Source organism: Lethenteron reissneri, chromosome 31 (genome assembly GCF_015708825.2).
Source record: "Lethenteron reissneri isolate LAM-NWPU_2019-01 chromosome 31, ASM1570882v1, whole genome shotgun sequence".
Classification (NCBI taxonomy): Eukaryota; Metazoa; Chordata; class Hyperoartia; order Petromyzontiformes; family Petromyzontidae; genus Lethenteron; species Lethenteron reissneri.
Genome location: NC_083809.1, coordinates 5333200 through 5405288, shown reverse-complemented (window position 1 = coordinate 5405288; position 72089 = coordinate 5333200). Strand labels below are relative to the sequence as shown.

The window sequence follows — 72089 nt, the reverse complement described above, 5'->3', positions numbered from 1 at the left end:
TCAATAGTACGAAAGAATGATAAGAATGGGTTCGACCCTTTCTGCCAACGAAAACGGGGGGGGGGGGGGGGTTGTTAAGGTGTCCAAACGCCGAATAAGATGCGGCTTTCGTTGCATGCACGCAACGCATCACGTTCGCATTAACCCGACGCGCTCGTGGCAGGAACGCGCAGACAAACGTGGCTCTGATATAATAATTATAATAATAATTAATAATAATTTATCGATGCATTGCCTCTGACACTGATCGGTGGCCGACGCCAGAGACGGCCCTCTTCGTGATCGTGTCTCACCACCAGCGTTAGGCCGGAGCACAACGCCGAATATTACACTGGTCAACACAAAGCGTTTGTGTACGGTGCTTTTTCTGCAATATTTTGCTGTCTTTTCTTGGATTTTCTGTTTGCACATAGTCACTTGAAGATGTTTTCTTGTTCATGTTTTTTTTGTTTGTTGCGGTTGCACCCGATTCAAGAGCCGAATGGCTCACAGGGCTATACCTAATACATGAACTTGAAAAACTTGAAACACACTTTTTCTGGCACAAGGTATTCCAACGGTTTTAAGGTAATTTTGGGGTGCTGATTCCAAATCTGGCATCTATCACATCAGGTTTTTGAGATATCAAATATTTCATTTTAAATAAAAACTGCAGAAGAAAAGTATTAAATAAATGTGGATATCTACATAAAATGATATTATAAACACACTATCCTAAAAATACAGCACCACATTTTAACACTAAAGCAGTCACTGACTCGCAACAACTTGCAATCATAAGTGACAGAGTTAATTTAGGGTAAAATCAATGAAAATGGGGTATGCCGATAGCATAAAAACGAGATGTGATAGAGCAAATCTGAGATCAGATTTGAAATCAGCACCCTGAAATTAGTCTAAAACAGCTGCAAAAGTCCAGGCCAGAAAAAAAAAGTTTTTTTTTGTTGACCAGTGTTATAGGCCGAGGACGCAAAGGCAATGCAAGTTGAATGACAGTAGCGTCAGTTTCCGTTTTCATCAACTTGCGGAGCGAGTGGTCTAGGGCCAAGTGAGAAGATTCGGGGACACGGCCCTGACTACGCACCGCGGGAGACTCGTAGCTGTTGCAGTGGCCCAGCCTGAGCACGTGGATCCTCAATAAAGAAATCCAGTCTAGATTTGAAGTTTTCGTGACTGCAAGGATTCATACTCAGTGCTTCTTAACTTTTACAGCAGCCTTGCACCCCTTTGGTTCTTAATCGTTTAAAAAGAATGTACAATCTTCATGGTTCTTTCGGTAAAGTCACGTAGAATGGAAATAATAAAATAATAAAATAAAACATAATAAAATAATTCTCACGATGTTTCGGCCACAACGCAAGCAGCCGTCCTCAGGTGAAGACCAGGTCTGTGGGGGAGACAGCGTCAGACGCTGTCTCCCCGACAGACCTGGTCTTCACCTGACTTTACCGAAAGAACCAAGAAGATGAATTCCTGCAGTCACGAAAGCTTTAAATCGAAAAGAATATACAATGTTAATCAACACATCGACGGAGACTTGTGTTGCCTCCGAAACGTCGTGATTTTTATTATTTTATTTTTTATTAATTTAAATTTCATTTTTTTACCTACGTGACTTTACCGAAAAAACTAAGAGTATGAATCCTTGCAGTCACGAAAGCTTCAAATCTAGAATAAACACATCGGGTTTGATGAAACAAAGTAGTTGTACTTACGTGCCCCTGCTTTCGGTAAAGTCACGTATGTGAGAAACAAAATAATACAAATTAAAATGAAAACAACTCAATTAAACAAATCTCTCCCTCCTCGGCCACTTGGCTCCTACCCTCCTCTAGTATCCCATATAAACATGCGTCTCAGAAATAGCTTTCTTCAGACGCTACAGTCATTTTGCTGGAGCAGCCACCTGATGACGGAGGCTTGTGTTGCCTTCGAAACGTCGTGATTTGTTTTCATTGAGTTGTTTTCATTTTAATTTATTTCATTTAGTTTATTTTTACCTACGTGACTTTTACGACAAAAAAACAAAGAGATCCATCTCAAGACAAGCGCAGTCCAAGCGCGTCACTACACAAGTGTCAAGAGCGTTCAGCTGCCTCTAGTTCGGCTCCTTGCACACTCCTCCAGAGCTGCCGACTCTTGGTTGAATTCTTTCGGGGAGGAGGGAGGGTGAACGGGCGTTTGCTGTGCCCCCCCCCTTACCTCAACATCCCAGTTGCGAACCCCCCATTGGCGGGGGTGGAGGAGGGGGGGGGGTCTCGGTCAGTGTTGCTGTCTTTAACAAACAACAACAACAACAAACAAGTAATCTTCTCGTCGCCTTTGTTCTTCTCCGGCTCTTGTTTTGCCCTCCGATTCCGTGAATTATGCAGCGGGGATTTACATGCGAAAGGCTCCTTGTGAATGGGTCATAAGAAATGCAAATTCTTACTCTAATTAATATTATCATTATAATTAGCATCGTTATCGTCGTTTACTTGTCATTAAGCACCCTTCTGATGACTTTATATTTTCTTCTTCATGAACATCATCGTTTCCGATCCACACACACGTCACAGACGGTCATCCACACGTCACAGATGGTCATTTTTGCACGTCATAGATGGTAGCTCCCACGTCACAGACGGTGATTCGCACGTCACGGATGGTAATTGACGTCACAGGTGGTAATCCACACGTCAGGAATTGTAATCCACACGTGACGGATCATAATCCACACAGCACGAATGGTAATCCATAGGTCAAACATGACAATCTACATTTCATAGAAAATAAGTTACACGTCACAAATGGTAATTCGCGTGTCACAGATGGTAATCCACACTTCATGGATGGAAATCCATATGGCACAGAAGGTAATTCAAAGCTCACCGATGGTAATTAATGGGTGAAAGATGGTTTATTCACATATCACAAATCAACAAGGCATTTACTGGTAATCTATACCTTTTGGATGGTAATCACGTCACATATGGTAATCCACACGTTACATATTGTAATCCACACGACACAGATGTTAATTCATGTCACAGATGGTACTCCTCACGTCACAAATGGTAATCCACACGTCACAGATGGTAATCAACATGTCACATATGGTAATCAACATGTCGCATATGCAATTTATTTACGTCACAGGGGGCAATCTCACGTCACAGACGGCAATCAACACGTCACGGATGGGAATTCGTTTAGGCCAAAGTTGCCACGTGGCTTTTCCTTTTCGTCCTCAACACAGGATAAACACACACACACACGTGCCACACATACACACATACACACATACAAGCACACACGACTCAACACAGGATACACACACACACATACACACATACAAGCACACACGACTCAACACAGGATACACACACACACATACACACATACAAGCACACACGACTCAACACAGGATACACACACACATACACACACGTGCCACACATACACACCTACAAGCACACACGAATCAACACAGATACACACACACACGTCCCACACATACACACCTACAAGCACACACGACTCAACACAGGATACACACGCACACACACGTGCCACACATACACACCTACAAGCACACACGAATCAACACAGGATACACACGCACACACACGTGCCACACATACACACACGACTCAACACAGGATACACACACGTGCCACACATACACACCTACAAGCACACACGAATCAACACAGGATACACACATACACGTGCCACACATACACACCTACAAGCACACACGACTCAACACAGGATACACACGCACACACACGTGACACACATACACACCTACAAGCACACACGAATCAACACAGGATACACACGCACACACACGTGCCACACATACACACACGACTCAACACAGGATACACACACACATACACACACGTGCCACACATACACACACACGACTCAACACAGGATACACACGCACACACACGTGACACACATACACACCTACAAGCACACACGAATCAACACAGGATACACACGCACACACACGTGCCACACATACACACACGACTCAACACAGGATACACACACACATACACACACGTACCACACATACACACCTACAAGCATACACGACTCAACACAAGATACATACAAACATACACACACGTGCCACAACATAGTAAAAACGCACATTTACAAACACGTACTACCCTGAACAGACTGTCGGAGCAAGTGCTGTTAGCGAGCACCTATTAAGGCCGGCACGGCACACGAGGGGTGGGGTGGCCAGAACCACTACACACCGCACCAGGTATTCATTTGAAGCTGAGTCGACCTAGGCGAGGCCCAGGACCGGTTCACTGTTGGTCCGTGAGCGGGGATCGAACTTGGCGCGCTGGATTTCGAACGCAGCGCGCGAACCACTGCACTACCGCTCCCCGACCATACATAAAAAGATCCCCCGTATAGCCTTAACAGACTGTAGGGGCAAGTGCTGTTAGCGAGCACCTATGAAGGCCGGAACGGTACACGAGGGGGTGGGTGGCCAGCACCACGCCCGACCGCCTTTGTCACCCTAGTGGCAATGTTTACACACTGCACCAGGTATTCATTTGAGGCTGAGTCGACCTAGGGGAGGCCCGGGACCTGTTCGGATAATCGTCACTGGTGTTTGCCGTGAGCGGGAATCGAACTCGTATCACTTGGGTTCATAGCACAGCGCGCTAACCGCTACACTATCGCTCCCCTATTCACGTCACATGCGTACACACATACATACATACACACCTAATACATACGTAATGGGTGGGAGGGGGGGGGGTAAGAGTGATGGGGGTGGAGGGGGCAGAGAGGAAGCAGAGGGAGAGGGAGGAGGTCACAACTCTGCCTCCTTTCCTGCCCCTCCCTCTCTCCCTCCCTCCCTCCTCCTCCCTTCCCCCTCCATCACTCCCTTCCCCGTGTCTCTTGCCCCCTCTCTCTCCCTCTCCTCTGTAGCTGATCCACGTCGTACCAGATAGACTACAGCGGAACGGAGCATAGCTTCCTTTGTCATAATGAAAGGACTAAGCATTTAAAACTCGACTGCTGTACAAATTTACTTGTGCAGAGTGCCTTTGGTGTACATTATATGGGTCGGTATATAATACATCGACGGTGTGTGTGCGTCTGACTATGTATATTCGGTGTGACGTAGCAAGCCTATACGTGTGTGCGCGTATCCGGGGAGACAAAGGCGGTCGGGGCTGGTCTTGAACTCCCACCCCATCGTGCGTCGCGCCGCCCGTCAGAGGTGCTCGCTAACATCGCTTGCCCTAAAACCATACGAGGCTTATCCGGGGGACCTTTGTAATTTTTCGTCTTTGTCCGTGTCCGTGCGCGTGCTCTGCGAACAGCACTTGCCCCCAGCAAGCCCGTGCCGCCTGCACGGTGGGTCATCTGTGCGCGCGCGCGTGGCTTGTCCCCGGAGTTCGACTCGAGACTCACTCCTCACGTGAGTGGCGCGTGGCTGTACGAACCCCGGCGTTGATCCCCGGCTCTTACAGCCGCCGTCGCCAGACACCCCAATGGCCCTGGCGGGTGAAGTATGGTCAAAGACAACTCCGGAACGATGGACGGCCGGGAAAAGAGAGGGGCGGGGGGGGGGAACTTTAACCAGCGGTGGATTAACTGGCAAAGACGAGAGGGGTTTGTCACGTTCAGCAGACGTTACGTTTATGAGTTCTATCTCTTACCTATTATATTATCTGTCATTATTAATAGAATTACTACTACATCACCCGTGCAATGCCCATGTCGTGTGCACGCCTCGCTTGAATGAACGCGCATCGTAGAATCGCGTTGTCAGTCACACGTGGACTGCCGCCCCGATAGGCAAAACTTAAAATACCTCTCGCACAAAGTTGTACTGCACTCGGTACGTTCCGCGGATAGCCCTCGCAAACGAAGCTGCAGCCCACCTCAAGACATGTTTGCATCGCTTGAAATGCTGTACAGTGGCGTAAGTAACGCGAGTACATACGCGCGTACGTGTGCTTTGATTACCCGCATACCGATGTTGTCCAGCCGTGTTGCACCCCAGCGACGATTGTGCCCAGTGATCAACGTACGAACGTTCCCTTCGGCTGCGGTGTACAAACTTGGATAAATAAAAATGTAAACATGTGTAAGCAGCGCCGCGTGCGGTTTTTAAAGTTTAATATATATACGACAGGCGGGGGAAAGGTCATTTGCATGTGCTGGGAAGAAGGCCCATTGCCCGAAACGTCGATTACTTTATACATTATTTTGTCTTGTTAATGAATTACCATTTTTGTCACGTCAAAAACACTTAATTTTTTAATACATTACCCGTGACGTACGAATTATTTGGTGATGTTGCAACTACTGCTGCGTTGGCAGCAGTGCGCAAGCGACATTAACAACCACAACACAAACAAACTGAACACACTCGTCAATAGTATATATATTTTTACTTTTTATTAAAACGCTGCGGCTCTGAAAAGTAAAAAAAAAAAAACAACGTTTCAGGAAATGGCCCTTCTTCATGGCACATCGATAGAGAGGTCAGCGAGATGGATTGTTCAGGTGCCAATTTAAAATCGCTCATCTGGAAATACCCTTTAAAAAGATCGACTGTACAGGTGTGTATATATATTATCGGGGCTCCAGAGTTGTATATGTTGTAGCCTCCAACTACTATTCACCTCGTGTCTCTATCTGTGTGCTATGATGAAGGGCCGTTGCCCGAAACGTCGTTTATGATTGTTTTTATCCTAAGGCGACAGTGTTACTGACGATTGTCTTGGATACCCCTTATTGATGAGGATAAGTTGAAAGGATAATGTGTGATTGTAACCACTGTGGCGACGCGGCACTGCTCACAAGTACATGTGTACCAACCTGCTTTAACTGCTGCTGATAATGATGTAATACTACAGAATCATCATCATCATCAGCCATGGTCAATCCACTGCTGGATGAAGGACTCCCCAAGCAGCGTCCACCTCTCACAATCCTTGGATGCAACAATGCATCATCACATCATCATACGATTGCACTACATGAAATTAATACAATATCAATACTAATATCACTACTACATTGTGATTATGCTGGTGGATACTTCTAAATATTACATACCCGCACCACCACCACCATCATTGTCGTCGTTTGAATCCACATTCTGTAAACTATATAACAGCAGCACTTGCATTAATAGCAATTGCAATCTAGCGCTGGATAATGGCCTCCCCTTTGCCGTATCGGTCGACCGGGGATTGTTTGACTATTCTTCACCTCGCTGGAAAGTTGGGGCTCAAGTTTTAGCCATGGCCGGGAATCGAACCGAGGCCGGGCGGGTTTATAGTGGAGGGCATTAACCACTACGCCACTGCTCCACCCCATGTATAAGGTATATCTATAGAAATTAAAACGATGTATTCACATTAACACGGAGACTTTTGCGACCTATATCCATAATAAGGGTTTTTTTGGGGGGGCTAGATCGCATACATATAAATGTGTCGTGAAATCCACCACCACTCGACAGCCTATTAGTAAGGTTCGTCACGTATTGGCACGTTTTGTTTACGTGGAGAACCTTGGTCATCGGCTGTGTCGGGTGGCGGCGGGTTTAACGACACATTCATATTTACGCGATCTAACTTACACAAAAACCAACCCCATCTATTATGGATATGTATTCACATGTAATTGTAAAACACGAATTAATTGAATGTGGTCAAGTATCCCATTGCAAGACTCTCCTTGAGAAGGAGTATTGAGACTCGTTGATGATTTTCCCGGGCAAGATAAAGAACGTGATTAGAAATGGGGTGGGTGGGGAGCGGTGGCGTAGTGGTTAGCGCACCGCACTATGAACACGCCCGAGTTCGATTCCCGGGTGAGGCGAACGTTACGTTATATTTTTATTATTTTTATTTTATTATTTCCCTTCAACGTGACTTTACCGAAAGAACCAACAATATGAATCCCTGCAGTCACGAAAGCTTTAAATAGAAATTGAACGTTACGTTGTTAGGGTGCTAGCAGCGAACCATCGTTCGATGACGCAGTGAATATAAACGTCAATATCTCGTTTTTAGTTATTATTTAAAAAAAGTAATTTGTGTATTTGAATTGTGGCTTGAAGAAGGGTCATTGCCCGAAACGTCGCGCGGTATATATGTGTCCCCTTTTATGACCACAGAGTGTCATTGAGGAGTGTGTTAAGTTTATACTCGAAGTTTGATCTCTCTATATTCTGTGCCTACATACTGCACAGGTCATTGCGGGTTCATATTTGCTTTGGCTTCGTTTACTTTGGCCACAGCTAAAACAGAGTTAGACGAAGTAGAAGAATAATAACCCTCTATCGGTCCAGAGATGCTCATTTTCGACGGGGTTCCTGGTGACAGCAACAACAACAACAACATCATCGACAACAAATAAACCCGCGATAAACACAGCCACCACTAACCAGCGCCAAGAACAACAGCGAGTCGGTGAACTTGCGAACGGCACGACCTCGGCGTCGACATCCACGCTTGCAGCCGGCACACGGAAGGGCACGAAGAGGCTGTCCGAACGCATCTCCGTGATACACGCACGACACGTACAACCACACGAGGGTAAGTACAAAGTAGCACCGTGGTCGCTAGGATTGTGAGAAGAACGACACGTGGATTGAAAGCCACACACACACACATTGTACAAACTTTAAAGTCGACCGAGCAGAGCGACCGGTTGGTTGCACCGAAGCGGCTCAAAGTAGGGCACGCGTGGGAAGGAAGGTTTAAGAATCCAAATATTTTCACTCCGTTATGCCAGATATTGGGGCAACGCCACGCGTGTTGATAGCGGGGTGACAGGGGGCTGATAATGAGCTGATAGGGATCTGATAGGTGGATGATAGGTGGATGATAGGGGTCTGATAGGGGGCTGATAGGGGGATGATAGGGGTCTGATAGGGGTCTTATAGGGGTCTGATAGGGGGCTGATAGGGGTCTGATAGGGGTCTGATAGGGGTCTGATAGGGGGCTGATAGGGGTCTGATAGGGGTCTGATAGAGGTCTGATAGGGGTCTGATAGGGGTCTGATAGGGGGCTGATAGGGGTCTGATAGGGGTCTGATAGGGGTCTGATAGGGGTCTGATAGGGGTCTGATAGGTGGATGATAGTGTGTTGATGTTGGGCTGATGGGGGGCTGATGTTGGGCTGATGGGGGGCTGATAGGTGGATGATAGTGTGTTGATGGCGGGCTGATAGGGGGCTGATGGGGGCTGATAGGGGGCTGATAGGGGGCTGATGGGGGGCTGATAGGGGGCTGATGGGGGGCTGATGGGGGGCTGATGGGGCGGTGATAGGGGGCTGATGGGGGGCTGATGGGGGGTTGATAGGGGGCTGATAGGGGGCTGATGGGGGGTTGATAGGGGGCTGATAGGGGGCTGATGGGGGGCTGATAGGGGGCTGATGGGGGGCTGATGGGGGGCTGATGGGGCGCTGATGGGGCGCTGATAGGGGGCTGATGGGGGGCTGATGGGTGAGGCGGCCCCTATCACTCGGTAACGGTGTAATCCAGGGGCCGGGGATTCGCGAATGTGCCAACTACTGCGCCACCGCTCCAATTCTCACACCCAACCACTGCGCTATGCGAACTGTTTATCAATATACGGGGTGGCCCAAATGTCAGGACACAGAATTATTATATTTATTATTACAAATCACATCGGGTTACTTCATTTAGTTTGAACAAATGTTCAAACTTGACTTCCGTGAACATTAATGCATGATGCGTGCATTCTCTTTTAAAATGAATTTAGGACTTAAAAAAAAAAATATATATATTACAGGTGTGACATTTGAACATTCATCACTTATTGTTTTGTCTCAATGAATTCCCAGGGGTCTTCTTGGTCGAGTCATGTAAACGACGAATTGTCGGTGACCACACGGGGAAGAAGAGGTAGCGGAGGAGGAGGAGAAGAAGAGGAATACATAGATATTACTCATGATAAACATTCGATACAATATTAACGTAAAATATTAACAATAAAAAATATATTGAAAATAAATTAAATAACCCTGTGTGTCCTAATTTGTGGTCCACCCTGTATTTACATGTGAGCGCGTGTGTGTGTGTATGCGCGCGTGTGCGTGTGTGTTTGTCTTTGTATGTGTGTGCGTGTGTGGGTGCGTGTGTGTGTGTGCGTGTGTGTGTGCGTGTGTGTGCGCGTGTGTGTGTGTGTGTGTGCGTGTGTGTGTGCGTGTGTGTGCATGTGTGCGTGTGTACGTGTATGTGTGTGCGTGCGTGCGTGTGTGTATTTGCGTGTGTGCGTGTGTGTGTGTGCGCGTGTGTGCGTGTGTGCGTGTATGTGTGTGTGCGTGTGTGCGCGTGTATGTATGTGTGTGTACGCGTGTGTGTGTGCTCACATCATCTGCACTCCGTATCGGTCGGCTTTAATTGCACGCACGCTTTATTACTTTTTATTGTATTAAAGGCAAAGTGTTGGAGAATATCGAGGTGCTGGGTTGTGTCGTGAAACGTGTCGTCTGTCGGACTTGTTTCGCACACTGCACGTAGCCAGCCGCGCTGATCGGAGGTGCCTCAATATCGCAGAGAATGTAGGCAGGCAGGTAGGTGACGAAACGCCGTACTCGAATTGTAAATGTGGGTTTACTCGGCAACACACCGGCGTGCTGTTCTTGTAAGGAATTTGAATGTTTTGTTTACGTAACAAAACTTACTAGTTGGTTGTGTCGGGTGGTGGCGGGTTTAACGACACATTTATATATTTACGCGATCTAACCCAAAAAGAAACTCTATTGTGGATACTTATAAACTGTCGAATCGATAAAAAAAATCATATTTTCCTGTACGCAGGCTGGTATGTGTATATATATATAAGTGGGATGTAAAAAACAATTGAATTATAATTCACATTGTCTCGTGACAGATTCATGAAATAGTCTGTGCGTGTTATGCTCACATTGGTTTAAAATTAGTATTTAACTACTCGATTGAGGATATTTAATATCAAGCTGATTTGCGCGTGAAACTTAAAACACGGGAGGTTCGTGTGAGATGGAAGGTGGGTTTGGAGAGGGCCTTCATCCAGCAGTAGATCGACCATGCCTGATGATGACGATACTGATTAGGATTATTGAACATGGGGTTATTTAGTCAACTTTTGAAAGTAACAAAAGTTAATGGGTTTTTTTTATTTCCCTTAACATACGTTTCCACTTTGCAATATCATCTCGTGATGCTATCTGTTACACATAACCCTTCTTGCAATGTGGTCTCGATTCATGACTGTATACCTGAATAGACACACGCGGACACGCAAAGATCCCCCGTATAGCCTTAGCATACTTTTGGAGCAAGTGCTTTTAGCGAGCACCTATGATAGCCAACACGGCACACGAGGGGGTGGGTTTGCCACCGACAATGACAAACATCCCCCGTATAGCCTTAACAGACCTTTGGGGCAAGTGCTGTTAGCGAGCACCTATGAAGGCCGACACGGCACACGAGGGGTTGGTCGGCCAGCGCCACGCCCGACCGCCTTTGTCTCCCCAGTGGCGATGTTTACCACACCGCACCAGGTATTCATTCGAGAGTGAGCTCGCCACAAACACGCAGATGTACGTGCATACCGGCGTACCTTAACCTGTGATGTGGACAGACAAACACAGACACAACGGCAGCATTGTACGCACACACACACACACAAGAGAGATAAGATGCGCCATGTGCACGACTTACACGACTTCTCGGCTGCGTGCTGGAAGCAAACAACCTATTCAGGCGGGAACGAGATCCCCTCTGAAGGCGATTGGTGTGGCCAGGAACAATCCCGACCGCCTTTGTCTCCCCCAGTGCCGATGTGGTGCACACCGCTGCAGGTCACTCGTTTAAGGCTGAGTCTACCTAGGGGACGCCCAGGACCGGTTTAAGATATTCGCCAGCGATGCTGGCCGTGGACATAAATGACCGTATACCGATGAGCGCGGTTGGCTACGTACGGCGCGAAAGAAGTTCAACGTAGATAGGCACAGGAGAAGCGTGGTTGTAGGCGGCCAAGCGATGTATGGTTTATTCACACAAATACGCAGTCTTGCATACGCCGAGCGCATATAGTACAGGAAACTACAAGGTTGAACGCGTATTAGCCGAATAATATGTACGCCTTGAAAACATATACATACACACACACGCGCGCGCATACGAACAGCATTGCACACAAAGACAAAGATCCCCCGTGTAGCCTTTAACAGACTGTAGGGGCAAGTGCTGTTAGCGAGCACCTATGAAGGCCGGCACGGCACACGAGGGGGTGAGCGGCCAACAGCACGCGCACACACTCACACAGACACGTGTGTTATCTGGAGAACACGCGTGTAATGACATACAGAGTTACACGTGTTCACACTCTGTACATACATACACGCGCACATATAGAAAAATGAACGTGTTAACCAATATTCTTTGTACACAAATCGCACACACAGACACACACACACACGTCAGATACATAGAGAAATACAAACGTTTGATGAGCCATATACCATTCATGCACAAAGACACACGCACAAGCACAAACACAAATTCGCACGCACATGCATTCACACATGTTGGCTGATTATAATCTGTTGTGTATGTGTGCGTATGTTCACAAACAGACACACAAACAACAGCATTACAGATACCCCGTGTATCTGTAATGTTGCAACACATCAACAGACTGTTGGGGCAAGTGCTGTTAGCGAGCGCCTATGAAGGCCGGCACGGCGCACGAGGGGGTGAGTGACCAGCACCACGCCCGGCCGCTTTTGTCTCCCGAGCATCGGTGTTGACACACCGCGCCAGGTACTCATTCAACGTTGAGTCGACCTAGGGGAAGCCCAGGGAACCGTACAAGATGATCGTCATTTGGTGTTGGCCGTGAGTGGGAATTGGAAGCAATCACAATTGACCGTGTTCGTTGGCACTGTGCGCTAGCGACTGCCCCCACCGCTCCTCGCAGACACAATTGCGCATAGGCGGACATACATGCAGGCATACACAATGCAACACAAATGCGTGCTGGATGCATCACATGCACACGCACACGCCGAGAGACACAACCAGCTTCACAAACGCCCGCACAAAGAGACGCGTGTTCACCGAATAACGCGCGCATGCATATACACAGCATTACAAAGACAAAGATCTCCCGTATAGCCTTAACAGACTGTAGGGGCAAGTGCTGTTAGCGAGCACCTATGAAGGCCGGCACGGCACACGAGTGGTGGGTGGCCAGCACCACGCCCGGCCGCCTTTATCTCCCTAGTGGCGATGTTTACACATCGCACCAGGTACTCATTTGAGGATGAGTCGACCTTTGGGGAGGCCCAAGATCGGTTCAGATAATCGTCGCTGGGTGTTGGCCGTGAGCGAGAATCGAACCCGGGTCGCCAGGTTCGTAGCGTAGCGCGCTAACCGCTACACCGCCGCTCCCCAATTGCATTACAAACACACAACACACACACAACACACACACAAACACGCGCGCGGTAGCGTGTTAACGCGAACACAATTATACAAAGAGCATTAACACAAAGGCGCGCACGCGTATCGGCTGAATACAGTAGACACACACGTGCACAAAGATAAAGATCCCTCCCCTTCACCATATAGGCTGCACAAACAGATGGGGCAAGTGCTGTGAGAGTCTCGTTAGCCGGGACGGCGCACGCTCGCCTAAGTGTGGGCCAGAAATCACGGCCGTCCGCCTTTGTCTTTCCAGTGTTGACGCTTACAAACTCATTGATTAAGAACTGTTTTTGTGTGTGTAGTGTTGTGTGTCCTTACCCCCCGCACCGAACTGATTAGCGCGATTGGCTACGTACGGTGCGAAAGAAGTTTAAACATGCATCCGCACACTTGACTGTGAACCCGGAGTTCGATTCCTGGCCACGGCTAACATCAGTGGCGAGCGATGGCCGACGCGGCCGTGATGCTCTCCTTTCACTCAGCCGCGACGACCATTGTGGTGAAGTATGGCCAAACATACGGACGTACGCACGCACGAAGCAGGTACTCATTTTAAGAGCCGAGTCAAGTTCAAGTTGATGTCGTGTAACCATTGCGGGAAACTCAAGAGACAAAGGATGAGTCTCGTTTTGCAAGAGCGGCCTGCGTCGCAACATTTGTCAACAACAACAAAACCGATCTGAACAAATTGAAATGTGAACACGGTCACGAGGATGGTTGAAATCTGCGCCAAAAAAATAAAAATAGCCAAGCAAGGGCATCGCCGCCGCATCGGACGTCAAAAAAAACATTGCCACAAAACGTCGCCCGACGTTAAATAGTCAATTCCCGACAGCGTAAATAATACGTTTTACGTAGAATAAGTTTCGTAAAAATTAAAAATAATTTTAGCGATCGCAGTACACACAATAATTTCGGGTTGCAGAAATATTAAACGGACACAGTCTAACCAGTTCGCGAATCCATGAATAGACGATGAGATGCCGTGGATTTGCTCTCCGCCACACCGGTGCGCTGTACTAGTAACGAATTGGCACGTTCTGTTTAATGTGTCAAACCTTCCTAATTGGCTGTGTCGGGTGGTGGCGGGTTTCACGACACAGAGAAAGCCCCTACGTGTATTATGGATGATATCGGCCGCCAAAGACCACCGCGTGTTATAAACAGGCAAGGATATAACCGCTCCGATAATCCAGCGGTCCGCGTTTCCTCCCCGTGACCCGCGATGCAGTCGGACCTGAGGTGCCGTGCTGGATTCCTCCCCCGTAACCCCAAGCACATCGCCTCGGCGGCGTTCGCGAACGAATTCAAATGAAATTCACGTGCACATGTTCTGTTAATTAAACTTGAATTACGTATTACTGTCGTCGTGATTTATTTTTCAAAGCACTACGCATTGCAAACAAACAAAAACTATATAAGGCCTCCGGGCTTTGAACTATGTAAAGAGTTTAAACATCGGAGTTTCAGATAGATGAGATGGACAGGCAAGGCGGAGGCCCGAGTCTGGCTCCGATCACCACCGCCACCACCACCGATGTTCGCCGTAGCCCGGGAATCGAACTCGTACGGTCAGGTCCGTGTCGCGCCGCACACGCATGCAACACACGCGGCAAGACACGCGCACAACACACGCACGCACACAGACAAAGACCCCCCCCCCCCCACCCCCGTGTAGCCTTAACAGACTGTTGGGGCAAATGCTGTTAGCGAGCACCTATGAAGGCCAGAACGGCACACGAGGAGGTGGGCGGCCAACACCACGCGCTCACACTCACACACACAGACACGTGTGTTATCTGGATAACATGCGTGTAATCACATACAGAGTTACATACACGTGTTCACACTCTGTACATACATACATACACACGCAGATATAGAAAAATGCACGTGTTAACCAATATTTTTTGTACACAAATCGCACACACAGCACCTATGAAGGTCGGCACGGCATAAGAGGGTGGGTGGGTGGTCAGCACCACGCCCGGCCTCCCTTTGTCACGATCGTGGCGGTGTTTACAACACCGCAACCAGGTACCCATTGGAGGCTGAGTCGACTTATCGGAGGCCCAGGACCGGTTCAGATAATCGTCTCTGGTTGCTTGCCGTGAGCGAGAATCGAACTCGGGTCGTCGTGCTTTTAGTGCAGACCGCAAACCGCTACACTACCGCTCACAAACACACCCACACACCTGGACAACACGTAACCCACACACCTGGACAACATGTGACCCACACACCTCTACAACACGTGACCCACACATCTCTACAACACGTGACCCACACACCTGGACAACACGTAACCCACACACCTGTACAACACGTGACCCACACACCTCTACAACACGTGACCCACACACCTCTACAACACGTGACCCACACACCTGTACAACACGTAACCCACACACTTGTACAACACGTGACCCACACACCTCTACAACACGTGACCCACACACTTCTATAACACGTGACCCACACACCTCTACAACACGTGACCCACACACCTCTACAACACGTGACCCATACACCTGTGCAACACGTGACCCACACACCTCTACAACACGTGACCCACACACCTCTACAAAACGTGACCCACACACCTCCACCACACGTGACCCACACACCTCTATACCACGTGACCCACACACCTCTACAACACGTGACCCACACACCTCTACAACACGCAACCCACACACCTCTACAACACGTGACCCACACACCTCTACAACACGTGACCCACACACCTCTACAACACGTGACCCACACACCTCTACAACACGTGACCCACACACCTCTACAACACGTGACCCACACACCTCTACAACACGTAACCCACACACCTGTACAACACGTGACCCACACACCTGTACAACACGTGACCCACACACCTGTACAACACGTGACCCACACACCTCTACAACACGTAACCCACACACCTCTACAACACGTAACTCACACACCTCTACAACACGTGACCCACACACCTCTACAACACGTGACCCACACACCTCTACAACACGTGACCCACACACCTGTACAACACGTGACCCACACACCTCTACAACACGTAACCCACACACCTCTACAACACGTAACTCACACAACTCTACAACACGTGACCCACACACCTCTACAACACGTGACCCACACACCTCTACAACACGTGACCCACACACCTCTACAACACGTGACCCACACACCTGTACAACACGTGACCCACACACCTCTACAACACGTGACCCACACACCTCTACAACACGTGACCCACACACCTCTACAACACGTGACCCACACACCTGTACAACACGTGACCCACACACCTCTACAACACGTGACCCACACACGTCTACAACACGTGACCCACACACGTCTACAACACGTGACCCACACACCTGTACAACACGTGACCCACACACCTCTACAACACGCAGCCCACACACCTCTACAACACGTGACTCACACACCTCTACAACACGTGACCCACACACGTCTACAACACGCAACCCACACACCTCTACAACACGTGACCCACACACCTCTACAACACGTGACCCACACACCTCTACAACACGTGACCCACACACCTCTACACCACGTGACCCACACACCTCTACAACACGTGACCCACACACCTCTACACCACGTGACCCACACACCTCTACAACACGTGACCCACACACCTCTACACCACGTGACCCACACACCTGTACAACACGTAACCCACACACCTCTACACCACGTGACCCACACACCTCTACAACACGTGACCCACACACCTCTACAACACGCAAACAAAAGACAAATACCCCCCCCCCCTCCCATATATCCTGAACAAACTATTGGGGCGAGTGCTATTAGCGAGCACCTATGAAGGTCAGAACAGCACACGAGGGGGTGGCTGGCCGACACCACGCCCGGCCCCCTTTGTCTCCCGAGTGGCGATGTTTACACAACGCACCAGCTACTCGTTTAACGCTGGGTCGATCTATGCACAAATACAAAGATGCCCCGTGTAGCCTTAACAGACTGTTGGGGCAAGTGCTGTTAGCGAGCACCTATGAAGGCCGGGACGGCACGCGAGGGATGGCCAGCACCACGCCCGGCCACCGCACCAGGTATCCATTCGAGGCTGAGTCTACCTACACGCGCACGTACACACACAGAGAACACAGAACACGCATAAACAAAGGCGGCAGGCAGCAACGACCGCCAAAAAAAATTACACGACAAACCGCGTCTCATTGTTTAAACCCACCCATCACATCTCGTCCCAAACTCCTCTTTGGCAATTTAGCATTCCTTCCACGGCCCGCTAACCCCAAACCCTCTACCCCCCCCCCCCCCAGCTTCATCGCCCTCCACCTTACCTCCCACCCACCCACCCACCCCTACCCACCCCCCGAAGAAAGGTAGATCCAAGTGAAACATCCTGAAGATTTTCACGTCTGCGCGTCAATAGCCAATTTGCATATCACGGGGCGGTGGTGGTGGTGGTCGGGGTGACAGCGAAGCCAGGCTAGTGGCTGCAGTTGCTTGTCCACATCACCCCCCCCACCACCACCCACCGACTCCACCCAGCCTCCACCCACCACCCCACCCCCCACACCGCCGCACACTCAACCCACAGCGCCCCCACCACTAAACCACTCCATCCTGCCTCCAGACACACACTCTGCAAGAGGCACCTCCTCCCCAAAAACCTCAAGACCCACACCACCCCACCCACCACCACCACCACCCCCCACCCACCCCCCCACGTCGCGTTAAAAAGGAAAAACCCGTGGCTGGGTCTTGCTCGAATGCCGGACTCGACTGGGCTATGACTTCGGCATTGGTGCTGCACCCGGGTCTGGGGGAGCGCGTCATGTTCCTTTACGACAACGGCGCCTTGGACGGCATCGGCAAGGGGACGCTGCAGCAAGACAGCATGGCGCCCGCGAACGCTGGACAGACGGGTTAGTGTGTCGTGGGGTGTGGTGTGTGTGTGGTGTGTGTGTGTTTCAGTGGGGGAGCGGTAATGTAGCGGGTAGCGCGCTGCGCTATGAACGCTTGCGACCAGGGATCGATTCCCGCTCACGGCCAACACCAGTGACGATTATCTGAACCGCTCGTGGGCCTCCCCTAGGTCGACTCAGCCTGAAATGAGTACCTGGTGCAGTGTGTGAACATCGCCACTGGGGAGACAAAGGCGGTCGGGCGTGGTGCTGGCCACCCACCCCCTCGTGTACCGTTCTGGCCTTCATAGGTGCTCGCTAACAGCACTTGCCCCTATAGTCTGTTAAGACTATACGGGGGATCTTTTTTGTATTGTGTGTGTGTCGTGGTGTGTGTGTGTGTGTAGTGGTGTGTGTGTGTTTGTGTGCTATGAACCTGGCGACCCGGTTCGATTCCCGCTCACGACCGACACCGGTGACGATTATCTGAACCGGTCCTGGGCTTCCTCTAGGTCGACTAAGTGTCAAATGAGTACCTGGTGCGATGTGTAAACATCGCCACTAGGGGAGACAAAGGCGGCCGGGCGTGGTGTTGGCCACCCACCACCTCGTGTGCCGTGCCGGCCTTCATAGGTGCTCGCTAACAGCACTTGCCCCTGCAGTCTGTTAAGGCTATACGGGGGATCTTTGTCTTTGTTTGGTGTATGGTATGTGTGTGTCGTGTGTGGTGGGGTGTGTGGTAGTGTGGTGTGTGTGTGGTGGTGTGTGTGTGTGGTGTGTGTGTGTGGTGTGTGTGTGTGGTGGTGTGTGTGTGATGGTGTGTGGGGAGCGGTGGTGTAGCGGTCAACGCTCTGCGCTACGAACCTATAGACCCAGGTTCGATTCCCGCTCATGGCCAACCCCAGTGGCCATTATCCTAACCCGTCCTGGGCCTCCCCCAGGTCGACTCAGCCTCAAATGAGTACCTGGTGTGCGGTGTGTATACATTGCCACTGGAGAGACAAAGGCGGCCGGGCGTAGAGCTGGCCACACCCTTTGCGTGCCTCTGCGGCCTTCATAGGTGCTCGCTAACAGCACTTGCCCCAACAGTCTGTTAAGGCTATACGGGGATCTTTGTCTTGGGGGGTGTGTGTGTGTCGTGGTATGTGTACTAGTTGTGGCGTGAGTGTGTTGTGGTGTGTGTACTAGTTGTGTGTGTGGTGCTGTGTGTTGCGGCAAGAGTGCTATTAACGAGCACCTACGAAGGCCGACACGGCACACGAGGGATGTGGGTGGCCAGTACAACAACAGTCTGTTACAGTCTACACTGGCGGATCTTTGTGCGTGTGTTGGGTGCGTGTGAGCGTTTGCGTGTTGGTTGCGGGTGTGTGGTGTATGAGGAACGGTGGCGCAGTGGTTAGCGCTACGCCGCGCTACGAACCCGGCTTACCCGAGTTAGATTCCCGCTCACGGCCAGCAACTAGTTACGATTATCTGAACCGGTCCTGGGCCTCGCCTAAGTCGACTCGGCCTCAAATGAGTACCTGGCGCGGTGTGTAAACATCGTCACTGGAGAGACAAAGGTGGTCGGGCGTGGTTCTGGCCAACCACCCCCTCGTGTGCCGTTCCGGCCTTCAAACGTTCTCGCTAACAGCACTTGCCCCAACAGTCTGTTAAGGCTATACGGGGGATATTTGTCCTACTGGACATGTGAAAGAGCTTCACATGTTCATCGGATTTCTCCAGGATAAATAAAGATTCTGATTCTGCGCGTATGGTGTTGGGGGAGCCGTGGCGCAGTGGTTAGCGCGCTGCGATTCAACGAATCCATCAAGGGCCAAGTTCGATTGCACCTCCCCCCCTAGGTCGGCTCAGCCTTAAATGTGTGACCCGGTGCGGTGAAAAAGGGCGGCCGGGAGTGATAGCAAGGAGCGCCTTCATCGGTGCTACTCCCTAACAAAACTTGCCCCAACAGTCTGTACGGGGGGATCTTTGTCTTTGTGTTTTATACATAGGTGGGGAGTAGTGGCGCAGTGGTTAGCGCACTGCGCTCTGAATTCCAGAAAAGCCCGAGTTGGAGTCTCGCTTACGCTCTTGCCAATATATCGGACGTCATTTGAAGCGACGATCTAAACCAGTTCCTGAAATCGACTGAAATGAGTGGCCTGGTGCGATTTTTTCTAAAATATCCGCACCGGGGGAGACAAAGGCGGTCGGCAATGCGTGGTTCTGGCCAGGCCAATGCCTCCCTTTGTGCGCCCCATGATAGACGCCATCCTCTGATCGGTTCTCGCAGCAGTCACTTGCCCTAAACTCCCGTGCCGGCTACGCTGATTATCTTCATATTATTCACAAAAAACTAAAAAGACAAAGATCCCCCGTATAGCCTTAACAGACTGTAGGGGCAAGTGCTGTTAGCGAGCACCTAAGAAGGCCGGAACGGTACGCGAGGGGGTGGGTGGCCAGCACCACGCCCGACCGCCTTTGTCTCCCCAGTGGCGATGTTTACTCACCACACCAGGTACTTATTTCAGGCTGAGTCGACCTAGGGGAGGCCCAGGACCGGTTCAGATAATCGTGTATTGGCCGTGAGCGGGAATCGAACCCGGATCGCCAGGTTCATAGCGCAGCGCGCTAACCGCTGCACTACCGCTCCCCACACACACACACGTGTGTGTATCGTGTGTGTGCGCGAGAGAGATTGATTGCATGTACAGTACTGTACGCACGATGGGGGGGTGGTAATGATTGCATCGATTGTGATCATGCGTCGTCGACGTCGTGGTTCATTCGCGCTTGTCCCGTGATTATCGTGATCTATACAATCATGAAGAGGCCGCTGATGATTGCATCTAGACATCGTCTTCGTATCTTCGGACAGCATCGTCATCATCGCAAACGGCACGCGTCATCATCTCGATAAAATTTGAACGCGAGCCAAGAAGGAACATCGCGGATACTCGCCGCTGTTGCGTGACAGTCTCCAAATAAATTATAATATTACCTCCATAATAATCATCATCAATATTGTCATTATCATTGCGTGCTGTGGCATCGCCACAGCATCGTGTACAACACCACCATCATCATCATCATCCTATCGATGACTTTGTCATTGCACCATCATTATCAGCATCGTTACCAACATCATCATCCGCATGCCTTCTACGTGGCTGGACTACTACACGCATCGCGTGCGCTTCAAAAGATCACAGAACACAGCCACCGTCAGCATCACGAGCACTGCATCGTCATCATCATCAATCTGCATCGCCGAGTTCTCTTAGCAGCGCGACTCCACCGCTCCCCACAATGCGCACACGTGTTCGTGTGTGCGCATTCGGTAACACAAAAACAAAGATCACCCGTGTAGCCTTGACATACTGTAGAGGGGCAAGTCGTGTTAGCGAGCACCTATGAATGCCGGGCACGGCACACGAGGGGGTGGGTGGCCAACGCCACGCCCGGCCGCCTTTGTCTCCCCAGTGGCGATGTTTGCGCACGGCACCAGGTTACTCGTTTGAGGCGACCTCGGGGAGGCCCACGACCGGTTCAGATAGTCGTCGCTGGTGTTGGCCGTGAGCACGTGTACACACACGCACGCACACACGCACGTGTACACGTGGCACACAATCCACCATTAAACACGTAGCAGACTTTCGCGACCAATATCGTCCACAATAGAGGTTGTTTTGGTGAGATCGCGAAAATATAAAAACGTCGCACTCGGAGTGTAAATGCTGTGGCTTGGTTCTCCAACACACCGTTTAGTGCTGTACTAGTGACGAATTGGCCACGTTCTATATACGTAACAACCCATACTAGTTGACTGTGTCGGGTGGTGGCGGGTTTAACGACACACGCGATCTAACCCAACACAGACCTCTAATATTGACAACTCACCATACATCCATCCGCGCGCGCGCGCGTACACTATCGTATCATCATCAATCAAATCACCCACTACCGCCACGTGTGTGTGTCTCACCCCCCTCCCCCCCCCATCGCTTGACAGACGGCGTGAAGACCTCCTCCTCGTGCCCACCTTGCCAGGCCCCGCAAGGTTCCCCGACGGCCGCCACCCTCGGCTACGGCTACCCCTTCGGCGCGAGCGGCTACTACGGCTGCCGCGTGGGTCACGGAATGGGCGCCCACGTGAAAGCGACCTGCGGATCGGCGGCGCAGACGGCGGCCGCGAGCCTCGCCTCGGGCTACGGGCCGCACTCGCTCGTCGACAAATACGTGCAGGACGTCTCCGTGGGACTACAACCGAGCAACGGCGTCGGCTCATCCGTTGCTGCTGGAGGCGGCGGCGTCGGTGGTGGCGGCGGCGGCGGTGGTATCGGTGGTGGTGGAGGCGGTGTCGTTGGTGGTGGTGGTGGTATTGGTGGAGGCGGTGTGGGTGATGATTACACGAGCGGGCGTGCAGCTAAAGACTTCGCCTTCTACCCCAGCTACGGCAGCGCTTATCACCACCACCACCACCATCATCAGCACATGCCGGGCTACTTAGACATGCCCGTGGTGCCGCACGCGTCGCTCGCCCCGCCGAGCGAAGGTCGCCACGACCCCATCCTTCACCACGGAATGGACGGATACCACCATCAGCCGTGGGCGCTGCCCAATGGATGGAACGGGCAAATGTACTGCGCCAAGGAGCAGAGTCAGCTGTCACACCTGTGGAAGTCGCCGCTCGCAGGTGAGGTCGGAGTGAGTGCGAGTGGCTGTGAGCGGCGTGGGTGTGTGTGTCTGTGTGTGTGTGTACACGGGTGTGTCTGTGTGTGTACACGGGTGTCTGTGTGTGTGTACAAGGGTGAGTGTCTGTGTGTGTGTACACGGGTAAGGGTCTGTGTGTGTGTGCACGGGTGTCTCTGTGTGTGTGTGTATACGGGTGTCTGTGTGTGTGTGTACACGGGTGTCTGTGTGTGTGTACACGGGTGTCTGTGTGTGTGTGTACACGGGTGAGTGTCTGTGTGTGTGTGTACACGGGTGTCTGTGTGTGTGTACACGGGTGTCTGGGTGAGTATCTGTGTACATGGATAAGGGTTTGTGTGTGTACACGGGTGTCTGTGTGTACACGGGTAAGGGTCTGTGTGTGTGTGTGTAGACGGGTGAGTGGCTATGTGTGTGTGTACACGTGTGTGTCTGTGTGTACAAGGGTGTCTGTGTGTGTGTGTGTACACGGGTGAGTATCTGTGTGTGTGTACACGGGTGTATGTGTGTGTACACGGGTGTGTGTCTGTGTGTGTGTGTGTACACGGGTGTCTGTGTGTGAGTGTACAAGGGTGGGGGAGCGGTGGTGCAGCGGTTAGCACGCTACGCTACGAACCTGGCGACCCGGGTTTGATTCCCGCTCACGGCCAACACCAGTGCCGATTATCTGAATCGGTACCGGGCCTTCCCTAGGTCGACTTGGCCTCAAATGAGTACCTGGTTGGGTGTGTAAAATCATCGCCACTTGGGAGACAAAGACGGCCGGGCGTGGTGTTGGCCACCCACCCCCTCGGGTGCAGTGCCGAGTTTTGTCTTTTGGAGGTGTGAGTGTGCAGGGGAGTGTGTGTCGGTGTTGTACACGTTCGCGTTGTAGAGGTCTGCGTGTGCATACGTACCTGCTGTCATGTGCAAAAATCACCACTGGGGAGACAAAGGCGGCCGGGCGTGGTGTGGGCCAACCCCCACCCCCTCGTGTGCCGTTTCGGCCTTTATAGGTGCTGCTCGCTAACAGCACTTGCCCCTACAGTCTGTTGAGGCTACACGGGGGGATCTTTTTCGTTTGTCTTTGGGCGCGTGTGTGTGTGTGTTGTGTCTGTGGGGGAGCGATGGTGCAAGCGGTTAGAGCGCTGCGTTATGAACCCGGCGTCCCAAGTTCAATTCCCGCTCACGGCCATCAACATCAGTGACGATTATCTGAATTGGTGCTGGGCCTCCCCTCGGTCGACTGGGTCTCACATGAGTACCTGGTGCGGTGTGTAAACATCGCCACTGGGGAGACAAAGGCGGTCGGGCGCGGTGCCGGACACCCACCCCCCTCGTGTGCCGTGCCGGCCTTCGTAGGTGCTACTCGCTAATAGGACTTGCCCCAACAGTGTGTTAGGGCTATTTGGGGGATCTTTGTCTTTGCGTGTGGATGTGTGTATTTGCGTCAGGGAGTTGTTTGTTTATCTCTGTGTGTGTGTGAGCGAGTGTGTGTTGTCTTTTATATACGCGTTTGTAAACGTTGTGTTTTTGTTGTATGTGTGTGTGTGGTATACTGCATTGTGTGTTTGTATATGCGTGAGGATGGGCTGTGTTTATGTATTTGGGTGTACGTGTGTGTTTGCGTGTTCGTGGGGAGCGGTGGCGCAGCGGTTAGCGCGCTGCGCTACGAACCCAGCGGCCCGAGTTCGATTTTCGCTCACGATCAACACCGGTGGTGACGATTACCTGAACCGGTCCTGGGCGTCCCCCTAGGTCGACTCGGCCTCAAATGAGTACCTGGTGTGGTGTGTAAAATTATCGCCACTGGGGAGACAAAGACGGCCGGGCGTGGTGCTGACCACCCACCCTCTCGTGTGCCGTGCCGGCCTTCGTAGGTGCTCGCTAACAGCACTTGCCCCAACAGTCTGTTACAGGCTACACGGGGGGAGCTGTGTTTTTGTCTGTTTCGTACGTGGATAATAAATACGTGTTGCGAGTTATATGTGTGTAGCAACACGTGTGCGTGTAGCGATGCGTGTGTGTGTGTATTATGTGTGCTTTAGTATGCTTTGCGTGAAATGCGCATGTTTTATAATTATTCATGTAAAATACATAGTCTTGTATATTGTTTACACTTTTCTGTTTACAATTGCATATTACATACACACACACCTGTGGCTATTACGCATGCTAATTTATGTACACACACACAAAGTTGTATAACGTCCGTGCGATTTATTTATACATTGTGTATATTGTATATATAAGGTTCGTAATTATTGTGTACACACGGCATACAAACGAGTGTAATATTGTGTGTATCTACATATATATGTACACACCGCGTGTAAATTGTTAATGAAATTGGTATGTATATGTGGAATATATATTAAGCGAGTGTATATATTATGTACAGCCTGTATGTACACAACACTACACACATAGTGTACATCAATGCCATGTGCTCATTGCGTATTATAATCCGTATGTAATCGTTACGTGCATATCTAACAAGTACATACATATATGTGTACATTCACAGAGTTTCATATTCTTGGTTATTTCGGTAAAGTCACGTAGAAGGGAAATAATAAGATAATAAAAATAAAACAATACATTTCTCACGACGTTTCGATTGCAACACAAGAAATCATCGTCAGGTGTGAAAACCACAGCAAGAAATGTTTTGAAAAAAGTGGAGCGTGTGTGTGTGTATATATATAGTTGTGTGTGTGTATATAAAAAGATCCCCCATATAGCCTTAGCAGACTGTAGGGGCAAGTGCTGTTAGCGAGCACCTATGAAGGCCGCAACGGTACACGAGGGGGTGGGTGGCCAGCACCACGCCCGACCGCCTTTGTCTCCCTAGTGGTGATGTTTACACACCGCAGCAGGTACTAATTTGAGGCTGAGTCGACCTAGAGGAGGCCCAGGACCGGTTCAGATAATCGTCACTGATGTTGGCCGTGAGCGGGAATCGAACCCGGGTCGCCGGGTTCATAGCGCAGCGCACTAACCGCTACACCACCGCTCCCCATATACACACACACACACACGCAACTGTAATGATGCAATGTAATTTGTGTGTACGTATCAAAGACGTCCACACGCATGGTGCGTGCAGATTGTACGCACTGTGTGAATGTGTACGTGCACGCTCACTCTCGTGTTGTAACGGTGGCATTCGTGAGTGTGCACACAATCAATTCCACAGGTAAATACGCGAACCGTGCGCATGCAGTCGATGTGTGCGGTATACGCACGGTACCGATAACCGTATTAAACAAAACAAAAACCGGTTAATACCGGTTACCGGTTTGGCCCCCACATGTAGAAATACTGTGCAGCTTCCAAAACACGTCTAAATCGGGGCTCGTTCATCCAAAATAACAAGGAGAAACATTTGCTTCGAATTCGGCACAACAACAACAACAACAGAAACTACAATATTGATAGAGCCTCAACGTATGCGATCACAGGACGCTACTTAATAACGTCAAACCGTACGTGCGGGTTTTTTTTGCGTGCAATTGCTATCTTATTAAGAAGGGCACGCGCGCAACAATGATTTGCAATACCGCGTCACGAATCGTTGTTGAGCTTGTTTTAGATTATCGAAAATAATTAGGAGGGGGAGGGGGGGGGCGTTGTGGTTGATGTTTTTGTTTTGTTACTTTGCAAATGGAGCTGTCGGGAGCTTCGAAGCAGTCCGCGTTAAAAGAGCCGCGTGATGCCGACCCTTGCGCAAGGCAATTACCCACCCCCCCCCTCCGGCTCCGCTCGGCTATCACGAAATCACACCGCGTGTCCCTTTACACCCAATTCACGCCGGCTGCGTTCATATAATTAAAATGCACGATGGAGCTCAGTGCGCGTGCGTGTGTACACGCGTTCCACGTGCGCGTGCGCAAACGCCACGTGTTCCGCGCGACGCCAGACCGCGTGACTTGCTTGGCGCGTCACGTGGGAAAGAGTTGAACAATCATCGGGCGCGCGCGGCGTGGAACGAGTCCGCGTGTATTTGAAGGCGGCGAGTTATGGTGAACCCTCGTCGGTTCGAGTATTAAACGGAAAAACGAGGCGAAAGTAAGCCACGCGGTTTGAATTGTTCGCAGAATAGCAAGGATTACAATTATTTAAAAAATGCAAAAATTCAACTTTAAAAAAGTAACCATCGGTTTCTCGACTTTTGAAACGGGTAAATAAATTCCTGAAACCGGTTCAACTTCATTACCGGTTTTAGTTTAAGGTTCCTCTACTTTTATGGATCGTTCTTTCTGCGCGTGCCCCCAACACAGACGTAGTAAGCATGTACGCGTGTGTGTGCGTCTTGCACACGTAATTCTACATATCAAATACGTACACGCTTAACGTATCAGACACATACACACTCATGAGTATCGTGTCTGTGCGTATACATATCTAATGTAAACAATAATAAACTATCTACATAGACACGCGCATACTTTTCAAGGTAATCGGGTATCCGATGCAATACTCCGTAAGATTTAACCGATGTCGAAAATGTATTTAAATCAATACGTAAAAATCCAGTACATGGTCTTCAACACACCATACATGTTCTAGATTTGAAGCTTTCGTGATTGCAATAATTCATACTCTTAGGTTTTTTCGGTAAAGTCACGTAGGTAAAAATAAAAATAATAGAAATAATAAAAGAAATAAAATGATAAATCACGACGTTTCGGAGGCAACACAAGTCTCCGTCATCAGGTGTGACGGTCCCACCTAAGAGTATACACCTTACATGGTGTAAGACCATAATACCCATATTGTATGGTACACTTAAACAAACGTACGACTATCGTATGCAACTTATGTAATTTTTACTTATATATACTTGATCTATTTTAGGTATTTTTATTAATTAGTAATTTCCTTTTACTTTCGTTGTGTTGAATTGTTTGTTGTTGCAACTTTCTGCCCCCCCCGCCCCCCACTGCACATCTGTGAAAAATAGCTTCATAGCTCATCGGATTTCTCCAGGATAAATAAAGATTGTGAGTCTGCATACCGGTGCTTGGGTGCGTATCGTTTTATTGAATAAATATATCGGATAAAATTGCCTTTGAGAATATTGACTCAAAATTATTATTATTATTATTATATTTCATCATCAGCATCTATCATCATCAGGCATGATAAATCCACTGCTGGATGAATAACGGCTGTCTTCGCAAGAAGGCCCGCGAGATGATGATCATTTATTTTTGTTCACTAAAAATATATAATTGTGTCTCTGACAAAAAGAAAACGCAAAACAAGCTTGTGTTTAATTTAATCCGGATATATAGCTACAGCTGATCAGTTAATTAACATGGCGGAGGGAGATAATTTCCAGTACAAAGACAAAGATCCCCCCGTATAGCCTACACAGACATTTGGGGCAAGTGCTGTTCGCGAGCACCTATGAAAGCCAGCACGGCACGCATTTAATAGGACACGCACACAGCCACTTGTGAATTTATCTCCTTATAGGATTTCTATTGTTACGAATATTACATTTAAAGTTAGAACATCAAGTATTATTTGCAAGGCCCCTTTTATCAATCACACGCTGGATGATACGCTTCCCTCCCCTCGTCCTCCTCTCCACGCCGTGTCACATCATGGAGGGTTATTTGACCATACTTCACCACACTTGACAATGCGGTTTGTTGCCGAAGGATGTGGTGGAGGAGTGGAGACGGTGGGGTGGTGAGCGCGACCATCACCCATTCAGCTGTCACTTCGCCACCGATGTTAGCCACGGCTGAGACTCGAACAGAGGCTGCTGGATTTTAACTTGTTACCGATTTTTTCTCTCTCTCTCTCAGCGCGTTGTTGCTAACCACTGCGCCACCGCTCGCCCGCTCGTTCCTTCGTGTACACTCTACGGGGTGTGTGTGTGTGGTTTTGTTGTTTCGTTTTATTACCGTCGAACTTATTATCAAGTCGTAGTGCACGTGTAAATATGTACTTCCCACTTGCTTTATCAGAGCTTCCCTAGCAATCGTACACATGGGGGGGGGGGGGGGCAGGCGCGCACACGCGCCCACGTGCTCGGCACATGCGTCGCCGTGACTTGGCTCAAACCATCGCCCCCAGTCTGCGCGCGCGCGTGCACGTGCGCGCGTTCGCCTACGACTCGCTCGCACCGCGAAAACAACGCGTTTCCCTCCGAGCAGATTTCCATTGCGTAAAGCGAGCACCCATCGCCACGTCTCCGCCACCGCTCCACCACATTCCCAGCCCCCCCCCCCCCCGTCGCTGATGATTTCACGACATGATGTAACACGTGCGCGCGTCGGAGGAGCGGCGGTGCTGTGGTTGGGGCGCGCCGTGCTGTATCAATGCGCTTCTATCAATTGTCTTCTATGAATTACCTTCGATAAATTATCTTCTAGCAATTATCTGCTAGCAATTATCTTTTATCAATTCCGCAAGCCCTCTCCCCCCCCCCCCCCCATGAGTTCGATACCCGGCCATTGGCTTGCCACCGCTGGCGAGCAATATCCTAGCCGGTACCAAGCTCGTCTTCACCGAGCCGTCGCTGCTGACCCAGAATGGTGAAGTATGGTCAAACAACCCCGCGTGGCCGACAACAACGGTGGGTTCGAGGCGTTTGTCCAGAAATGGCTTGATAAACGGCTGTGTTTTTATTTATATGTAGAGGGTATATATATATGTGCTTTATTTACATCTGAAACCGTGCCATCAGTATGATATGTAATATGTCTCGACAGGTAGGCATTATTGTAGGATCGATGCACGTTCTGATACGAAGTGTTGTACTGTGGTCCGCGTGTGCTGCCACGTCAATACTCCCCGCCTTTAACTAAGCAACGAGCAGCCGAGCAGCGTGGTGAGATATGGTGAAATGCCCGATGCGACCCAGCATTTGATTGACAATAAGTATAACCCGTAAAAACAAAGTTTTTCACTATAAATCCTTTATATGCGTGGCGGCTCGAGTCCTCTCGTCCTCTGGCTTGAGATGGCTGCCACCTATGGTTCAGATAATTGTCTGCCAGTATTAAGCAATTGGTAATTAAATATTTAAGTTGTTTTCACTAAACAGTGTAAAATTTTGGAAAAAAATGTTCACGAACATTAATTGTCTCGCACAACAAGTCTGTGTGCAAAATGTCAGCTCGATTGGATCACGGGAAGTGGGTTATAAAACGACCGAAAGATTTGCACGGTCGTAAGCAAGCAAGCACGGAAGCACGCAAGCAAGCAAGCAAGCGAACTTAATATAAAGGATTTAATAATGGGGCAGGCTACGTGCGACATGTTTCACTCCACCGTCATCATCATCAGCCTCAGCCATGATCAATGCGCTGCTGGATGAAGACTTCTACCATCTCGGTCGGACACCGGAGGTGTTTGACCATACTGCACCGCACTGGTCACTGCAGATTCAGCGAAACGAGCTAGAGGCCCACGACCAGTTCAGCAATCGCTCGCCACTGATGTTAGCCGTGGCCGGTAACCTAACTTCGGGTTCGTAGTGGAATGTGTATGTATGTACTGTACGTTGGACTTCTTTCGCACCGTACGTAGCCAACCTTGGTAATTGGAGGTGCACACAATGAGCTGATCATAATCATCACTCCATCGCCTCCTCCTCCTCGCTCGATGTCCTCTCGCTCACGTTCCATTGCTTGCCTGACACTTCCTCATCATTCAGGGCCACCATCATCATCACATACACTGCATCTTCCATCATCAACACCACCATCCTCATATTCCATCATCATCATCCAACACGCCTGGGTTTTTTTTTGCCGGGTATTCCATTTTCCTCCAACACACATATAAAAGCACTCATTCACTTTTGATGAAAACATACATAGAGAATCGCAGAGCTTGGATAAGTATTGGTACCGCCGGCTCGTCACCGCGTGGCTGCTGCTGCTGCTGCCTTCACTGCCCCTCGTCTGAGGCTCCTCCACCTGGCCCCTCTGAGTCGTTCCCTCTCTCCGAGTCGTCCTCTCGCTCTCTCTCTCTCTCTGAGTCGTCCTCTCGCTCTCGCTGAGTCGTCCCCTCGCTCTCTCTCTCTTTGAGTCATCCTCTATCTCTCTCTTTGAGTCATCCTATCTCCGAGTCGTCCTCTCGTTCTCTCTCTCTCTCTCCTTGAGTCGCTCTCTCTCTCTCTTTGAGTCATCCTCTCGCTCTATCTGAGTCGCCCTCTCGCTCTGAGTCGCCCTCTCGCTCTCGCTGAGTTGTCCCCTCTCTCTCTCTCTCTTTGAGTCATCCTCTATCTGAGTCGTCCTCTCGCTCTCTCTCTTTGAGTCGCTCTCTCTCTCTTTGAGTCGCCCTCTCGCTCTCGCTGAGTCGTCCCCTCTCTCTCTCTCTGAGTCGTCCTCTCTCTCCTCTGAGAGCGAGGAGCGGACACTGTGCTGCAGTGGCCGCGCCGTTGCTGCAAGTCGCAATCATTGTAATTATAAAACTAAACTTTAATAATACATTTTTCTGCCACGATCAATCGACTGCTGGGTGAAGGTAATGCAACCCCTACGCATCTCTGCTGGTCGTGCACATGCCAACAATCCGCGCATTGTCTGTGCAGTGTTACTAATTGGCTTTGACAGGTACTGAAAATACTTGGCTTCCACATGCACGCATTCCACTGGGCGGTGGCCCGTCTGTTTTGTGTGTATCCCGTGTCCTTTGCTTTACCGGCGAGGTATCCACGATTGTTTTCGTGGGCCGATCGAGACATGCCATTATCAATCCACTGCTGGATGAAGGGGGGGGGGGATTGTTTTAATCATACTTCCCCATGCTGCTCGAGTTGATGATGTTGATGATGGACGATTATCTAAACCGGTCCTGGGCCTCCCCTAGGTCGACTGAGCCTCAAGTGAGTACCTGGTGCGGTGTGTAAACATCACCACTAGGGAGACAAAAGCGGTCGGGTGTGGTGCTGGCCACCCACCTCCTCGTGTACCTTTGCGGCCTTTATAGGTGCTCGCAGAGAGCACTTGCCCCTACAGTCTGTTAAGGCTATATGGGGGATCTTTGTAGTACCGGGGCGGTGGCGTTGTGGGACTGAGAGGTTCAGAATCACAACATGAATTTGGACTGGAGCAATCCGATGAGCTATGAAGCTCATTTTCACAGATGTCCAGTCGGTTACACTCGCCACTGATGTTAGCCGTGGCCGGGAATGGAACTCAGGTGTCGTCCAGAGTTGGTAAACGGAGTGCGCTAACCACGGCGCCACTGCTCCACACGTCGAGTGTAGAGACATCTGTGAAAAAAGAAAGAGCTTCATAGCTCATCGGATTCCTCCAGGATAGATATTCTGATTATAAACAGACACTGATCATTACGTCCTTGTACATGGGTATGCATAGCTGTGTACGCGTAAAGCTGTGTACGCGTAATTGTGTTTTACATGCACGTTGTGCGTACGTATAGTATGCCGTGCAGATATCTGATGTTTGTATACCGTATAGCACTGTATCCACCTTGTACATGTGTAGTGACTGAGTTGGAGACGTACCAACTTCTTGGAGGCAATTATTTAATTAAACACCGAGCACACTTTGTACACTTTATACAATACACACCACACCCTACAATGTTGCACACTCTGCTGTCTCTCGCTTATACGCAACTCCACACTGCGTGCGAGCCTACAACACAACGCTAGCCGTCTGACACTGACGACGCTGAACTAAGACGGTCAACTCCGTCTAGCAGCGCAATTATCAAGTGGAGACGACAGCGGCGATGGTGACGATCTTCAGCAGCGACGACGACGACGAGGAGATCAGACTCCTAACGACAGCCCCGAGCTCCCACCCGGGGTCCTCCTTTTATCCTGTCAGCGTCGCCTCGCTCCGCCCTGGTCACGCCCCTCTTCTGGAACCTACTGGGGGGCTCTGGACGTGTCCCTTCCGTGACCTTTCCCCTAGATCACCTCTCGGGTCTATCACGTGGCCTGCTGTCAATCTGGGCTGCTACAAGCTGCAGATCCCCTTCCCTGCCAGCAGCCAGCGCTGTGCTGCTTAGTGACCAATTCTATGTCACTGCACGTGTACAGCCCTTTGTAATTTACACTGCTGGATGAAGACCTACCCCCAAGGCGTGTGGGTCAAGGGGAGGCTTTGCTTGACCATACTTCACCAAAACATCCGGGAGCATAGACGTGCAGTAGAGTCCAACTATTGATTTTGCTGCACCATCCCTATGCTGCCCGCAAAAAGAAACGTAACCACGAAGCAGTCTGTGCAATTCGGTGGGCATAGTGGCCGCACGTGTGTGTGTGTCAGTGTGTGTCAGTGTGTGTGTGTTGTATTGTGGGGAGCGGTGGTGTAGCGGTTAGCGCGCTGCGCTAAGAACTTGGCGACCCGAGTTCGATTCCCGCTCACGGCCAACACCAGTGACGATTATCTGAACCGACCCTAGGCCTCCCCGAGGTCGACTCGGCCTCAAATGAGTACCTGGTGCGGTCGTAAACATCGCCACTGGGGAGACAAAGGCGGTCGGGCGTGGTGCTAGCCCACCCATCCCCTCGTGTGCCGTTGCGGCCTTCATAGGTGCTCGCTAACAGCCCTTGTCCCTTAAATTTGTTAAGGCTAAACGGGGGATCTTTGTCTTTGTCGTTTTGTACAGCTCCTCGTGATCTCCGGGTGAAAGACGCCATAGTAGTTGTCCATTATTACTATTCGTGATTAATCTGCGTTGCTTCCGAGATCCGAGGAGATGATCGGACACGCCCGAGTGGTCTGGGCACAGGCAAATAATAATAGTAGTACATGGGGCCCAGAGACGGGATTGTGGTGTAGGTTTTTAATGATGTTCTAGACGGGCTAGAGAGCTGAAATTTGGCACAAATATAGCCGAGTCCCTGCTTATGGTACATACAATAGGGAACGTAATTATTTTTTTGTTTCAAACTTTGCTGGGGGGTGGGGGAGGGGGCTACAAGCTGAGGCACGCGCAGATCGCCGATTTGGGGGGCAGCCTCACTCAGCCTGGAGTTCCCCCAACGTTGCTCCGAGTCTCAACACTCACGCGGGATACGAGACCTGTCAGCAGCATCAGCAGCAGCAGCAGGAGTGGACCGAGTAATTCGCCTCCTGCCGTGGAGTGTGACGTTGAAGCCGACTGAAAGCACACAAAGCACGCTTTCGCCTCGGAACACACACGCCTACATACGTGCACGCACGTACTCGACACGCAGGATAAAAGCCCCGTCGTCATAATCATCATCGGCAGTTGTCGTGGTGGAGGTGGACTGAGTAATTCGCCACCGCCCCCGTGGAGTGTGACGCTAAAGCCGATGGTAAAGCAGGGTGGGGGGAGGGAATAATGACGAAACGTTACATTGATCATCAGGCGGGAGGGGGGGACCCCCTTGCGTGGTTAAAGCGCCGCGCCTGAACGAGTCTGAATTTAAAATCAAATCCCGTCTGTTAGTTCAGTTTTGTCTCCGCATCCGTCCGTCCGTCCTTCTCGGGGGTCCACACAACAACGGGGTAGCCGTGGTTCTGGGAAGTCACGCGGTGGGCCCCGCAACGAATAGACACCAGCTCCCGCCATAGGAATGTGGAATTGTGTTCGTCGTTGGCTTTGAAGCGGTAGCGGTGATAGCGAGCGCCGCCCATCGCTCGCCAGCGCGAGGCAGCTTTGCAGCGAAGCGAAGTCCGTGTTTCTGTCTCTCCCGCGATGTGGAAGAGGAGGCCAAAGACCACCGTAGAGGGGCGAACCCGATGGCTCTCTCCCTTAGAGGCCCTTCCGGCGGCAGTGGCGCGAGTAAGCAATTGCGGCGCTGCGCCTTCATCCTTTGACGGGCCTGGCTACGTACGGTGCGAAAGAAATGCAGCATGGTACATACATAACCAACATCGTCGATCAGTGCATCGGCAGCTGCATGATGATGATGATAAGGATGGTACTTCAATGTATTAGTCGTAGTTTATGGTAAAATTACTCGGCACAATCGTCAGCAACACTTCCTTAAAATAAAACAAAAAATGTGGGCGACGTTTCGGGCAGTGGCCCTTCTCCAGTATGCATTGCGTGCCACGAATAAGAGTCATTGAAGAGGGCCGTTGATTGAAACGTTGCGAGTTGACACATGCTGTGTGCTGAAGAAAGGGGGGGGGCCTTGCCCGAAACGTCGCCGATTGTCTCCCCCCCCCCTTCTTAAGGCTAAGGATGTTGTCGACCGTCAGCCAAAAAAACAAGCCGTTCAGTAGTAGTTTAAGGGATTTTTTTATATTTAAATCGAATATTGCAGTTCAGCCGTTCGTCCACAGGTGACGCTGTGGACGAGTGGCCCGCGTTGCACAATATCAGCATGGGAATGTTGATTTCTCTTGGAGGGGAAATCCGCTGAGCTATGAAGCTCTTTTCCATAGATGTCCAGGAGGGGCGCGGGGTAGGAACGCTGCAACAATAAAAAACAAGAATCCAAAAACACGCGAGTATAGGAAAGGTAAAAAAAATCACATAAAAATAAAAACAAACAAAACAAAATTTTATCTCACCGGATAAAGCCCCACTGGCAAATTAACGTCTTTTTTTAGAAGCGACCAAGCTATCGCAAATGATAGGTCAACAAAGTTGTTTTGGGGCCGTCCATAAATGACGTCACGCACCTGGGGGGGGGGGGTCAGACATTTATGACGATGTGTGACGAGGGGGGGGGGGGGGTGAGAAATGTGACGTCTCATCAAAATGCGCAACTTTGAATAAATATAGACAATACGTTCTACTTAAATTTTGATTTAAAGCTTTCGTGACTGCAGGGATTCATATTCTTTACCGAAAGAACCAAGAATACGTTCTACTTAATTAAATAGACTTTTTAATAAATGTTTTCTCCTGCAACATCAGAGTGCAGGGCCACATTAAATCATTTAATACGCACTACAATAACAATAGTTTAAAACGATTGGAAGAATTTTTTTTGGGGGGGGGCAGAGCTTTGTGACGTCATGTTTCAGGGGGGGTCTAACTTTTTGTGACGCCGTGTGACGAAAGGGGGGGGGGGTCAAAACTCGTCCAAAATCGCGTGACGTCATTTTCGGACGGCCCCTTTAATCCCGTGGACATTTTTCGAAGCTAAATAATCTATACTCTTAGGTCTGTTCGGTCAAGTCACGTAGGTAAAAAATAATAAAATAAAACAATAATACATCACGACGTTTCGGAGGCAACAGATTTACAGTAAATCTAGCTGTGACGGTCCCACCTGAAGACGGAGACTTGTGTTGCCTCCGAAACGTCGTGATTTATTATTATTTAATTTTCTACCCACGTGACTTTACCGAAAAAAACCTAAGAGTATGAATACCTGCAGTGACGAAAGCTTCAAATCTAGAATCAAAATCATCTCAACATTTGCCCGATCATGCCGTCCCGGAAATGGAACTCGCCTCTTGACCATGGGAGGCTATAGCAATTAAAACTAAACTATATACTATATTAGTTTTTTAACCAAGTTCATGCCCCACTGAGCTGCATAGCTCGCTTTCAGACGCGACCTTGCTTTCACAAATGATAGCTCGAAGCTCGTGAATTCTCATCACGTGGACATTTCTAGAGGACGTAATCAGTTTAACACGTAGCAGGCTTTCGCGACCAATATTATTCATAATCAACGTTTTTGGGTTTAGATCGCGTTATTTATAAATGTGTCGTAACCCTCCACCACCCGACACGGCCAATCAGTAAAAAAGTGTCACGTTGACAAAAGACATTTAGTTCACTGCTTTAGCCCACCGGTGTGTTGAAGCGTGAAACCACAACATTTACAATTTGAGTACGACGTTTCGCTGGTAATTGCGATTTAAAGGTTTTTATTAACTTCTCAACGGGTACAAGGAAAACCAAAGAGAGTACTGAAAACCACTCCTTCCCGGGCGCCCCGGTTGGCCCCTTCGAGTCTCCGTCACATCCGCGGGCTCCACCCACATACAATGCAACAAAACAAAGCTCGCCGCCATAACGCACACCGCCTCGTTCCCCTTATTCACATTCATCACCACCATTCACCCATGCGCTTGCTCCATCACATCGCCTTCCCCCGATCGAACACGTACATTCCTCGCCCACACGATTTAGCAGGCCGGCTAAAATGTGCGTGGCCATCCTTCACTATCCCTTCCCTATACCCGCCGGTCCCCTCGCTACCCCACCCCGGGTAGGGGCCACTTCCACTTCACACCTGCGGCCTTGTATCCCAGCCTAACCCGGTCTACTTCCATCACCCTTTCTAGCAACCTCCTCGCCCAGTAGCACACCTCCAACGGTGATATAGGGGACCCATCCAACTCTTTTCTGCGAGCTCCCCACAAGGCCTCCTTTGTCGCGCCTATTATAGCCCACGTTCGATCTCTGTCATCTCCCCGCACCTCCCTTAAGACTCCCCACATAATGTCCCGACTTATCACCTGCGACGGGTAAAACCAGGACAACAGCGGACTGCTCAGTCTCCACACCTCCTGTGCGAAGGGACACCTCACCATGACGTGCACCGCGTCCTCATCTGTGTTGCAGCCCCTCGGGCATTTGGGCGAACGTGCCATTCGGCGAGAAAACATGAAGCCCCTCGTCTCCAATCTATCCCACACCGCCAACCAGGACAGATCTCTCTGTTCTTTTGTGAGCGCCGTTGATGAAATGTTCCTCCACACTTGACGGTACATAGTCCTCTTCGCGCCCATCACCCCCTCGCAGGCCTCCCCTTCGTTTACTTTGGCCAATACCTCCTTGGAGTTCCACGGTCCCCCTCTCTGACTCAAATTGTACACTTTTATGTAGTCACCCACCGCCGCATTCAGCCATCCTTGTGGCCAGGCCAAGGGCGTGCCCGCCGGTAATTGGGTCATCCCAAGCCCCCTCAGGAGCCACATCAGGCGATACCTTAAATAACATGCGGCCTTCCCCCGGGGCTCTTCGGAAAAGAATAACCTCAAAGTGTTGCACACAAAAATTGAGGACAGCACACGTGCAATATTTGGGGCACCCTTCCCCCCGTTCTCGACGCGTTTACACATCACCACCCTCTTCACTCTATCCATCCCGCCTCCCCAAATGAATTTAAACAACAGCGATTCCAGGATTCTTGCCTCCCTCCTACCTGGCGGGTACACATATGCGAGGTAGTTGAGTGTTGGTAAAACCACCACCCTCACTACCAGAATCCTCCCTTCCATCGTGAGCCGTCTCCCGGCCCACTTGCCTAACTGTCCCTTTACCTGCTTTATCCTCCCGCCCCAGTTTCGTTCCGCCGACCTCTCTCTGCAAAAGGACACTCCCAAGACCTTGACTTCTTCCGTCTTTATCCCCAACTCAGGCGGCCGGCCCTCAAATAGTCTCGGGTCCCCGAAGGCCATCAATTCGCTCTTCCTCGCATTCACCTTCAAGCCGGAGGCCAGGCCAAAGCGGTTTGTCTCCTTCATGGCCCCCCACACTGATGCCACGTCCCTACGGAGCACGACTACGTCATCCATATATAGCGCCACCTTCCCCTGTTCCTTATTCCCGGGGATGGTCACTCCCTTAATCTCGTCATTGTTTCTTATTGCCTGTGCAAGGGGTTCCATACACATTACAAATAGAACCGCGGACATCGGGCACCCCTGTCTCACCCCTGACTCTACTGGAATTGTCCCTGAGAGCTCCCCATTTATCAGTAGTCTGGTCTTGAGCCCTTGGTAAAGCCGCCTCACCCAATCGACCAAGGGTCCCCTCACTCCTATTTTTTCCAACACTGCGAACATATACTCGTGCGAGAGGCAGTCGAAAGCCTTCTCAAGATCCAGGCTAAGAAGCCCTAGGGGGCATCCCCTCTCTCCTTCTACCTCAATTGCCTCCCTTAATAAAATCAGGGAGTCCGAAATCCTTCTTCCTGGCACCGCACACGTCTGGTCGGGTTCGACCACTCCCTCCACCACTTTCCCCAGGCGCATCGCAGCTATTTTTGCCATAATCTTGTAGTCCGAGTTCAGGAGCGTAACTGGACGCCAGTTTCCCAACTCTCTCCGGTCCCCCTTCTTATACATCAGTATGATGAGCCCCTCACACATTTCTTCTGGCACCAGTCCACCCTCCAGCATTTCCCTATACATCTGCAGCATGTCCCCTTTCATTAAATCCCAGAATGTAATATAGAATTCTGCTGGAATTCCATCCAGTCCTGGCGTCCTATTCTTATTCTGCCTCCTCACTGCCTCCTCCACTTCCTCCATCTGGATCCTCCCTCCCAGTACCTCTGGGTTCTTAACCTCATGTCTTAGCTCCCTTAGTAGTGCCTCCCTTATTCCCCTATCCGTTCCCTTCCTCCCATACAACTCCCCATAGTACTCCTCCGCTATCTCTATCATACCCTCTGTCGTTGCCTGCCTGCCTCTGACCGGACTCACCAATTCCCTAAGTGTGTTGTCTCCTGCCTTGCATTTCTTAAAGAAGAAACTCGTACATTTCTCTCCCTGTTCCGTTGCCCTGACTCTTGCCCTGTATGCCATTTGTTTGACTCTTTTCTCCAATACCGAGGATAACCTTCCCTTCAATCTCCGTATATCCTCACCCACCGGGAATCCCAGCTCAAGTAACCTGTGCTTCTTCTCGATTCTAGCGTTCCACAGCTGCAGTTCCCTGTTTACACTCCTCCTTCTACTATGTGTCTGGAAGAGGGCCTTTATCCGGCCCTTCACCATGCTCCACCACTCCACCCTCGTGGCAAAGCATTCCTGCAGGGTCGTCCAGTCTTCGTACTTCCTTACAAAGTCTTCCACGACCCTTCTGTCTTCCAACAGGCTTACATTCATTTTCCAGGTTCCCTTCCCCATCTTCAGGCCACCTGGAATACCGAGCTTTGCCTTCACCAAATTGTGATCTGACAAGGGGAAGGGTTCCAGGTCAGCTCCATCCACCTCCACATTGGCAGACACAAAGATGAAATCTATTCGTGATTGCGTTCTACCGCCCTTATCCGACCACGTGTATCCCGGTCTCACCGGGTGTACCTTTCTGAAGGTGTCAGTCATTTTAAAATCCTCTATCATCTCCTTCAACTTCCTAGAGGAAGGGTCGAGCCTCCTCCTCCCAGCCACCGATAATAGGTCTGCCAGGCACAACGGGCAGTTAAAATCACCCCCCATTATGACTTGCCTTCTCGTCACGAGCAGGGTCGCTACATTATTCCATAGGTCCACTCTTTCTGTGCACGTCGTGGGGGCGTACACATTTATTAATCTCAGGTTTGCCTCTCCATAAGACACGTCCACATAATGGAGGCGGCCCGGGACCACCTCTTGGGACCCGACTATCTGTATACCCCTCCTGCCTAGGAGGGTAACTACCCCCGTGCATCGATTTTCATTACTCCCGGACCAAAAGTAGTAGCCATCCCAGCTCTCCAACAGCTCCTCCCGGCCCAGGGTGTATGGTAGGTGGCATTCCTGGAGGAAGACCACCTCCCACTTGGTAGCCTGTAGCAGTTGTATTATTGCTCCTCTCCTCCCCTTTCCCTTCAAGCTCCTCACATTTACGGACGCCACAGAAAGTTCCATGTTAGGATGTGTCTCAGTCCGAAGTGGCCTTCTCCGCTCGCCCTCCGTAACCATCTTCATTCGCCAGTTCCCGCAATTTCATTTTGCCCCTTGTTCTCAAGGGTTTCCCCCTGCGCGGGCTCTCCACCCTTTCCTCCATCCCCTCCCTCGAGGCCTCTGTATCCAGCGAGGAGTCCGAGGATTCCGTGCTGCCTAAAGGGGCGCCTCTTTTTGGGGCTCTCCGTATCCTCCTTTTCCTTCCGATTGGTCCCTCCCATGTCTCGCTACCGCCTTCCTCCTGCTGTTGTTCCCCTTTTCCTTCATCCTCCTCCACCGCCTCCGCCCAGTCTTCCACGGTCGTCTCGGAGATGCTGCCCATGCCGTCGCTCCCCTCCCCCGCCAGCCCCTCTTCCTGCTCGCTCGATGTTGAGTCTGCTCTTTTTGCATGCCTCTCCCCTTCTCCCCCTCCATCCGTCGCTGGTGGCTGCTGCTCAGCCACCTCCCCACGTCCTTCCCTCACCAGTTCCTTATCCAGGTCCAGTTTGGTCCCACCCCCTTCCTCATCCCTCGCTCCTCCTACCCTATACGCCCTAACCTTGTTGGCGTACGACTCCGGACAATTTTTGTACAGGTGTTCTCGGCTACCGCAGAGGTTACATTGTGCCGGAACACTGCATTCTTCTACCTCGTGGTCCAGTGCCTTGCATCTATAGCAGACTTTTGTCTTGCACACTGCAGCCAGGTGACCGCTGCCCCCACACCTCCTACACAGTTTAGGTTGTCCGGCATACACCACATATCCCCGGTTGCCTCCTATGTTCAGGGCACTCGGGATGTGTCTCAAGGTCCCTCCCTCTGTTTTCAGCCGCACCCTCCATTGTCTTGCCCCTGTCCATATCCCCACTGAGTCCCTCACCTTTTTACAGCCCGACAGTACCGAGCAGTGCTGTCTTAGCCAGACCTCCACGTCGTGGTCATGTAGGGCTTCATTGTATAGGAAAATAGTCACCACCTTCGTGTCCAGCTCTGATAACAGTTGTAGCTTCATTGACATCAATGGCTTCTCCTCCGCCTTTTCCTCGAAGCGGGTCATAAATCTTTGTAGCAGGGGGCTTGAGTTGAAGCTTACATCAAACGCCCTCCCTCCCGGCAGAGTTATCAAACAGTACAAGTCTGTCGGCTCTATTTGTAGCAAGCCCATCATTATTGACCGTACAAAGGTCGCTCGGTCGATGGTCACTTCTTCTGCTACCTCGTCCTTCATCATTACTCTGACGCAATTATGTCGTTTGACATGAGGTGGTGTCAGACTCACCCCTGCCCCGCCTCGCCATTTCCCGTCTCGTTCCCGGGGCCTCCCAGCTCCCACCGGTCCAGCGTCCACTGTCACGTTCTCCCTCCGGGCCTCCCCTTGCCCCAGGGTTGCTGGGGTCTCTCTGGCTTCATTCCACACCCTCCACTCGGGGGCCCCCGCATCTCTGCGTCCGGACACCGTACCTTTTTCTCCTCGGCCTCCCTCACCCACTCCATCAGCTCCCGCCCTCCCATCCAGTTCCTCCATCCTCTCCTTCTGCCGTGCCTCCGCCACGTTCCCCTCCATCCGTCTCCATGCCTCCTCCACGCATCCCCCTGCTGCCAGCGGGTCGGTCTGGTTGCCCCAGTCCCCTCCGGCAGCGTAGGTGGTGTCGGTGGCCCTCTGTTTTCGCCGCGTCTTCTTCTTGTCTCCTGCAGTCACCGTCTGGCCGACTCCGTCGTCCCAGGCTCCCTCAGCAGTGCAGGTGGCATTCATTTCTCTTGACGCACTCCCTGCTTCCTTTTCAACTGCTGCGAGCATAAGCTGGGCTGCTCGGTCATCCCGGTCTCCTTCAGCAACTCGGGTGGCTCTCGTGGTCCTTGACTCTCGCCGTTTCCCCTCTTCGTCTGTTGCAATTTCCGTCTCCATTCTCCAGCAGTCCCCGCTTCTTGGCAGCGTGGTCATCCCTGTCCACACGGTCAGGGCCCTCGCAGGCCTCGGGGCTAGTGGCTCGGTCTCACTTGAGATCCGGACGGGCTGGAAGGATCACCTCGATGCTCCTGGTGTCTCCCCTGGCAAGCCAGGGTGGTTTCCCCCTCATCGGGCAATTCGCCAGAATGGTGAGGCTCTGCTGTGTCTCCCGTTCTTATATAGAGCAGCAGCAGGGTGACGTCATCTAAACGCGTGTTTCTAGACACGCACGCACATCTGTATTCTCTTTCCCGTGGCTGTGCGCGCTATCCGTTTTTGGCTGTGGAAATGAAGACTTAAACAAAAACGAAAACGAATTCGTAAAATCAATTGTCGAATTTATCTTCGCCGGCAAACAACAGTCGCCAGACACCGAGGGCCAAAACGGCCAGGAACAAACAGCACGATAAAAATCGTAAGAGATAAGAGGTGTTTTGTGTCGTTTTGTTTGCAACAAGAGCAAGCGCTTCGGAAGTGATCAAGTTGACGTAGTTTGACTTTGTATTCACGACGTGAATGTGTTTACGGATGGCAGCTGGGTACACAACAGAGAACATGAAGGAGATTCATCACGGGGAGGCAGAGTGAGATGTCCTGGGACAGGCGGTGAGAAAACAGGAGAGAGTGAATGCGATCGTACGTATGCACGTTGAACTTCTTTCGCACCGTACGTAGCCAAACGTGCTCATTGGAGGTGCTGATTTGTGTTACCAGATGGCTGAACTCCCACGACCAGAACAGTGACCTGGGTGCATTCGTCTGCCTGTAGGGGGCAGAGCGGGTTGGGGGGGGGGGGCGATGATTGCTGCTGTGTAATCTCGCCTAGGGCACCCCCAGTGGCAGCTGTCCCTGTGCGGCATCACGTGACCCAGCCCCCTGGCCACGACCCAAGTTCGATTCCCGCTCACGGCCAACAACGGTGACGATTATCCGAACCGGTCCTGGGCCTCCCCCCCCCCCCCTCGGTGGACTCGGCCTCGAATGAGTACCCGGTGCGAAATGTGTAAACATCGCCACTGGGGAGATAAAGACGGCCGCGCCTGGACTTCATAGCTGCTACTCGCTAACAGCATTTGCCACAACGGTCTGTTAAGAGGCTACACGGGGGGACCTTTGGCTTTTTGTGGGGAGCGTTGGCGCAGCATCCCCGAGCAGTATCAAGTGGAAAATATTTTAACCGGTCCTGGGCCTCCCCATGGTCGACTCAGCCTCAAATGAGTACCTGGTTCTGCGGTGTGTGTAGGAAAACATCGCCACTGAGGGAGACAAAGGCGGCCGGGCGTGGCGCTGGCCACCCACCCCCTCGTGCGCCGTGCCGGCCATCATAGGTGGCTACTCGCTAACAGCACTTGCCCGACAGTCTTGTTAAAGTCTACACGGGGGATCTTTGTCTTTGTAACCACCACGTGTGCCACAGTGCCGGCCTTCATAGGTGGCTACTCGCTAACAGCACTTGCCCCAACCGTCTGGGGGATCTTTGTCTTTGATCGCAATTGAGGATTTTTTTTTGGCGTGATTCTTCGAAATTTGAAAATGTGGACCCCGACGCGGGCACACAACTTCCTGCTCTTATGCCTGACGTCACGGAATCGTTAACGTCCACTGTGACGCAGACGGCGGTGCGCAGTGTTGTCATGGTTACTGTAATATCCGCGCAGGATTAATCGGGGCGGCCGCTGGATTTGAACCGTGACCCCCCCCCCCCGCAACAAGACGCGGCAAAGGCGCTATCCGCTAGGCCGAAACGATTGGGGGGGGGGGGGGGGGGGGGGGGAAATACGAAGATGACGATGGTGGTGGCGATGGTGGCGATGGTGGCGATGGTGATTATGATGGTGTGGACGGATTTCCAAGGTGAACAAGTACGAGGGAGCAGTGTTATGACCTGCAGTGTGGTGAGTGAGTGACTGAGTGGGTGGGTGAATGGGCGAGTGAATGGGTGAGTGAATAAGTGATTGAGTGACTAAGTGGGTGACTGAGTGGGTGGGTGGTGGGCTGAGTGGGAGGATGGGTTTGTGTTCGCCTGTTAATACGATTATTTTTCACGATGAATTCACGGAAGCAATAGTTTTTTTTTGCATCGTATCGTTGAGACTGCGTGGTTTACTGTTCACTGTATCATCTGTTTTGTATCTGTCTGTTTGAAACCGTACCATGTCATTGGTATTGTCTCGTGTTGCATTCGTCCACAATGTTCTGTTTCACTGTTAAAAGTTCTGCACAGGCCACGTTCTGTTTACGTGACAACCCCCCCCAAATAAAAATACCGTCTACTATGGATAGTTCTGCATTGTTCGCAGTTTCTCTTCTGAACTCGGTGTGTCAGCCCTTTTTGTCTGAAAGCGATGAATAGATACATCGATATTAGAATCAATAACCGATGGGTGAATTTCGATTTAAAGCTTTCGTGACTGCAGGGATTCATCTTCTTGGTTCTTTCGGTAAAGTCACGTAGAAGGGAAATAATAAAATAATACAAATAAAACATGATAAAATAATTCTCACGACGTTTCGGCCAGAACGCAAGCAGCCGTCCTCAGGTGAAGAACAAGTCTGTCGGAAAAAGCTGTTTTATTTTTATTATTTTATTATTTCCCTTCTACGTGACTTTACCGAAAGAACCAAGAAGAAAAAAAAACGATGGGTGGTTTCATTTTCTAAATCCTGTACTCAGGGCCGTCCATAGGGGGGCCCACCCCCCGCGCTCATGACGCCTTCAAACTAAACAGGAAGTTTGGCATCTGCCACCTTTGATGTCGAAGCGCGCGGGTCCCCCCCCCCCCTCAACAAATCGCGGGGCCCAGGGCGATCGCCCCGATTTGCCGGCTTACCCTACGGGGGACGGCTCTGACTCGACTCGTTTTTTATAGTATCTGACCAGTTGTTGTCCCGTTTCGTTTAGATTGTACACCCCCCCCCCCCCACCCCGTGTTGGTTGGTTGCCTGTCTCTCTATTTGCATGGTCACGCGATGTCTATATATACACACACACACATCGTAAAATTACCGGTGGATCGGATACATTATCTGGTGAAGCTGCTGCGTTGGCAGTGGTGCACAATTCATACGAACAACAAACTCAACACACTCGTGAATAAAAAAAATAGTAATGTAACTTTAAATTCAAATGAGTTTGTTTAGTAGTAATGATTTTAGATTATTTAAGTGGGTTGTTTGGAACCCGATAGCCACTATTAGTGTCACGATTGCTAATTACAAACTTATAATTCAAATGAGTTTGTTTAGTAGTAATGATTTTAGATTATTTAAGTGGGTTGTTTGGAACCCGATAGCCACTATTAGTGTCACGATTGCTAATTACAAACTTTAAATTCAAATTAGTTTGTTTCATAGTAATGATTTTAGATGGTTTAAGTGGGTTGACTGGTACCCCATAGCCACTATTAGTGTCACGATTCCTAATTACAAACTTTAAATTCAAATTAGTTTGTTTTGTAGTAATGATTTTGTATGATCTAAATTAAAAGTCTCATTTATTAGCCCTGTGAGCCATGCGGCTCTTGAGTCGGGTGCAACCGCAACAAACAAAAACATGAACAGAGAAACATCTTAAAGCGACGACGCGCAACAGAAACATCCTGGGAAAAACCAGCAAATCTTCCAGAAAAAAACCCCCCACCGTATTACAACGCTGCGTGCAAAAATCCCAGTGTGATGCAAGTCAAACAAAAACAACCATAAGACAATTTAGATTAAAGTTATCAGGCCAACTCCGCACTTCCGCAAGAAACATGGCTTAACCATATGTTTTCGAAATCACCAAAATAAAGCGAAAAAAAACAATGTAACAACAGTAATCATAGGAACTGTGATTCAAATTTACATACATAACATGTACCGACCAAACTTGCAGCCATAAGTGGGTTGGCTAGGAACTTTAGTGTAACTATTCCTGTTAAATGTTGTGGCTTTGCTCTCCAACACACCACCGGTGTGCTGTACTCGTAACGAATTGGCACGTTTTGTTTACGTGACAAACCTTACGAATTTGCTGTTGGGTGGTGGCGGGTTGAACGACACATTTATATATTTACGCGATCTAACCCCCAAAAAAACTGTATTATGGGTAACTATTCCTATTTGCAAACTCACGGTCATTGGAAAACACGTTTCAAAAATCAATTCTCATTATAAACCCCCCCCTCCGCTCTTATCCATCCACACTGTCTCTCCATAAACTGCACGTGACATGAGGGCAACCGACCGAAACGTCGCCAATTATACATTACCGGTGAACGTGGTGCATCGCTGGGTTCCTGTCGATGTTCGATTATATTATTAAGAGCGAGCCATCGGGATGCGCGAACTGCTGAACGCTATAATCGTTTCCTATCGATTTACCATCCCGTGTAAATCGGCCTATGCCGACTACCGTGCCCTATATATATCGGCACGAGGTACGCATAGATAGTCGCATTCTCGATTATTTTTAAAAACAAGTTTTGCTGGCTGGATGCATGGACGGACGCACGGACATACGGACGATCATATTATGAGATGCCTATTGATTACAACAACAACAACTCGGTACGTTCGTCAATAACAGAGAGAAATAATATAGATAAATAGGCGACGTTTCGGGCAATGGCCCTTCTTCATTGCACCGTTGCTCCCTTAGCGCACCTGCCCTTGCTGTGCTTCCACGGGGCAGAGAGAGAGAGAGACACACGCTTACATCACGTGGTTATCGCTCTGCTTGGTCGCTATTATCCATTGCGCTGCGAGTGGGGAGGGTGCGGAGAAGCTTGGGGGAGATGGGCACGAGCAGTGGTTCGCACCGCACCATCGTGGACGCTCTGTTCGTCGCTCCTCAAATGCACTGCGGTGATTTTTTTCTGGAAGACTTTGCCGTCTTTTTCCTGGATTTTTCTGTTGCGCGTAGTCACTTCAAGATGTGTTCTGTTCGTGTTTTTGTTTAGTTGCGAATGCACCCGAGTCAGAAGCCCGCATGGCTCACGGGGTTATATACCTAATAATAAATGAAACTGAAAACTGCGTGCGGCGCTCACCGATCTGACCCGCTTCAGTTTGATTCGCAGTCACGTTTGACGTCGGTGCCGAGTGATGTGTGCGGGGGAGGAGACTAAAGATAACCGAGGCGTGGCCGCGCAAGCACCCCTCATGCGCCATGTCCGCACCTTAATAGGCGCTCGCTAACATGCCGGTGATAAGCTACACACGAGGGGGGTGGGGGGTGTCTTTGGTGTGTGTGTGCTTGACTTTGTCTGTGGGGAGCGGTGGCGCAATGCTTAGCGCACTTCGCGACGAAAACCAGCCACGCGAGTTCGATTCCCCGCTCACGGCCAGTAACAGTGGCGAATCTTTGAACCGGTCCAGGGACTCCCCTAGGTCGACTCGGCCTCAAATGAGTACCTGGTGGTGTGTGTGTAAACATCGCGACGAGGGAGACAAAGGCGTCCGGGCGTGGTGCGGGCCACCCACCCCTCCGTGTGTCGTGCCGGCCTACTTTGTAGGTCATCGCGATTAGCACTTGCTCTCCAAAAATCTGCAAGGCTATACGGTTTATCTTTGTCTTTGTCTGCATATTGATGCACACGCGCACAAGCACGTGCATATCGACACGCACGGACACGAAGGCAAAGAGCTTAACAGAGATGCTGGCGATACTATTATTATCATGGGTATCCGACCGCTCCTAAAAGTGCTCGCAGGCTGTATCAATGCGCCTCTTAACGTATGCGCTCTCATTCTTAGGTTTTTTCGGTAAAGTCACGTAGGTAAAAAAGTAAAAAAGTGATAGCTGTATCACTTGATACAGCTATCGTGCTGTGACGGTTCCACCTGAAGACGGAAGCTTGTGTTGCCTTCGAAACGTCGTGATTTTTTAAAATTTTTATTTTACTTTTATACATTTTTTTTACCTACGTGACTTTACCGAAAAAACCTAAGAATATGAATGCTTGCAGTCACGAAAGCTTCAAATCTAGAAGTATGCGCTCTTCTCTTTGTTTACAATTGTGCGTACGGTTATGCGCGAGTTTAACGCGCCACGTCGCTTGTGTCACGGTGGTTCTCTGGTTCTTTGGCCGTCCCTCGACACTTTCGGGTCCGTGTAGGACGAGCTGGTTACGGGGGATATCGTAGAGGGGTGGTGCCGGGAGATTGTAGCACGTTGCTCGTGCCGCCACGCTCAGAGCGCGGTGTCGACCGCGAACCGGTTACGGGTGGACGTCGCTGCACGGTGGAGGGTTTGTACCAATGCATCGTTAAACAGAGTGCCGGGTTGGGAGAAAAATGCTCCATTGTAAAAACTGCAACACGGCCCCTTCTGTTTGTTCGTCGTCGGCGCAGTCGTTGTCACGATCCACGGGGCAGATAGCCCCGTGGGGGTGTCCGTTGCCACATCTCGTCATTTGTTTTTTCCACTCCCCTCCGTCTTGGAGTGCCGAATGTGCTCGAAGTGGTGGCCACATCTTTCTGGCACCGATCGATTGCGATGTCGACATCGTCACGGCAATTCTCCGCGCTGCGGTCTTTCTCTCTTTTCCGGTTCCTTCCATTTTTCTAAACCAACAACAACGCTTTTTAATGTTCCTGTTGTTGCCAATCCTACAGATGTCTGTGTGTGTGTGTTTTCAAATCGTGCCCGGTTTCCTTCTCATCACTGCCTGCGTCAACAGGTTGTCTTTTTCAACGCACAATTTTCTCACTTCTACGCCGGTCCAGTTGAGATGCAGTCCCCTTCTATAGCAGTCCATTTCGAATGCCCAATATCTTATCTCTGTCAGTTTTTTTCTTTCTTCCGATGTCCAAGTCTCGCGGGAACACGAAGCTGGCTGAACTGAAACATTCACGTTGTTCTTAAGATGTTCAGTTTTTTTTTAGCTGATGTGCCTGCTTCTCCAGATGCTGATGAATACCGCCTTTGCGATCCAACGCTCTTGTCGTCCGTGCAGTCGTTGTCCCATGCCAGGAGACTTCCCAAGTATGCGCATTCCTTCACGTTCACAATCTTGCTGCTTTCTCGTACTATTACTCTCTCTCTCTCTCTCAATGTAATCCCTTCCGAACGCCGTCTTTGTTTTTTCCACGTTAACCCATCCAGAACATCAGAATTCACGAAAGTCACTTATTCGCGGCCACGTCCTGTCCACGTGTCTCACGTGCCATACCGCAAATGCATTACGTTTGGAGAGCGGTGGCACAGCGGTGAGCGCAATTGCACGATTTGTCACCCCGGGGCTACTCGCGTTCGAGATGTCGACCACAGCCCAAAATCCGTGGCAAAGGGATGGAGATCTGAACGAGACTTGAACATTCACCGACCAGCTTGGTGAAGTATGGTCAGACAACCCCTGTGACCGATATGGCATGGGAAGGGATGGCCTCATCCAGCAATTGGTTTGACAACGATACCGTTATAATCATTAAACTATTAATGAAAATATAGGAATACACATGTCAACTCACTGAATCGTGTACAGGCACGAACGATTGTGTATATGCGTGCGCTGCGCACAACTTGCGAGGACGTGACGTTGTAGTTTACGTGTTTTTAATAATTATTCGCAGTCCTTGGTCAATCCACTGCTGGATGAACGAACACCTAGCCTCGTGTCCGTTTACTTAAACTGTATAAACAACTTTTTTATTTTTTATTTTACCAGGTATGGAGGCCAATTGAGCTGCGTAGTTCTTTCTCAGACGTGACCTCTCTATAAAAGATATCTCACAGACGTGCAAACTCCAAATATACAGCAACAGGCGTCAGGGTCGGGATCGAACCCACGACCTCCTGTAAACCAGGCGAGGTAGTTAACATCTCCCAGCCACCGTGGCGCCCTTGAGTTAAATGGACCCTGGCTGCCAGGTTGAGAGATACGAACGGAGGGCTTGCTAGTTGGCTATATATAGATATACATTTGTATGGAACACATGTATTTATATAAACGTACGTGTTTCTACGCATGTTATAACGTGCGCTTGATCCGTCTATAGTGTAATACGACGAATTTACACGTTGAATTTGAAGCGGTTTGCATTTCGCTTGGAGGTATATATTATTGAAAGGTCCGATGTAAGACATCATACATTGTGTGAGACAGATGAATGATGATGATGTGTTTGTGTATTCAATACTTTCTCATTGCCCTGGCACATGTACTTACATTCATATATACCTAAAGGCCCCCCGTATAGCCTTTACCAGGCTTGTAGGGGCAAGTGCTGTTAGCGAGAATCTATGCAGGGGTGGGTGGGTTGTCAGCACCACGCCCATCGATGCTAATCATTTAAGGTTGAGTCGACCGAGACGAGGTCCAGGTCCAGTCGAGAGCGGGAATCGAACTCGAGTCGCCGATTTCGTTGCGCGGTGCGCTAACCATTACACCTCCGCTCATCATACAAACACACAAAGATGCCCTCGATAGCCTTAACAGACTGTAGGGGCAAGTGCTGTTAGCGAGCAAGCATCAACGAAGGTCGGCACGGCACACGGAAGGGGTGGGTGGCCGTCTTCGCCTCCACAGTGGCGATGTTTACACACCGCACCAGCTACACATTTGAGGCCGAGTCTTCCTAGGGGAGGCCCGGGACCGGTTCAGACAGTCCTGCACTCCCTACTCACGAAGACGTCAGATCCCCCCCCCCGTGTGTAGCCTGTGACGGACTGTTGGGGAGCACGTGTTGTCAGCGAGCATACGTGAAGGCCGTTGGCACGGCACACGCGAGGTGGGTGACGCACAGTGGCACGTGACGCACATGAGCCGCTCGGTTGTTGAACGTTGGCAACTGGGTTGTTGTTTTGGGCAGAAAAAAACCCAAAATAGCAAGAAGAGGCGACGTTTGTCGAATTCGGGTTAAACAACAACAACAACAACCTCTTCTTGGTTCTTTCGGTAAAGTCACGTAGAATGGAAATAATCAAATAATAAAAATAAAACATAATAAAATAATTCTCACGACGTTTCGGCCACAACGCAAGCAGCCGTCCTCAGGTGAAGAACAGGTCTGTTCTCCACCTGAGAGCAGCCGTCCTCCACCTGAGGACGGCTGCTTGCTTGCGGCCGAAACGTCGTGAGAATTATTTTATTATGTCTTATTTCTATTATTTTATTATTTCCATTCTACGCGACTTTACCGAAAGAACCAAGAAGATGAATCCCTGCAGTCACGAAAGCTTTAAATCGAAACAACAACAACAAAACAATCTCAAATTTCAAGAGACACCATTGCACGCGAATAACGTCACGGGCTCTACGATCCTGCAAGGCCGCAAGCTCCGTGCTCTCGATGTGAGCGAGTGCATTGGGATCGGTGGGAGCAGTGGAGGGAGGAGAGGCTGTTACAGAGTAGCAATATGGGGGCTCGGCTACCCCCCCCCCCCCACCACCGCCCCCCACCACCCCCCATTTCAGTAAGGCATCTATAAATGGATCATCCTGTATTATTGCCGAGTATTATAATTAACACGTAATCGTGGTTTCTTCAACACATGTAATAAACAGTCGTTATTGCACGCACGGGGAAGAATATAATACTTGGCTTAGACGCCGTCTGTTCTTACACATATACATCTCTGGCAATGATTTCCCAGAGTTTGTAGTTCGGCAAGGATTGCTGATGAATCCAAATGCAGGCAAAACCACTCCGTGTCTTCCCTGAAGAGCTATTTTCGTGCGAAACGTATGTATGTTTGTTTGTATGGACGCCAGGGTAGCGAGATGTTAACTACCTCGCCTGGTGTACAGGAGGTCGTGGGTTCGATCCCTACCCTGACTCCTGCTGTGTATTTGAAGTTTGCGTGTCTCTCTCTCTCTCCGTGGTCGCGTGGATTTTTCTCCGGGTCCTTCGGTTTTTCCATCCACATTTAGAAACACGCGTTTGGAGTATTTGGCTGCTATGAATGTCCATGTGATGATAAGCCACTTCGTTGAGCTATCATTTGTGGCCAGGTCGCTTCTGAAAAAGATCTCAATAGCTCAGTGGGCCTTACCTGGTAAAATAAAAATACAAATGTTTAGCTTTAGTTCATGTTGAATTTTTTGGGTAACGTACGTAGCGGGGGAAGGACAACAAACTCAACATTTTCAAGACATGTTTCATACACAGCAATACTGTATGTTGAAACAACGCGAACGTACACACGTGTAAAATACAAACAATGTGCGGGCATGTTGCTGCGAGCGAACGAATAATGTTGTGAAACGTGTGAGTGCGTGTCTGTGTGCGTGTGTATCTGAACCGGTCCTGGGCCTCTCTTAGGTCAACTCGGCCTCAAATGAGTGCCTGGTGCGGTGTGTAATCGTCGCCACTAGGGAGACAACGGCGGCCGCGCGTGGTGCTGGCCACCCACCCCTTCGTGTGCCGTGCCGGCCTTCAGAGGTCCTCGCTAACAGCACTTGCCCCAACACTCTGTTGCAGGCTACACGGGGGGTCTTTGTCTTTGTTGCTGAATGTTCGGGGAGAGTTCCAGGACAAGGCGAAGCGATGTGAGCCGCGTTCGGCAAATAGAACTCCCAGCGTGGTGCGCTAATCACTGCGCCACCGCTCATATGTACAATGGTATCCATGTGAACACGTACGAAGATCCCTCGTGCCGGCCTTCATCGGTGCGTGCTCGTCGCACTTGCCCTAACAGACTGTGTTAGGCTACACGGATGATCTTTGTCTTTGTTTACAATATACGAGTACTGTATACGCATGGGCGCGTGTAGATATGAGTGTGTATACGAGCGTTGTGTATACGAGCGTTGTGTATACGAGTGTATACACAATGTGTGCACGACTGTGTACGAGTGTATACACAATGTGTATGTGTACGAGCGTAACTCGGGAGTGAACAGTTCTTGAGCACAGGCCCAACGGCCCCAAAAAACGTCGAGGGGCCAGCAACGAACAGCACCGTCACTCTCCGCTTGCTCGCGGCTTCAGCGTCACACTCCACGGGAGAAGGCGAATTACTCGGTCCACCACTACTACTGCTGCTGATGATGCTGGCGGGTCTCGTATCCCGCGTGAGTGTTGAGACTCGGAGCAGCGCTGGGGGAGCTCCAGGCTGAGTGAGGCTGCCCCCCCCCCCCAGTCCGTGAGTGAAACCAAATCGGCGACCTCCGCTTTAGCGACCCCCAACATTCTAAACACCTCCGTTGTTGTTGATAATTGTTTTTTTACCCTTCTATCTGGCAACAAAACTGACACCTTTTTTTACAAGGAGTCATGTTTGCATAGACCACAATACCTGCAGCCATAATGCAAACAAAAAACATAACTCTGATAATGTATGCACTGTCCTTGAAGTTGATTGGTCCACACCCGAGACAGCTTTCCTTAGAGCCTAGTCTCACATGGGTTGGACCAGATGACGCCAAAAAACGCACTCCGTTGTTGTTGTTGACGTTGTTGATGTTGTTGTCAGATCGTTCTATAGGATTACAAAGCACAGAATCGGGGCTATAACCGTGCAGAATGTCCAGCTCTCTGTAGCCCTTCTAAGATCATCGCTAGAATTCACATCACTCGCTCGCCGTCCGATGACCACGGCTTGGCTACGTACCGTGCGAGAGAAGTTCAACATGCACACATCCACACATCCACACACGGCCGTCAGTCGTACGCACCGCGTGCCAAGGCAACGCTTCGCTGCCTCCAGAGCACCCAGAGCAGGAAGCGGTGGGGCAACTGCGGCTACGAGACGGCGTTTGTCTCCTTCAAGCAGAGGTCGCAACCGGGTACCCGATACCCGTACCCTACCCGATACCCGGATACCCGTACCCGGCCTGGTACGGGTACCCGTTTGCGACCCTGGTGCGGCCGGGTACGGGTAGACCGTGAGTCACTGGTGAGTAACCGTTTGTCACTCATTTCCCAACGTCTTGTCTCTTCTCACAATTCAAGTTGCTAGAATCAATCCAACCGCGCCTGCAACATGGCTTCATCCCAGAGGTCGCAATCGGGTACCCGACACCCGGGTAGGGTACGGGTACGGCCGGGTATGGGTACGGGTACCTGTTTGCGACCCTGGTGCGGCCGGGTACGGGTACGGGTAAGGAATCAAAATCCGTTTGCGACCTCTGCCTTCAAGAGCTGCGGCGTGGGCTCGCGCGACCGCCATGCCCGTCTCGATCTGAAGTTTTCGTGACTGCAGGAATCCATATTCTCGTTGGTTCTGTCGGTAAAGTCACGCAGGTAGAAATAATAGCAGATCGCGACACGAGCGATCGTCATCGCCACCGTCTCCGTGTCCCACCGCACGCGTCGCGGCTGTTGATATGTTAACGATTTTAGTTTTTTTAGTTTTACCGAATTAAAAAAAAATTTACTCTTGCAAAAAAAAATATTCGTTGCCAAACCCCCCGTTGTTCTAGAACATCGTGAGGATTTACGTCACTCGCACACGGTTACGTGGAGTGTACATGACTCCGCCTCCATCGGAGGTGCTCGCTCATGACAGCACCTGCCCGCCCCACAACAAAGTCGGCATGGCTACATGTGGGGGTCGTTGTCTTTGTTGCGTTGTGAGTGTGCGTGGTTGTGAGTGTGCGTGGTTGTGGTTGTGAGTGTGCGTGGTTGTGGTTGTGAGTGTGTGTGGATGTGTGTGTGGGTGTGTGTGTGTGGATGTGTGTGTGTGGATGTGTGTGTGTGGATGTGGATGTGTGTGTGGATGTGTGTGTCGATGTGTGTGTGTCTGCGTGGTTGTGACTGTGTGTGGATGTGTGGATGTGAGTGTGTGTGGATGTGTGTGTGTGGATGTGTGTGTGTGGATGTGTGTGGATGTGTGTGTGGATGTGTGTGTGTGTCTGCGTGGTTGTGAGTGTGTGTGGATGTGTGTGAGTGTGGGGAGCGGTGGTGTAGCGGTCAGCGCGCTGCACTACGAACCTGGCTACCCAGGTTCGATTCCCGCTCACGGCCAAAAGCGGTGACGATTATCTGAACCGGTCTCCGGGCCTCCCCTAAGTCAGCTCAGCCTCAAATAAGTATCTGGTAAGGTGTTGTAAACATCGCCACTAAGGAGACAAAGGCGGCCGGGCCTGGTTCTGGCCACCCCCTCGTGTGCCGTGCCTGTCTTCATAGGTGCTAGCTAACAGCACTTGTCCCCAACAGTATGTTAAGGCTATACGGGGGATCTTTGTCCTATCTATATAAGTGGGGCACCTATCGATTCTTACAATATGGATTCGGCCCACATTGATTTCCACGATTCATGGTCACAATTTCATTGAATAATTCATTCTTCATGTACAGTTTTTTCTCCGCTTGTGTTGTTTTAATTTTTACTCAATTTGGACAGATTGAATGGAACGTCTCGCGCGACGTTTGTCGTAAACATTGCAATGATATCATTATTAGAAACGAGTCGCAGCGCGAATGATCAGTGAATGTGCATTGGTACTCATCTCGAGTCAGTGGTGGAAATTCCACATTGCTATGGCGGGGTGGATGTGGGGGGCGGGAGGCGAGTCTACCCGTAGGCCAACCGCTGTTGACGTCTCCACAGAGTGGTTACTCGTTTTAACGACCCACGAGGGATGATGGGCTGAGTCGATGCCTTGGACTCGGGACTTTCCCTCGTCGTGATAGCGAGAGCCACTCGCTCTCCTGCTCGGCCACCTCGCGGTTCGATTAATCATCTTTTTTCGAATTTCAAATAATCAATGTTCACCTGCGCAATTATCAGCACTCAGCTCGTGTATCATCATTGATTCGAATCGATCGACCGATTGCATCTTGGCATGTCTAATGCGCTCGCGTGTGAGCGCGCGCACGTGATTGATGTGGGGGAGGGGAGCGGGAATGCAATCGTCAGCGCACTGCGCTTAGAATCCACTCACGGCCAACACCGGTGACGATTATTATCTGAACCGGCCATGGGCCTCCCCTAGATCGACTCAGCCTCAAATGAGCACCTGGTAAGGTGTTGTAAAGATCGCCACTGGGGAGACAAAGGCGGCCGGGCGTGGTGTTGGCTAGCCACCCACATCGTGTGCCGTGCCGGCCTTCAAAGGTGCCGCTCGCTCACAGCACTTGCCCCAACAGTCTGTGAAGGCTACACGGGGCATCTTTGTCTTTGTTGTTAGGGCAACGGGGTAGACCCGAGTTCAATTCGCTCTCGCGGCCAACATCAGTGACGGACATTCTATAACCGGTCACGGGCCGCCTCCCCTTGGGTCGACTCGGCCTTTAAATGAGCACCGGGGAGACAAAGGCGGCCCGGCGTCCGGGCGTGGTGTTGGCCACCCACTCCCCTTCGTGTGTAACAGCACTTGCCGCAACAGTTCTGCTTGGAGGCTACACCCGGGGGAGGATCTTTGTCTCGTTATGATTTCTGAACGTGCAACATGCAGAGCGATGTGGGTGCGCGTTTGTGTGTGTGTGCGTGTGTGGGGAGCGGTAGTGTCGTGGTTAGAGCACCGCGCTACGAACCCGGCATCCCGAGTTCGCTTACCCGCTCACGGCCAACATCGGTGGCGAATATCTGAACAGGTCCTGGGCCTCCGCTAGGTCGACTAAGCCTCAAACGAGTACCTGGTGCGGTGTTGTAAACATCGCCACTGGGGAGACAAAGGCGGCCGGGTGTGGTGCTGGCCACCCCACCCCCTCGTGTGCCGTTCGCGGCCTCTTGTAGCTGCTCGCCAACGGCACTTGCCCCAACAGTCTGGTTAAGGCTACCCGGGGGATATGTGTTTTTGTGTGTGTGTGCGCGTGTGTCTCCGTGCGCGTGTCTCCGTGCGCGCGCGTGCGTGCGTTGCCCTCTCGCAGACGGCTCGCAACCTCCGCACGAGATGAGCCTCTTCCGCCGGGGCCGCAAGAAGAGAGTCCCCTACACCAAGGTGCAGCTGAAGGAGCTCGAGCGGGAGTACGCCGCCAACAAGTTCATCACCAAGGACAAGCGGAGGAAAATTTCGGCCGCCATCAGCTTATCCGAACGCCAGGTCACCATCTGGTTCCAGAACCGCAGGGTCAAAGAAAAGAAGGTTGTGTCCAAGATGAAAACGACTCACCTGTGATGAGGATGTAGCGTCGGGTGAAACGCACGCATGCATACACAAAGACAAAGATTTTTTTCCCCTCCTCGCTCGCCCGCCCGCCCGCCCGCTGCCCGCCTGGCCTCTTGAACAGGCTGCTGCTGTTGGGGCGAGTACTGTTTGCGAGCTCCTCGTGAAGAAGGCTGGCACGGCACACGAGGTTGGGTGAGTGGCCAACGCCCGGCCGCCTCTGTCTCCCCCGGTGGTGGTGTTTTTTTTGTGCACGCGCACACACACACACATACGCGCACCGCGCACCGGATACTCAATTTCCGGTCGAGTAAACGTCCATGAGGACCGGGTCCAAACATTCGACACATCACTCGTTGGTCGTGAGCGGCAGTCGGAAACTCGGGCTCGCCGCGTTCGCAGCGACAGTGTGCTGACCACTGCGCCACCGCTCCCCTCACCGCGCACGCGCACACGCGCACACGCGCGCACGCACGCGCGCGCACGCCCGTAATGCGTCGAGCGCGACGCTCATCACCGGCGTTCCGAACACGTGATCTCCGTACCTGACTGATTAATGAAGCTAAGATGCTTTTTTTGGGGGGGGGGCATGTGGGGGGGGGGGGGCTGAATAATGGCCGCGGGGGGCCATCTGCAGTAAATTATTTGAAGGGATTGAATCGTTGAGTTAACGATGATGTTAATAATCACGATGGTGGTGATGATGATGATGATGCCACTGCGTAAGTTTTGTTTGCGGTTGCGCTGCTGTACAACTCTCTCTCCGATCGTGTGCGCGCGCTCTCGGATCGTTCCCGCGTGTCGTTTGGGGGCACGATGACCGACGCTTCGCTCCGCACACCCCCGGAAAGCTTCTTCAATTCAGTTCGAGTTTCAAGATCGATTTGAGTTCATTTCGGTTTCAAACCGCGTGAAGAACTGCAGAGATAATCTCGCCTAATCGGCAAAAAATAATAACATAAAAACTTCCAAGTACGGTAATCCTCAATTTGATGCAGAAGATGCGTTCCTGAACTGTACCGCGAAAAGCGAGTTGTTCCCGAAATTCATCACATCGGCGCCATGAACTCAGCCCGCAGTCTTCCCATGGCGAGAGACACTAACGTCGTACCATCACGCTCAGCCGCGCAAAAAAGTAGTTCGCGTTATAAGTGGCGCGTCCCACGTTATAAGGGGTGCGTTCCGTGTTAAAAAGGTGCATGTTACACGTTATCACTGTGCACACGGTCCGCGTTGTGCCACAAGTGTTCCCTAATAGAATAAGCGCCTTGGAACGAACACGCGCCGCTTGTGAACCATAACCGCACGAAGGAAATACAAACCGGTACAAATAATAATAAGAGCCCTGCCGGCAAAAAAAAAAATCGAAAACCGTTTTAATGCGAACGTCAAAATAACGATTTCAAATGAACGATCCAGCAAGTGAAACTAAACTATTGCATGAAAGAAGTATCCCGGGCACGTGGAGCGAAACGTCGGGCACGATGTGGAACAGCGCGACCCAATAAGACGTCGGAGAGACGACGATGATGATGATGATGGTGACGATGATGATTATGACGTCAGCAGAAGCGTGCTGTAACGAGCGCAATGGGAGCGGTCCGTCTCGTACCTCGTCCGTGTTGATTTTGTTTGCTTGTCCTGAAACGGGTTCGTGGGAAATTCCACATTCCCATGGCCGGACGGCGGGAGGTCAGGACTACCCACATATATTACGACCACTGTTGGACTTCCCACGATGTGGTACTAGTTTTATCCGCCCCCTGGTTAACGATGATTGGTGATGGCGACGACGACGACGATGATGATAACGGGCTGCTGAGTCGACCGTCGGCTGTAATTTGAACCCCATATAACTATTGTTAAGATCGTGTTATTATAAAAGCTATTATTGTTTGTACTGTATTGTTATTATCATTATTAAGAGTTACAATGTAATACCCATAGTTCGTATGACCCATATGTGGACGATCGTTTACCCTCTGATGCCGTGTTTTCTAATTAATCAATTCGGTTTCGTTTTACATTTTAAATATTTTACGTGTATTTAATGTTACTTCAAATAATAATTATTGTTGTTGTTGTTATTGATAATTACCAATGGCATTGTATCGTTATCCTTTCTTCTGAGTATCAATTCGAAGTGCAAATATGCAAAATGCACCAAAATACGACTTAGAAATATCGTGTTCGTTTTTAGTCATTGATGAAACGTTTAACTTTATTTGTTTTAATTGTAATCACCGTCGTATGCAGACATCGCTGTTTGTTATCCACTGCTGGATGAAAGTTGCCTCACCACACGCTATTGCTGGACATTGATGATGGGAGGGAGGGGGGGGGGGTTGACGGGGGGGGGATGGGGGGGGGGCGGGGTTAACCATACTTCACCACTCCGTGTCAAGTGCGTTGCGTATATATGTACGTACAAATCATACTATATTATATATATGTTTAACAAATAAAGTTTTGCTGTCTGGAGGGAGGGGTGGACGGACGGCCATGGCCAAAGGATGCGCGTGTGCGTTGCTAGTATACACACATTCATATATATTATTTAAAAAATAAAAATAAAAATTTCTGCAGAAGGTTTGAGGAATAACTCAATAAATATCAGGCACAATTAATTTGCAAAATTTAAATTTAAGTAAATTAAAAAAAAAATATTACATATAAAGCGGCAAGTCTCGACGGAAATTTGCCCGCACCATCAGCGTGAATTCCGTCAGCCGAATGAGCGATGGGAACTTATTATCCCACCGCGCTCAATGTGCAACAGATCCCCACCCGCTTGACGCGGGGGTTTCGCTTTACGCGACTTGGCGCAGTCTGCGTGGCCGTCGCCGACTTCCTACCCCCCCAGCGAGGCGCTTTCAATTCGCTCGACATTCGGCTATGCGGTCTGCGTGGGGCAACATCGTGAGTGGACTGGCATGTGTACTGTGTGTACTGTGTGTGTACTGTGTGTACTGTGTGTGTGTAATGTGTGTGTGTAATGTGTGTACTGTGTGTACTGTGTGTGCTCTGTGTGTGTGTACTGTGTATGTGTGTACCGTGTACTGTGTTGTGTACCGTGTACTGCGTGTGTACTGTGTACTGTGTGTACTGTGTGTGTGTACTGTGTGTGTGTACTGTGTGTGTACTGTGTGTTTTCTACTGTGTGTGTATACTGTGTGTACTGTCTACTGTGTGTGTACTGTGTACTGTGTGTGTACTGTGTATACTGTGTGTGTACCGTGTACTGTGTGTGTGCTGTGAATACTGTGTGTGTACCATGTACTGTGTGTGCACTCTGTGTACTGTGTGTATACTGTGTACTGTGTGTGTACTGTGTGTGTACTGTGTGTGTACGGTGTGTGTGTGTACTGTGTGTATACTGTGTACTGTGTGTGTGTACTGTGTGTACTGTGTGTGTACCATGTACTGTGTGTGTACTGTGTGTGTACGGTGTGTGTACTGTGTGCGCTACTCGGCAGGCAGCAGTCCTCATGCGATTTCAATTTGTGTGCCATTTTTTTTTGGAACGCATCTACTACTACCACCACTACTACCGCATAGAGCGAGCGAGGGAGCGGGGGAGCGGGGGAAACAAACACACACACACACACGCCTGTGTGTGCCATATTTTACTTTAGTCGACGATAAAGAGCGGTCGGGAAGACACACACACACAAAACAAAAATATATAAATCCCATCGTTTCTTACCGAGATGCTGCTGCGCGACTTTTACCCGAGCAGAAGATGACGAAGGCGCGCTGGGGCCGAGGGGCCGAGAGGTCTCGAGTCGAGGCGTGGCGCCCTCGCTTCGCGGCGTCCTCGTTCGAGAGCCGCCGCAGTCCACCAAAGACAAAGGGTCCCACCGCGCGTGGTGTCACAACGATTGTTATCGTCATCACGATTGGCAGTGCTTGCATGTGCTTTGTGCCCTTAGTGGGGAGCGGTGGTGTCGCGGTTAACGCGTTGCGCTACCAACCCGGCGAGCCGAGTTCCATTCCCCGCTCGCGGCCACCGACAAACACCCAGTGACGATGATCTAAAACCGGGCCTCCCCTAGGTCGACTCAGCCTTAAATTAGTACCTGGTGCGATGTGTAAACGTCCTCACCCGTCGTCACCGGGGAGGCAAAGGCGGCCGGGCGTGGTGCTGGCCACCTCACACCCCCTTGTGTGCCGTGCCGGCCTTCATAGGTGCTCGCGAACAGCACTTGTCCCAACAGTCTGTGAAGGCTACACGGGGAATCTTTGTCTTTGTTTCGTGGGGAGCAGTAGTGTCGCGGTTAGCGCGCTGCGCTGCGAACCCGGCGACCCGAATTCGATTCACCGCTCACGGCCACCAACACCGGTGACGATTTACCCGAACCGGTCCTGGGCCTCCTCTAAGTCGACTCGGTCTCAAATGACTACCTGGTGCGATGTGTGTAAACATCGCCGCTGGGGAGACAAAGGCGGCCGGGAGTGGTGCTGGTTACCCCAAAGCTCCCCTTCGTGTGCCGTGTCGGCGTTCATTGGCGATGCTCGCTCACGTCCCTTGCCCCGACAGTCCGTCAAGGCTACATGGGGGATCTTTGTCTTTGTGTAGATGCAAAAAGGTTGGTTGAGTTGATCGTGAGATTAGCCGACCTGCTGCTGGTGGTGGTGATGATGATGATGGTGCTGTCGCTGTGAGGGTACAAATATCGCGTGCAAAGAGTCTCGCCACCAACGTCCAAATGAGCAGTGATCGGACTTTCACGCTGTGACCGCTCTCGTCGACTGAACTAAAACAACAAACGAAGGGCGAATTCACAGCGCGTCATTTATCGCGTTGTATGAAAAGGGGCCATGACTAGAAACGTCGTCTGTTATCAGCATTTTGTTTTCCCTTTAAAGCCACGCAGTGTTGTTGATAAACGTGGTCGGATTTAGGGTTGCTTTTAAAAACTAAAAAAATGTTTCATGAATTTCGATTTAAAGCTTTCGTGACTGCAGGGATTCATCTTCTTGGTTCTTTCGGTAAAGTCACCGAAAGAACCAAGAAAATGTTTCTTGAGTTTGTCATCCAGGATTCTCGATTGTCGTTCTAAACGGAGGCTCTACACATTGGTACGCACGCTTGGCAAATTCCGTCATGATTATTGATATCAATGATGAGATATTGTCAAGACATTTGTCAATAGCACAACGTGTTGAGTTGGGTTGTTGTTGTTGTTAATTGTGGTCGTGCACCAATGCAGCAGCAGCATCACCACAAAATAATTAGACCGTTATCATAACGACGCGAAATCAATATTAATTATTTTTTGTATTGTTAAATTCGTCTATGACTAAAATTCTATAGGCCTAACTGAAAGACAATGATTTATACAGTATATATAAGCATAAAAAATAGCTGGCTAAATTAACACTTAAAATATGCTAAAAATAAAAAAACACCCACACACAATTCAGAACATTCGTCAAATAATACTGTGACCTCAAAATATGCGACGTTTCGGGCAATGCCCCTTCTTCACAGCGGATAGAATGGCCATAGATAGCAAGCTGTTATGTACGCAGTGTGCGGAGTTGTTGGTAATTGTATTGTCTGCCACTCTCGATGTAGCAGCATCAACGAATTGGTTTCATTATCGAGAAGTCTGCTTGACTATTTTCAGGAAGTTTCCCTGGAATTTCCAGATTTTTTTATTGACAATCCATGCCTGATCTTACAAAATATTCCTAAACCTTCCCAGAGCATTTCGGCTGATGCGTCTGTGAATAAACTTTGCCGAGTGAACTATGGTCAAACGTTTAAATTGTTCAGACTTACCGTCAACGTATAAACATAACTACACTATATCACTATAACAACAACAAACTCGATGACACCAAACAAACGTAGTACAGACTTGAAAGTTAGTGGCATTCTATTTTTTCCTCTTCCAGAATATTTGTGCTCATGCAACAATGTACATACTAACAAGCATGACAACAGCAATTCACATCACCTTGGCCAATCCACTGCTGGATGAAGGCCCTCTTAACTCCACCCGCCACCATATTTGGTCGGCCGCGGGAGATGATATATATATGAAACTAAACTATTTTAAATTTTACCAGGTAAGGACCACGCAGGGGTCTAACTCTTTTTCAGAATCGACCCGGCCACAAATTATATCTCAACGAAGTGGCTTATCATCATCACGTGGGAAATGATAGCGGACAAATTTCTCTAAACGCGTGACGTCGATTTTAAATGTTGGAGGGAAAAACCGGAGGACCCGGAGAAAAATCCACGCGGCCACGGGAAGAGACAGAGAACCTCTCTCCCGCAAACTCCAAAGATGCAACAGGTGTCAGGATCGAACCCACGACCTCCTTCATACCAGGCGAGGTAGTCGACATCTCGCCGTGAAAATATAAAACTTGTCGTTTGACCATACTTCACCACGAACGAGGCAAGCCAATAACAGAAAATGGATTCATGCCGAAATCCATTCAATTGCTGCTCCTGCACACGCAAACACACACACACACGCGCACACACACACGCACACACGCGCACACACACACACACATACACACACGCACACACACACGCACACACGCGCACACACACACACGCACGCACACACGCACACATACGCGCACACACACACGCACGCACACACGCACACACACACACGCACGCACACACACACATACACACACGCACACACGCACACACACACGCACACGCGCACACACACACGCACACACATACACACACACGCGCACACACACACGCACACACACATACACACACACGCGCACACACACGCACACACGCACACACACAAAGACAAAGATCCCCCGTATAGCCTGAACAGACTGTAGGGGCAAGTGCTGTTAGCGAGCACCTATGAAGGCCGGAACGGTACACGAGGGGGTGGGTGGCCAGCACCACGCACGACCGCCTTTGTCTCCCTAGTGGCGATGTTTACACACCGCACCAGGTACTCATTTAAGGCTGAGTCGACCTAGGGGAGGCCCAGGACCGGTTCAAATAATCGTCACTGGTGTTAGCCGTGAGCGGGAATCGAACCTGGGCCGCCAGGTTCATAGCGCAGCGCGCTAACCGCTACACTACCGCTCCCCACTACACACACACACCCACGCACACACACACACCCACGCACGCACACACAAGCACACACACCCACGCACGCACGCACACGCACACACACACCCACGCACACACACGCGCACACACGCACACACACACACGCACACACACCCACACACGCACGCACACACACACGCACACACACACGCACACACACGCGCTTTGCGCTAATTGAACGCGCGTCGGGCTGAACGGGGAGTCCCTCTCGAGTAACGAGTTGGTTCATCCTCAAGGTGCAGCCCTGCCATTTGCTCCTCCACTGCAACTGCAGAGGGAGCTCGAGAGGACCCCCCCCCCCTCGACAGTCGAGATGACGGAGTCGAGGAGAGAGGAGGAGGAGGGGGGGTGAGAAGAGTTGCGCACGTGGGTGGGTGTCTTCCTCGGCCCACGGCTTTCCCGTGGACGAAGTAGGATACGCTACCATCCGTTGACTCATTTGTACATTCATGTAAATTGGTGGGTGCCTTTTTGTTGTTGTTGTTGTTGTTTGTTTCTCTTTGTTTCTACCCCCCGTCGTTAACGCGTTCGGAAGGAACGAGCCGGTCCGTGTCTTTTTGCCCATAACCGCACGAACCATGTTTGATATTAACGGGCCGATCGCGATGATGAATGATGGTAATAACGATATACCAGCATTTCCACTTCAGTTCGCATATCGCGAACATGACCAGCGTGCACTGTTTATGTATGTGTATATACGTCTGCTGGTTGTGCACACGCATATGTGTGTGTGTATATATACACCCATTCTCACACACACACACACTGAGACAAATGCAGTGCAAATGTTCCTCGCTTAGCTTTAATGATAGCTGCGGGTAAGGACCGCTCTTCGCGAGTAAGCAACTTGCAGCGACTGTTTTGTGCGTTTCATTTGCTGTCCTTCCACGCACGGTTTGGCTACGTACGGCGCGAAAGAAGTCCAGCATACGTACACACATGAAGGCCAACACGGCACACGAGAGAGTTGGTTATCCAGCACCGTTCCCGGCCGCCTTTGTCTCCCTCAGCGGCGATGTGTACACACCGCACCAGGTACTCGTTTACTGCGCACGGCGCGAGGAACTCACACGGAGAGGCTGAGTCGACCTAGGGGAGGCCCAGAATCAGTAGGTGTTGACCCCGAGCGGGAATCGAACTGCATCTAAAACACCACGCGCGCGTGTCGCCCCGACCCACGTGGTTTCCTGTCTCTCTCCGTCTCTATATATTGCTACAGTATTTTAAAAGAATGTTACACAAGGCTGATATGATTTTAAACTCTTCAATTGTATACTTCATTGTGAGTGAGCATCTTCTCGGAGGGGGGAAGCGCCTCCTTGCTTACTCGCTCCTCCCAAATAAAAAAAAACGTAAATAGATGAATACAAAATCTTTGGGGTTTTCTTTTTACTACCCCGTGGCAGATTCGTCTGCTGTCTGCCGAAGATTAACCAAAAAAAAAGTTAAATAAATTTATATATATAAATATACTACGTTTGATTGATGTAAGATATTTGTGAACTTGTTATACGTTCTGCACGTTATATATATATATAACACACGCACACACACGATGGTTTGACAGCAATGGATTAAACACATTTTAGTGGCGTTTTTGGCTGTAATATTATCGCGAAGCTTTTGGTCTTACTCTTTATGCTCAACAAATTAATAAATCATTGTAAGTTCAAAGAGATCCGTGCTGGTGGTCACGTGTCTCTCTGTCTGTGCGTGTGTCGCCTGTGTGTGTGTGTCGCCTGTATATGCCACGTCGTTTATCAAACATTGCCTATCGTGGCCATGATATTAACTACCTCGCTTGGTATACAGGAGGTCGTGGGTTCGATCCCGGTCCTTGACGCCTGCTGCTGCTGTATATTTGGAGTTTGCGTGTGTCTCTCTCTCTCTCTCCCCGTGGTCGAGTGGATTTTTCTCCGGGTCCTTCGGTTTTTTTCTTCCACATTTAGAAACACGCGTTTAGAGTGTTTGGCTACTGCTATGAATTCCCACGCGATAATGATAATCCATAAACTTAGGTTGTTTCGGTAAAGTTACGTAGGTAAAAAATAAAAAAATAAATAAAAATAATAGAAATAAAATTAGATTATTATTTATATTATTTATTTTTACCTACGTGACTTTACCGATAATAATAGAAATACAATAATATTATTATATTTATTTTATTATTTATTTTTACCTACGTGACTTTACCGATAATAGAAATACAATTATATTAGTATTTTTTTTTTTACTTTGTCTACGTGACTTTACCGACGATAATAATAGAAATTAAATTATATTATTATTTCTATTATTTTAATTTTATTATTTATTTTCACCTACGTGACTTAACCGCAAAAACATAAGAGCGTGAATCCTTGCAGTCACTAAAGCTTCAAATCTAGGATGAATAAGCCACTTCGTTGAGCCATCATTTGTGGCCATGTCGCTCCTGAAACAGAGCTATGCAGCTCAGTGGGTCTTACCTGGTAAAATAAAACAAAAATAGTTCATCGTTTAATATTCACTCAAGACCTCTGCATTGCATTCCCCTCCCATGTGCAATCCAATTGTTCAAACCACTCACAGCGGTGCGACTTCATTCGCCGTCTTCCCCGGCTTCTTGCCGTACCTCAAATGCCCCCAGTCAAACCCACAGCGTCGGCGGCCGTCTGGAACGCTCTTCCTTCCGATATCATTAGAATCAGAATTTTGTTTGTTATTAAACTGGAGGAATCCGATGAGCTATGAAGCTCTTTATTCGTAGATGTCCGGGAGGGGCACGGGGGTCAGAACGCTACAACAACAAACAACACAACAAACACAACATGATTTCAACATAGAAGACAGGTGATCAAATCGATTTGAAACCATTGGAGCTATTCACTTTTAAATTTAGATTGAAAACTCATTTATTAAAAAAAAACGCTTTTTGTGTTCAGTGTTGTTGGCCTTCCCCCGCACATCCGATTAGCACGGTTGGCTATGAACGGTGCGAAAGAAGTTCAATATACATACCATGATTTTCACTCTCTTGTTTTCTGATTGCCTGTCGTCCTAGGAAATCTAAACTGTGCATGTTTATTTGCTATTCTCACTAACGCTCTTGTTTGTGTGCCCAGCTACTATCGATCAACACATTTATGTCACTCATCTTGTGTCTGTCCGTGAAATGTTTAACAACACCCTCCTTAAAAAACGAAATCACTGTTGCATCTCTTTTGCTCTGCATGGTCTGTGTAATTGTCCGGCTTTCATAGAGACGCGTATACTCACGTAGCGAACCACAGACTCATACAGAGACACATTTGATTATTTAAACAATTTTTTATTTTACCAGGTAAGGCCGACTGAGCTATTCGCTATTTTATTCAGGAGCGACCTGGCCACACATCAAAGCTCAACAAAGTAACTTATCGTCATCACGTGGACATTTAAAGCAGCCAAACACTCTAAACGCGTGATGTTGATTCTAAATTTTGAGGGAAAAAACGGAGGAACCGCAGAAACATCTGAAGTACCGGTGAAGACACTTGACGCCGAGGTGGAGGCACACGGATATTTATTCAACACAACTCGTATGTGACATACAGCACTGGAGGGGGTATCGGCCCCCTCACCCGACTAGCTCAAGGATACACTTCCTGGCTAAGTCCTAGCCTACCTCACAGTCCTCCACTACTGGGCTAGGGGAGGCTACTTGGCCCGACACTGGTAAGTCGGGCCGGTACCCGGAGTCCCAGACCAGCTCTTAGAAGAGCACCGGCTCTGGCTTTCGGGACCACGCCGCTGGCTCGGTCCTGTTCGGCCCTGACAAGGACATCGAACGAGGGAGTCCAGGGCTCTATCTAAGACGTCTTCAGTCTTCTTAGTTAACTATAACATAACTAACTCCCGAGCCCATATAACGTCCCCTTTTATACCCAACCCTCCTTGAGGGGTGGGGCCCCGGGGGATCATAACGCCAAACCAGCCCCCCCCAGGGTGTCTGGCTCGGACGTCGCAGAGGGCATCTCCCTGTGCACACACGTAGCCCCGCCCACTGTGTTTCTTTCCCATAGACTGCCATACATAACGGCCCTCTCTCTAACATCCCTACATCACTCCCCCCTACATAGCTCGCAGCCGTCCCGGCTGCCAACATACAGAATGACAATAAAAATGAATTTTTACCGTAACCGCGCGTGTGCCTCACTAATTATCAACAATAACAAGAACGGTAACAAGAACACAAAAAAAATGCAACAGCAAGAAGAAAAAAAACAACCCGACGCACCCCCCCTTGAATAAATACGAATTCCGTAAGAACAAGCTATATACAATTTGCAGCGAAGCCACCATACACACAACAGCAGGTGAGCACAACGTATGTAAATTCAATGGGCAGGGAACACACCCCCCCACACAACACACAATGAACACAACATATATACACATCTTGCGGTTTCACAACAGTCTGCGCATTTTTGCGCGTGTCCTTGCGGCGGGCCCCTCACACGGGGAAACCCCGGGTGGCGGACCGTCAGGTGGTAATCGTCCGTCCCGGAGTGAGACCTCCTCTGATGCCGCGTGACTGTTGGTATCCCCAGAAGGGGTGGTCGGGCGTGAGCCCGTCAGTCTCGATGCACCTGGAGGTGGCACGGCCGGCAAGGCATTAGGTGAGCGCGGTGGGGACGGACCTAGTGAGTCGGTCGACCCCCCACACGTCTGGCCACGCATGTGTGAAGTGGGTTTGTGTGCCGCGACGAAAGGTTTCAACCGAGAGGGGTGCACGAACCATCGCCGCTTCCCCCAACGAATGCGCACGCACTGTGGTCGCAGGACCTCGACCACTTCCACAGGCCCCCGCCACGGTCGCGCCAGCTTTGGGGAGGTAGCCAGGGGTACTTGGGGACAGTGCAACCATGCCCTGTCCCCCGGTTTCCACTGTATTACATGCGCCCGACCCAGCCTGAGGCGCTCGTTCGCCTTTTGACGTTGGTCCGAGTTCAACCTCGCAGCATCCCGCGCCTCTGTTAATTTAGCCAGATTAAATTTAACGTGGTCAGCCAATTTAGTTTTTCCTTGCGGGTCGGGGATCTGCAGCTGGGCGCGAACAGGCGGGTCGGGTTCACGACCGTACATAAGGTAAAAGGGGGAAAATCCCGTAGCTGCATGGGGTGCCATCCGGTATGCCGCCAAGACCCCCTGAATATGCAGGTCCCAATCAGTCTGTGAATCTGAGACCTGCTGTGCCATCATTGACGAAATGGTGCGATGCAGGCGCTCGACCATTCCGTCAGTCTGTGGGTGATACGGGGAGGTCCGAATTTTCTTTGTGCCTAAGAGGTCACAGACTTGTTTAAGTAATTTGCTGGAAAAATTTTTACCCTGGTCGGTCAGCAGCCGTTCCGGAGCACCTTTGTCCAGGACGTATCCCTGAACAAAGGCGTCCACGATGGCTGCTGCCGACTGGTTGGCAAGGGGCCAGGCCATGGGCCAGCGCGTAAAATACTCGACCCCTGTCAGCAAATACCTATTGCCCCTGGGGGTGGCGGGAAATTGGCCCAAGATGTCCAGCGCGACAAGCTCATTTATTCTGGACACCTTGATTGATTGTAAAGGCGGGTTAGACTCCCGTGCCGGCGGTTTCCGTTGCGCACACCGCGGGCATGAACTCAAAAGATCCCCCACATCCTTTGTCATACCAGGCCAAAAAAAATCTAGTTGTATCAGTGCAAGGGTCTTTAGAGTCCCCAGATGTAACAGGCGCTCATGCGCGGCCCACACCACTTTGCCTCGCAACTCAGAAGGGACGACCAGCCGATGTCGCTGTGATTTGCCGTCCCAATGCATGAGCAGACCCTGTACCATTTCCCATGCACCTGAATCACCTTTCACCCGCCCAGCACCCCCGACGCGACGACGCCACCCGAGGAGGGAGGTATCCTCCATTTGGAGGCGCCCCCACTCAGTGACGGGCAACCCCAACAGGGAATCCCTTCCCTGTTGTTCGATCGAATTATCAGGCAGTGGTTCGTCGTCGTCGGTGGCTGCCAGGATCGGAAGCGATGCGTCCCCTGAAGGTCTGCAACGTCCCGACCCCAGGAGGCATGCACATTCCGAGGTGGTAGGCATGCGTGACAGAGCGTCCGCGTTGGTATGGCGAGCGCCCTTACGGTAGGTGGTCTCAAAATCAAAATCCTGGAGAACCTCCAACCATCGAGACAACTGTCCCGATGGTTGTTGAACTCGCAGGGCATACTGTAGTGCCGCATGATCTGTGCGGACGATGAAATGCCGACCGTACAGATATGGGCGATACTGTTGGATGAAAAAAACAATTGCCAACAGTTCTCTACGGGTGACACAATATCTCTGCTCCGCAGGAGACAACACCCGACTACCGTACGCGACCACCCGTTCAACGCCATCAACCACCTGGGAAAGCACACCCCCAATACCCGTGTTGCTCGCATCGGTGTCGAGCAAAAAGGGCTTCGAAAAATCAGGGTAAATCAAGGGAGGGGCTTTTACCAGGGCGTCCCGAAGGGAGCGGAACGCAGCCTCCTCCTCTGGACCCCAGTGGAACCGAACCCCTTTAGATGTTAAAGCGTGCAGGGGTTTAGCAATTGTTGCAAAATCAGCAACAAACCGTCGATAATACGACGCGAACCCAATGAAACTCCTGACCTCTCCCACCGAGGTGGGAGTCGGCCAGGAGCTGACACACTGCGTTTTGGCGGGATCGGTAGCAATACCTGAGCGTCCCACGATGTGCCCCAAATAACGCACCGAATCACGCAACAAATGGCATTTTTGGGGCTTGAATTTCAAATTAGCAGCCCGCATCTTTAGGAAAACCGCCCGCAACCTCTGGAGATGTTCATCAAAAGTTTTACCAAAGACGATAACGTCATCCAAATAAATGAGGCACGACTCCCATTGCAGTCCAGCCAAAACCAATTCCATTAAACGCTGGAAAGTTGCCGGCGCTGAGTGTAAGCCCATCGGCAACCGGTTGAATTGAAACAAGCCGTGCGGTGTACGAAAAGCAGTTTTAGGCTTTGACTCATCATCCAGAGGAAGCTGCCAGAATCCCGAAAGTAAATCGAGTGTGGAAAAGAATCGCGCTCCCGCCAAGGCGTCAAGCGATTCATCCATCCGAGGGAGCGGGTATGCGTCGGCAACCGAAATTTTATTAAGACGCCGGAAGTCAACGCAAAACCGCAACGAACCGTCCTGCTTTTTAACCAGGACGATCGGCGCTCCCCAAGGGCTGGTGGAAGGAGAAATGATGTCTGCGGCCAACATGTCATCAACAGCCGATTTGACATGGTCCTTTTCGGCGGGACTCAACCGAAACGGATTTTGGCGAATTGGCGCGCTGTCACCCGTGTCAATATGGTGACGCAGCAAGTGAGTACAACCCAAATCATA

General features: G+C 50.3%; 1 protein-coding gene across 1 annotated transcript; it reads left to right on the top strand.

The window, feature by feature from the left end:
* The first annotated feature begins 18313 nt into the window (after window positions 1-18313).
* LOC133349704 (homeobox protein Hox-A13a-like) lies at window positions 18314-58100 on the top strand. The gene is made up of 3 exons (XM_061563381.1): window positions 18314-18449; window positions 22423-23106; window positions 57327-58100. The coding sequence occupies exons 1-3, from the start codon at window positions 18314-18316 to the stop codon at window positions 57572-57574; spliced, it is 1068 nt and encodes a 355-aa protein (XP_061419365.1). The 3' UTR covers window positions 57575-58100.
* Window positions 58101-72089: the final 13989 nt, after the last annotated feature.

Excerpts from the sequence above, each read along its gene's own strand:
- LOC133349704 (XM_061563381.1), top strand. The coding sequence starts at position 18,314 with ATGACTTCGGCATTGGTGCTGCACCCGGGTCTGGGGGAGCGCGTCATG. Across the intron at positions 18,450-22,422 it reads CGCGAACGCTGGACAGACGG|ACGGCGTGAAGACCTCCTCC; the intron begins GTTAGTGTGTCG and ends ATCGCTTGACAG. Across the intron at positions 23,107-57,326 it reads GTGGAAGTCGCCGCTCGCAG|ACGGCTCGCAACCTCCGCAC; the intron begins GTGAGGTCGGAG and ends GCCCTCTCGCAG.